Consider the following 52356-nt stretch of genomic DNA (forward strand, 5'->3'; position numbering starts at 1 on the left):
CTTTTAACATCACTGATCATTTATTTATTTATAACTTCATTGAATATTGTTAAAACATTCATTATATAACAGTTAATTTTCAAACTCCAGAGCAGCACAAGCTAGCTTTATATACAGTACGTTTTTTTCAACGTGCACAATTCATTTACAGGCTGTTTTCCAGGAATACAAGCCTGTCGTCCTGCTCTGGATACAAGGTGTTGCAGATTTTTTTTTTTTTTTTTGCACATTGAATAGACAGAGGGGTGTACTTACAAATAATTTTCAAAACTGATTCACTGGTAGGATGGGACCAGCAAATCCGATGCTAGTTAACACGAGCAGGAAAACAAGTCTTTGTCTGGTAGAAATACTGTATATAGCAAGGTTGGGCGTTCGGCGCAGTTTCGCTGATAAACTTAAACAAATGTATTAACTATGCGCGTTACAAAAATGTAATTATTGAATCGATACTCCAGTATTTATATCCATGTACATAATGTGGAATGGAATCGATCAAAAAATGGATTTTTCATTTAATCACAGCTGCCCTAGTACACACCAATGACTTTACCCTTATTTGGAGGGAAAAGCATCCGTCCTGCTTCCAGCCACGTTTATTGAGTTAGTGACTATAGTTTTCTACGATTATTGAATAATTAAAAAATGTTAACGATACGATTAGCACGAATATTCGTAATCACGATATATAGTACTATCGAAAAATCGTTTACACTACCACTTTCTTCACTTAAGTAACGTATTACAACTGGGTACAACGGAGTCTCAATGTCACTACTGCCGTCGGTAGCAATGGCAAAACCAGCACTACGATCACATGATTGAGTGCAAGGTTCCCTGGGAATAGAAGTCCTGCAACTGTAGGCATCATACACTAATACTATCCCCCCCCCCCCCCCCCCCCCCCCCCCAAAAAAAAAAAAAAAAAAATCAATATAAATCATACTGTAGCAATTTATTATATTTATATAACAGTTTAATAATAAACATGTTAACATTATAGATTATGAATAACTTTACAGTGAATACATCAAGAGATTTATGTTGTTTTTTTGTTTTAATAGCAGGACTTACTTAATGTTTCTGTTTACATGAGTTACTTCGCTTAAATTTCATTCATTGCTCAGAAACTGAAATTAAGTGATTTTTTGGTTTGTTTGTTTGTTTGTTTGTTTGTTTGTTTTCTCACCCAGAATGAAAGTACATTTCTAGTATTTCACATTAGGATTTCATGCTTTTTGCAGGTTAAAATCCATAGATTCATGTGGACAAGGGTTATTGCAGTAGTACAATGCTGGAAATGACTTTTCTGTTGCAGTATTTGAGTCAACTTGTTGAAAGGCACTTTATTTTGTGAATGAAAAGAGGGCCAAGAGTCAAATTCAACCATTCTGAAATAACACATCAGTTTGCAGGTTATATGAAAACAAAATCAATGCTCTAACACAGGGCTTCTCAAACTCAGTCCTGGGGACCCCCTGTGGCTGCTGGTTTTCATTCTAACTGAGCTCTCAATTACTTAACTAGACCCTTAATAGAACTGATAATTTTCTTAATTCGACCTTTTTACTTTTTTCAGCTCTTGAACAGTTGCAAATTTCAAGTTAGCTATAACAGTTGATAAGTAACTTGACCTGCAACTGTTTAAGAGCTGAAAACATGTAAAAATGTCTAATTAAGCAAATTATTAGTTCAATTAAGGGTATAGTTAAGTAATAAAGCTCGGCTGGAATGAAAACTAGTAGACTCAAGGGGTCCCCAGGACCGAGTTTGAGAATCCCTGCTCTAACACATAGTGAGGTCTTGGTTAAAAGTCAAGAAAACAGAAGAGCTAGAATCTATTCATTATGTTTAATGTCAAACTTGTATAGACAGGACAGATTTAAAATGCAATCCAAACTTAAAATGGAAAAAGGTTTCAATACTTGCATCTGAACACTGTTCCACAACCTTATTTCATTTTTTGGTTTACTGGAGCTGTTTCATCTATTGCTTAACCTGGCATTACAAATTATCTAGCACAGTGGTTCTCAACCCTGTTCCTTGGGGAACCAAGCACTCAATTAAATAACTGAACCCTTAATTGAACTAATAATTTGCCTAATCTGATCTTTTTAATTATTTTAAAAGATGGAGATTTCACTTTAGGTATAAAATTGTATAATGAAATTATACAATATATACAATAGCATAAATTCTTAAATTTTGATACTCTATTTAAAAAGCTCAGATTATGCAAATTATTAGTTCAATTAAGGGTTCAGTTATTTAATTGAGTGCTTGGTTGGAACAAAAACCAGCAGGGCAGTGTTCCCCCAGGACCAGGGTTGAGAACCACTGGTCTAGCATATATATAAACAAAAGTGAACTGGGTGTTTGTACCTGTAAGAACTATACATACATTGCATAATATTTACTTTCTTGTGCTAAAGTATCAATTAATTACCAGCTGATTCCTATTTTGGAACAGATCTAGAAGGCTGATAATTCAAAATTGAAAAAAAGAATGAAACACACCAATGGCTGCTGCATAAAGAATGCTGCAGCATTATTTAGTCACACGGTTTAATTAAATATAAACTATTTTTATAGTGTTCTTTAAACTGGCAAATGACCTTTATGATTTTTTGTAATCTATATTCCCAATTCCAACTCCTCCAGCTCCTGTATTAATAATGATTCCTTCTGTAACTTCTCAAGCTGAAAAATAAATGTATTACAATTAAAATAGTTAGATAAAGCACACTGGTGATATCAAATCACTACCTGCCCCGAAACAGTGCAAGCCACGTATTAACCCCTGTACCGCTGTTGTAAAATAAATGCATATACAGTACTTAAGGTTGATTTGATCTTCCAATACCTTGCAGGTATTTTTTTTAGCACTGGTGAAATCACCCTGGAGTGCAGCAAACACCTATCCATAAGTGGCTGTTGCAGTCCAGATGGATTCCCTGTTGATGCAAGATCAAGCTGTAACTCATCCCGGTGGGGGACTGGTTGATCAAATGAATCTCTTCAGATTTATTTTTAATAAAGCATTCTAATTATGTAAAAACTAAAATAATAATAATAAAAAAAAAAAAAAACCTAAAACCAAACAACCAAGTTACTTTTAATTTCTCTCAAGATGTTTTGAAAATATGGCCCTCAGTGTATTCTGTCATATTCCAACTTTACCTGGTTTTTCTCAAGTGATTTGCCAGCGGCTTGGTGATTCTTCAGCTGTTCAATGGCCTTTATTTTCTACAATCACAGAAGCAAGCAAGAAAGAGTTGTTTGTTTTACTTTAAAAAAGTAAAAAACTGGGATAAACTGCTATGAAAGCAAAGCAATTATAATTCTTAGGAACAGGACAGAAAAGTAGTTCTATAAAATACAGGGAGTTACTTTTTTTGTTTTGTTTTGAATACATTTGGAGTGTAATTATTTCATCCCAGTTTTTCTCCCCAATTCCGAATGTTCCCCTACCACAGCTGATAAGGAGAACTGAAGATCAGTGGGTGTTACTTCAATTCATTTTCAATTTCGTCTTTATGCCCAGAAGCTCGAAAGATGATTTTGGAGAGCTACTGGTCCATGGATGATAAAGGTCTGCCCTGCTGCTGAAACAGTCCCTGACAATTCTGCCTGCCCAGACTGCTGGAGCGGCTGGCCAATGCACTGTTCTTAAAGATATCCCTCATTTAAAATCGATGACTTTGCACAGCCAGGACACTTCACTCCTCTAACTGCATGCCACCCTGTGCACCATGTGGTCATGTCTTACCAGAGTAGCCTCTCAGGGATCCCAAGCCTTACATAATTAATACAAAGATATGAAAAAAAAAAAAAAAAAAAAAAAAAAAAAAATCGGTAGGTAGGTGGAGTAAATCTATTTAAATCCCAACAGGATAAATAAATGCTGAACAGAACGATCTACCTTAGATGATCTACCTTTTTAAGATTCTTGATCTTTTTATCAAGGTCCGGATCACCGGAGGTGGCTGCAGCAGGGGCAGCAGGAGACACAGGCTTCGGTTGAGACTCCAGTACTTTTTCCTGTATGTCATCTGGCTTTGTCTCCTTAAAAACAAAATAATGAAAAAAAATAGAATAATCTGTACTCGCATCGTGTGACAGTGAAACACACTGCCTCTTTTATAGAAATTAATTGATTACACACCAGTTAGGAAAATGTCAAAGCAAGTTTTTTTTGTAACGAAAAAATGGGGGGTGGGGGGGGGGATAGCTTATTGATCATTAACTTAAAAAAAAAAAAAACATTTACAACTTTTAGAATACAAGCAGGCTAAAACAGAAATCTAATTATTTGGGATATTCACTTTTTTTTTTCTTTTTTAGATAATTATCTTGAACATACCTGCTTTGCAGCTTTCTTAGCCTCTCGTTTCTTCTGATTTTTAAGTGCTGTTTTTGATAGTGGTTTGTCTCCACCTTGCTGCGACTTCATATTCTGTGGAGGCTCCTCTTCATGCTAAGAGGAAAATACATTGTAAAACTGAACACTTTACAATTAATGTTCTTCTACTTTTCATTTAGCATAAAGTACTTCAGCATAAGGCGCTGTTAAAAAAAACATGTACTGAATATGTAGTAGTAAATAATTGTATGGTGAGAATAGCCTTTTACCCTTAGGTATCAACTAACTGCACTACTGAATAGCATGTTTCATGCTGTTTTGTTTTGTATATGGTCAAAGTTATATATAGCAAAGAGTCATGATACATTAAAACCAAGCTAGAAGTCAGCACCAATGTCCTCTTAAGAAACTGGACACCCCATAAAAAGATTCTCATTTTTAAAGCTAACATGCACAGTTTATTTAAAAAATTAAAATAATTTTAAAAAGCAGTTTGGTAAGATTAGTAGTGAATGGCTTGTGGGAAAGTTTCTTTCTGAATAGCTCTATTGTGCTTACCAGTTTGGAACTTGTGATTGGTTTGTTCCGCAGTGCTGGGGGCCTGTACACCTGGGCAGGCTTGGGCTCTGTGCTGCCTAGTTCGCTTGGCACAGCCTGGTACTTAATCGTTTTTTCTGGAAACACTCCATCTGAAAAAGACTGCCATAAAACCTCCCACAGTTCACCATCCGAGGGTGCATCATATTTATGGAGCACAGGCCCAGTGTAATGCCAGATCTTGTAGCCATTTCCTACTCTCAGTCTTGGAGCACACGTTGCTGTTACTACATGCTCCCCGTCGGGACACCATGAGAAGAAAGTGGAGTCCGGAGCCTGCGGTTTAGAAACCAGCTTGTATTTTTTAACATCCCAAACTTCCATCTGTCCCCTGAGGTTCCCAAAACCAGCTAAGACAAGGAGGTGTCCTTGAGGGCTGTAATAGGCTGCATTCCTCGGCCCGGTTCCAAAATCAAACACTGGGTCGCACTTTAAATTGAACACTGTCACTTTGGCAGGCATGAAGCCATAAACAACACAAAACTCGGTTGAGTTTGGACTCCAGACGACGTCGTAAATTGGGCCGTTTTTCGCTGTTGAAGATAAGTCATGCATGTTATGTTACAGTATTATATGGCTATCCTTCATGCATGTTATGTTACAGTATGCTATCTATAATATAGCAATATGCTATCCTAACAGCAAAATTTCCCTTGAAATGACATTCATTTTTAACAGCTTTCAAGGTACCAAATGGTCACTTACTGTAAGAAGCGATGGTATTTCATACCTATGCTGATAGCAAGGTGCTCATTAAGTAGATATAAATAGTCACTTACGTAACTGTACAACTGCACCTTCACCATTAGTTGCAATGTAGTGGAGAGTCTGTTCTCCGTAATAGGATGCACCTGTTTTGTCAACTTCTGTACTGGCAGTCACTAATACTGCTGTGGCTGTAAAAATAATGACAAGGTGTAATATTAGGATTTACAGCAATATAAATAATGACATTTTTGGTATACAGATTTGTACTTTTATTTCATTTATCTAACTCAAGCAATACAATCAATCCTGGTTGGTCTGCTGAACTGTACAAATAAAATAGAACATATCTGAAGATATGAACTAGTAGCATGATACTCTAGCTACGAAATCATGTCAGCATACTGATTACATTGATTCATATGTTATGCATATATCTTCAGTGGTTTCATATATTTCTTAAAACTAACGTATCTCAAATAGTTGTCCGTTTTCGTTAACCGAACAATTTACCTTTCTTGTTCCACAGCATCGTCACCCGGTCAGCTTTAAAGAAGCTTTTGTTGGCCAAGGCAGAAGTTGGGCCAGCAAAATTTGGGTACTGATACAAACGTACAAATGATGGTCCACCCTTGATTCCTGGTACATAGACAGCAACCTTTACTCATAACAAAATTACATGTGTTAGTAATTTTACAAAGTGGGAAGCTATGGTAAAAAAATGTCAATGTATACAAATATACCTTGCAAGGTTGAGATCCTGGAGAAAGAACAAAGTCAGTTACTTTCTGCAGATGAAGCTTGCTTGCAATAGTATCTGTAAAACAGGATAAAATACCAACAATGTGCATTATCCAAAAAGTACTTCTCAAAGAAACGTCTTTGGTGACACCAGTGAACTGGAAAATCCTAAGTGAAGAAATGCTAACTAATTATAGACCAGGTACAAGAACACAGTATATCTCTATTAGTGGAAGTAGACTAGCCCACGCTTGTTAATAACCAGGTGGTAAGCCTGAGACTTGTACAATAAAAGATAATACTGTAAGCAGTAGATGTACAGTATTATGGCATGACACGTATTTATTTTCCATAAGAGCTTCATAAAAATGGATATGCGCTTACCAAAGCTGTTATTCTCAAAGAAGTGCAGTTCATTGTTTACACTTCTAACAGAGACACTTTCATCATCTGACCAACTGGGACACCTACAGGAGAGGAAAAGCATGTTTTTCATACCAAGATATAGGGTAAAGAACAGTATGGAGAGCAAGAGCAGTAAATAGTCCAATTAATGTTATGTATTAATGTATAAAGCTTTGTTAACAACACACGCAAACAAAGCCCTGTGCATATTTACCAGCTTTGCATCTTCTTCTGATAGAAGGATTTAAGACACTCTCCTGTTTTTACATCCCATAGATGAAGGTTTGGTTCTCCTTGAGCAGTTTCTTCAGTTTCTAGGATGGAAACCACATTTTTAAAAAATGTACATACATACATCAGATGATCATCTTTAGGAATTGAGCATTTTGATTGGCCATGAGGGTCTTGGTGATTTAAAAAGGCAACGTTCCTGTTACTCGCAAATCAACAGAACGACCTTCTCAGGAGGATGCAGGTTTCATTACTGGTTACATAAGGGGTATGGGAAATTGCTAAGATACTAGATCTCAAGGCAGGATTAGCAGGGATTATCAATCTATTGTAAATACTCACTAGAATAAGGTTGCCAGGTCACTAGGACAGAGTTCTGGGGAGATATTCCAAGGCAAGCTGTCTTAGGCAGATCAAATGACTGCACATGCTTGCCATCAGCTACATTCACCATATTCACCCTGGTTAAATTAAAAAAAAAAAAAAACAATACACACACACACACACACACACACACACACACACACACACACACACACACACATACATATTAGCAGTACATCATGTAGATATAGTTTAACCAAGTAGCATTCACCTTATTTTCAATTATCATCATACGATATTACAATTGCATATATTAATGTTAAAATAAACAATTTGGGAATACAACAAAAAAGCTTTTTTCACTCCATTTATGTTACTTACGTTTCGCCATTACACCAAGCAAACAAGGAACCATCCTTGCTAAAAACAAAGAATTTGCTTCTCCGATTATCACTGAAAAACAGAAAAAATGGAATTCAAGAAACAAGGCTTTTCTCTTTACATACTGTATGCATGTTCTTTTTAGTTTCATAAAAGCACTATCATATCCGTATGATCTTAAATAAGAACAAAAGAAATACAGCAGTGTGCAAATGTATTGGAACATCCCATTGCTACATCTTGAGGTGTTCTAACAAATGAGCACACTCCTGTGCATGCATTAATTCACAAAATAATAGTTGCATTTGAGGGTAGTCCTTTAAAATATACCTTGTGAAAGCAGCGTTTTCTGTACAAAGTGGAGGGCCAAATAACATAGATGTGCCAACCGATCCACGGACTGAGCAAAACAAATGATTAAATATTAATATTATTCTGGAGCTTCACTTAAAATATGCATCACTCAACAAACAAACAAAAACAGGATTTCAACCCAAATTTGGGATGTTATATACAGTATTAGATGTTTTATTTAAAGTACATGGTAGTTCACTAAACAGCCATGTGATAAACTGTTAGTATTTTCATAGATTCTAGGTCTATTTAAATTTGATTTAACTTGAAATACATTTTAACAACTGACTTCCGGTACAGTGCACTTTCTGTTTGTAAACCCTTCACAAATCAGATGGTTGGTTGATTTATTTTTTTAATGTTAAAATTGCAATCTCTAATCTCAAAACTAGGATTTTGTTAATTGCAAAGGTTCTTGCTCTCAGCCAGCGCAATTCTATTCAGTATGTGGTTCAACAAAAACACCATTTTGGGAAAAAAGGTGATGGCGAATAGATTGTTTTTTCTTCTTGCGCAATTAGTTTGATTACCATTGTGTAATGAATAATTTCCTACTGGCAGAATAATAGCATAACTTTTTTTTTACTCACAGAGTAATGATGGGACAAATTGGATTCAAACTGGGCAAAGCTCTTCTCTCCAGTTAAAACAAGCAACAGTATAAACAAACTGGACTGAAAACAAACTTTGTTTTCTGATAAAGTAGTATAAACAGGAGGCTACAGTGAACTATGGTAGAATGTATATAAAGATACACCAATGAATTGTATTTAACCTTACTGGAGGACACTAAAGCTTAAGGCTGATGCATATCATAGGACTGAGACACAAAGTAATTGCCCTCGTTTGTCATACACAACACTAGTACACCAACCATAGTTTTTCACTTTCTTGACGATTACAAGTCAACAATCACAATACAGTACACAAGACTGTACTGATGACACGGGTATTCAGATAACTTCCAGTACTTAGTGATATAGTGTGATAAACGCCAGTACCAAACGTGTAATCCAAGTTTACACGTAAATCAACTAAATAGCCTCAAACTTAACACACTCCGGGTACCAAAGTACCACAGTTACACTATCTACAAACAAACAGGCGAGGAGATTTAAATAGTTGTGACAGTTTATTATATTATGACCACCAATAGAGCAGTGGTAATATGCAGGAATTCCTGCTTGTTAATTACATATATTATTCCAAGAACCGATTAACACGGTCAAACTAGATTATTTTGAACCTATTTAATAGATGTATATTCAGGTTATGCTGAGTTTCTCGTGTTTTTAAAACATTACTAGGATATCAATACGAGAACAATATTCCGCGCACAACAATCTAATGACTATTTTGTCATCGCTCAAAAGTCTGGTCTTATATCAAATACAGAAACCCCTTGTGTGTCACTTCTTACTTATGTGTTTTTTACTGCATACTTCCAATAAATTCAAAATTAATTTCCAGGCAACCCACCTGCTAGAAGTGGTGTGGACGGGGCCATCTTTCAGCGGAAGAGGAGTGCGGCTGGCACCACGTGACAGACACAGGGAAGCACACGTATGCAAAGCTGTGACGCCAGCGGCCACATCACCCCCCCAAACACGAGTAATATCAATGCACCGCTGAGGGCGGGGATTCAGGGAGGTTTTGCTGTGGTTACGTAACCTGATGACGTGTTGTTCAGAACGGTTCCGCCCACTTTTTGACAAACTGTTGTGATATAGCACTGCCTCATTTAGCTAATTTGCATAGCAGATAATATTAACAAAATATACAAGTGGGCCATATTTTGAAGCAAGTGCATAGGGAAAAGTTTTTTTTTTTTTTTTTTTTTCAGAGAAGTCTTATGCCATTTTCCGATTGGTAGTAACGCTGCAGTGATCACTGGTCCTTCATATGTTGTATGCCGTGCTACATTGTACTTGCTTTATTAGCTTATTTTTACAAATTACACATTTTTACTTTGAAGCATGGGCCCTTGCAAAAGTCACTATATCAGTTAATTGATCCGTGTGGTGTGCTGATGTGCGACTGTGTGTTTCGTGACCGGTTTGGGTTCTTTCTTTGAAAGGATGAAATGTGCGCAGGAATGCGGACTACATGCCTGCGCCGGCGGAAGGATTCGCAGTGTCAGGACAAGCGGCCGTGCGCTTCCGGTGTGGAGGTGTTGAGTTCGTGTCTACGCAGGCAGTCGGCTCTGTTTGTTCTTTTTTTTTTTTTTTTTTTTTTTTTGAGAAAGATACGTTGCGAATTGCAACCTGGCAGTATTCTCATAACAGTAACTACAGCTATACAGGTTTTACCGGGGCAAAATGGTGGCAAAACAGAGAATTCGTATGGCCAACGAAAAACACAGCAAAAACATCACGCAGAGGGGAAATGTGGCAAAGACAACGGTGAGTTCCAAATACTGAATCGGGAAAGTGCTTGAACACCGAGAGACAGTTACTCGTTCAGGTTGATTGATGGTTTTTATTTATTTTTATTTATTAACGTCACAAGGATAGAAATGCTGAATTGGTATTAAATATAGTGCTAGGATGATCACTTATTTATGTGTATTTTTGTTTGGGTTTTTATGGTTATATCTATGTTGATCCTGAAAATATCCAAGAATATGTTTTACTAAAAGGAATATTCAATATTTTGTTACCAATAAAATAAAAATTATTTTTAATAAAGCACTCGAATTTAGTGAGATTTTAGATATCCACCCGTACTATGCAAGACGTGAACAACAATCTTCTGCCACAATGCATGGGGCACTGTAGTCTAATCTAGCCGTAGTTTTATTAGTGGGAGTGTAACCTTTTATTTATTTTAGGTTTATGTACTGGCTTTATTATCCAAATTCAGAGAATGTCAAGCGGGTTGTTTCTGACTCATTTTAATGCATCTCTTCTGTTTCCAGAGGAACCCTCAGGATGACAAAGTGTCTGTTGGTCCCTGGTTATTGGCACTGTTCATTTTTGTTGTCTGTGGTTCAGGTACGTGTGTGACTTTATTTAAAATAAGTACATCTCCAGTTGTGTAAATATGGAATAAATTATTCGGGACAAAGTTCACATTTATTTTCTTTGCTACTGCTATGCTACGTGAGCTTTGTACCTGTACATATATTGTTTTTAACAAGTATGTTTTTCGTTTACCATAAGTTTTTATACACTACAAGACATATGAAACGAGTTTACCAGTACCAGCCTGCTGTAATTCCCCTTTAGATCAAAACTGAAGTGAAATTACTCTGAACAGAGCCGTGATGAATTGCGTATGCTGGAAAAGTACAATTAATGTTTTCTAAATGTGATATGATTGTGTGTGTGTGTAAACTTTGTGCACCACACGTTTATAAGAGTGCACGACAGTATACTTTGTTTTTCGGCATAATTAACAAAGTTGTCCAGATAACTTTTAAACTACATATTAGAATTATGAACACGCTTTAAAGTTCAAGAAGACCACGATACAGAGGTGTTTAAGGCCAGTTTCGTACTATGTGATCCTTCCAGCCTAAGCATGTGATTTTATTCAGGTTTTTTTTTTAATCGAAACGACCTTGCACGTTTGACTTTAAGATAAAAATGGAGATTTAGCTTCAATAGCTGTCTTTTGTTTATTTCAATGATTTTTGTGTTGTGTCTTAATAATTTGATCACAATACATTTAATCGCCCATAAGATAGCCTACACCTTAATGTCGTGTGCCTCTTATCTGCGGGGATGACTAGTTATTGATTATGTTCCTGTCTTTGTTATCGCTGTGCCACGTAGGTACTAAAGCTGGTTACCACGTTCATGTGCTTGCTAATGCAAACAAAAACCGCGTAATAGTTGCTTGGTGGGAATGGACTCGGAAATGAATTGCTTTAGACAGCGCATTGTTGCGCCTGTGTTTAAAAATAAATAAATAATAATATCCAGTATATGGTATAAATGTACTGTATTCAGTCTGCCCATGCGATTACCGTACTTTTAGAAATATAACACTATATATAGCGCACCTGTTACTGTTTCATGCATAGCTTACTGCCCCACAGAAGTTATACACATTCATAGCCTTCCTATCAACTTTTTTTTAACAACTGTACAGTATGGATATGTTAATTTAGCAGTTTAGTTATAGCTTTAACAGGGTCTAATTGCAACTAAAACAATGAAGTGATTAGTCGCTAAACGGCAGCAGTGTTCCTCTCAATTCAAGCAAAGAACCAAAAGGTCTTCAACAGAAGTAAACGGGAACCAGTGATAATATTGAGTGCTAATAAGAAAATCAACTTTTAAAACCTTGTTTAGCACTTATGTAAGGATCAAAGTTACAGCTGGATTAACCGCCAAAATGACCAATTCCCGTTTATTGTACTGTTGAGACAGTAGGTCATTTTTGTTCTCTTCCCTTTTTAAAGCCATCTTCCAGATCATCCAGAGCATCAGACTGGGCATGTAAAATGGACAGAGCAACCTTATTTCCATACTGTCCTGTGAATTCCAGCCTCCACTCTACCGATCCAACAGTTATACCGCACCAGGCTTGGGAATCTCCAGTAATGAAGAGTTGAAAGAATATCATTTCATCTGTATCGCCACAGCCATCATTCCTACCAGTGCCTTAAAATACACAATCGCCATGCCATTGTAAATGTAACATTCCAATCTGGGACCTTGATTAAAAAAACTTGTAAATGTGTTTATTTCTATCTGTTTTATAAAGTGTATGTGCCATGATTAATTTGTTTGGTGTACCTTGTATGTGTTTTTTCTTTTTTTTTGTCGTCTGATTCAATTATAATTTCCTCCTTATTTTAAAAGGATGATGTGTTTAGGGAATATGGTGTTTTTTACTGGCTGCTGCAAGACAACATACATAACCATGATACCTAGAGCTAATAACTACATTACTATCTTATACTTAAACTGTATTGGCTAAGACTGTGTTTGCAGGGGTGGGGGGGGAAGAACCTGCAAATACGGCATAGCCAGGCACCAGAAAACAGCACGCAAGTGTGTGTGTGTGTGTGTATCTCTCTCTCTAATAAATAAATATATATATATATATATATATATATATATATATATATATATATATATATATATATAGTTCAACCTGATTGTAAGCTATTTGTATCTTGCCATTCGTTTTAATTCTGTGAAGTTTGCATGTGTATTATCTCTATTCCCTTGGTCAAAAGTATTAAAATGGTGAGGTGAGTGACTGCCATTTAAACCCTGTGAAACAAATAAAAATGAGAAATTGTAACTGCCAGACTGTAACTGGTGTCATTGTTTTATACAAGTTACAGGTAAATTGAGATAAAATAGAGCCTCCAGTGTTTGAATATCTCCTTTGGGACATTTGTAAAACTCTGTCTCCTTGATTTTAAAACAGGAGATGTAACGAATTTGTTCTCTTCTAAACCTATATTTAATAACTTAGTATTTAAACCTATAGCAGTTCTTTCCTTGCATCATTCTTAGGAATGGTAGCAGTGGGTTCTAAATAGTCATTACATTCTAGAGGTTTTAGGTACTTTATGCACTCTGTTAAAAATCCACTTCCATAAGTGACAGAATTTATAAAGGGAATGCAACCACTGCACATTTCATTCTCTGTTAACATTTTGAATATTATTTTTAAAAAGTATCAATGGTTATCAAAAGTGAAGTTATACACTAAGGTAAACATGTGTTGTTACTCCTAAACTTACACTATGTGGTAGATTCTACAGTTTATTTGTCCAATTCTAAAGAATTACTATTTTGACTGTTGATGTATTCAGAGTTTGATGTCTTTTGCTGTTTCTGGTTTCTAGAAGCGGTATATTTAAACCAACCAAACTTCAGAAAACCCTTTTCAGCATTTTTACTTTTGTGGAGGAAATGGAACGCTCATCCTCAGCAGGATTTCTGCTTTTTATTTTCCAAAAATAGTAAATGTTTTAAAAGACTGAGTAGGGCCTCCACTATACTTGTCAAAGATTACAAGGGTAATATTTATGTATATAATGTGAAATGATGCATGCCACTATATATCTGCTGTATATTTTGCCTATGCTCATGTTAGGTTATGAAATGTATGACAGGTTTGTATGTTTCGTACTGTTGCCTCAATGCAGAACTTATTTTATATGAGAATTCAGTTTTGCAATAGCTTTATCTTCATTAGTTTAAAAAAAAACAAGCAAACATGAAGCCTTGTCAGAATATCATTATCTAAGCAAAGGCTGGAGGAACTGGGACTTACTAATTAAAACTTAAAAACTTACCTTGTATGGAAATAGATTACAGTTCATGATAGGTACAGTTTGTGTCATTTACTTCATTTCTGAACACATTTACTAGTTGCTTTGAAAGCAAAGCACCTTAATCATCCATGCTGATCAATGATAGATGAGACAATCATTACAATTCCCACCCAAACCACTTGTAGCAAGCTTTTAAATTCACCTTCAGTCTACATGATAGTGCTAGACCTTTTTTTTTTTTTTTAAATGAGGTATGGATAATTACAAAATCGTATATGTATTTTTTGAGGTTCTAATATATTGAGCCAATGTAACATTTCTACACAATGTTTTAACATGCTACCTTATTATTATTACAAAAATTAATTAAGCCTGCTAACCTCTGTCAATTTTTTAACCATAAGATAGATATTTAAGTTGGGCATTCCTTACCTGTTGTACCAGATTTTCTGAAGGGGTGTAGTTCTGAAAAGACAGTGGGTGCCACCCAATACGAGACACAAAAAAAAAAGGCTTGTTCCTTTTACTAAAGTACTAAATCACACTAGGTTTTCAAATTGGTCCACAGTAGCTCTCACGTTACCTAGGGTTATTATTACGTCCTGTACACCTCTAAATTAGATGCTTCCATTGATTGGACTAGGAATGGCTGCGTTGTATTAGGTCTGTTCTGGTAATCTACACGGGTAACATCCAAATTAGAACTGTAAATACAAATGTCAATCTCAGGCAAGGTTTTTCCTTCATGTCAAGCACAAAAACATACACGTAAATAAAGTAGATTTGTTAAACGCCCATGCACTTGCAGATCAAGTTCAGTGGCACAGAAATGTCAACACTAAATTAGAACAGGTGAATACCTGCAGATCAAGTGACTTACAGCATCATAACTGGTAATTCATTTAGTTTACTTTTCATTCATACAAGCGCACCCTGCTCCATTCATCTTATTACTCACATCCGGTGTAACAGCTTTCCCATGGCTTACAGTTTCACCAAGTCACTTGCTTTACGTCACCTCTATTATAGGGGAGGTATTTTCTTCACCACTCCTGCGAACTCATTAAATAAACTACTTAATCATATGAGTATTTCTTTAGTTTGACAAATTCTTTTTTTTTAGTGTAATGCATTACCAAATGAACAACTTTAAAATTATTAGAGTATACACTACAGCACAGATTATTAAACTGGGCTCACTCAGAACTATATTATTACACCCGTGTAACAAATGTTAATCAAATTGTGCAAGCAGTTCCCAAGATGAAGCCTTTAATTCAAGCAAAAACATGTCACATGACAGATTTAAAACCCTCTATTGTTCTTAGTTATACACAAATGACAATACCAGAACACATCTTTTGTGAAAAGGAATGCCCATGCCAAGTTCACAACTGGGTATGTGGTTCTCATGATATAACTAAATAATTTATGTCTGGGTATCTACGAATGTCAGGCTCCACAAGTCCACTAGGTCCAAAGTGTACAATTGTGTGCATTAAACCTAAAAAAAATAAAAATAAATTTGGAATGAAACAGTAAACAAAACCATGGTCTTAAATGCAGGCATTTTGCACAAAATAAGTTTTTTACATTTATTTATGCATGTAGACTTTTGTATTTTGTTTTTTATGATGTGTGATGTAAAACAACTAAAATGTGCACCAAACACAAAAATGGTTATTGAATTGGTCTACATACAGTACAACACTGACTAACAAGAGAACCCATATCACAATATGCAATGATACACAGAACAACCTATATGCTAGGCGAGCTTTTCATCAGCTTTTGTAATACATTCCATAGAACTGCAGACCTATATTTTGTTGGTTCATATAAGGCACCTACGACTGAGTAAGACAAATGATTCACATGTGATTGAACACCAAAAACAACTTTTAAAAATCCAAAGGGCGGTGTGTGCATATTTAAATGCACACACGGAAAAATGACATTTACTACATTAAACTTTTTTTTCAAATTGTATTTAGGAAATGTACAATTGTAATTTAAATACTCAGTGTACACTACTACACTTGGGATCTGAATGTTGCATTTATTAAATACATTAAATTCTGCAATGTAACAAAACTTTTTCTGCATATGAAATTCATAACACCATTAAAATGAACAAAAGATGGCTCACTTCATTTTTCTAACTAGTGTGCACAACACTAGATTTTCTCCATCAACGCCAGCTCTTCGTTCTGTTTTTTTTTTCCATTGACATTGTTCACAGACTAATTTATGTTACAATAAGAGTGCTCAATAAAAACATGAGGTAAGAAAGTGGTTTGAAGATTACAGATCATGCAGGACATGCTAAACAGCAACAAAAGATTTCTTGTGAAGGAGAAAGTTAACTAAAAACTAAAAATACATAGAGTGCGTGCATTACAAAATAAAACTGAAGTACACAGCTTTGCATCTTTGGTTACAAAGTAGGCTGAAAAATTTCACAGCTCCCCCCTCCCCCACACACAGAACAATGCACAAAAAGAAATCTTTTCTAAAAAAAAAATAATAATAATAATAATAATAATAAAAAAAGAAGGAATTATGGCAATTATTTTTTCTTTCTTACATAAAGAAACTAGCAACAGAAATGAGCAAAGTTTTCTTCATCAAAATAGCCCACCGAAAATTCTTTAAAGGTTTTATAATCGCAGGAACTGGTGTCTACCTGTACAACTTGCTACGTTCTTTATACTTTACACTCTGTACAAAATTTACATTCAAACTGGGTCTTAACTAAATAAACAATCCTAAAGTAAAATTGCCATTAGTGTTAGCACTATGCCAGGATTTCCTTTATTATTGCCAATATATTTAACTATTTTCTGTAATTCCACCCATTAGTTGTATTACCAATTATTTTACATTTCAAAAACACTCAAATAAACTGATTCTGGTGACACTGTTCATTTACATTACGAAAATAGCAGCCCTGTAATAAATAAATGCAAACAGTTAAACTGAACTCATGTATGTTTTTTACTCATGTTGAAGTATGGTGGCTCTTAAAACAGACTCGCACTTCTTACAACATGAAACAGCAAGGCTAAAATCGACCCCCTTGGTTTTCAAGAAAATCACACGGTAAGCCTCAAATATTTGAAGTACCCCACCTACAACACTGTATATACAGTAGTTGCCTCAATCTGACTTGAACCCTCCTAGCAACTGCCTTGTGCATTGCTGAGACAACCTGGACTCCACTTGCTTTGCATGAGATGTCAAGTTAAAGAAAGCTCTTGCAGGATGATTGTCTAATACTGGGAAGGCCAAACAGCACACACACTGAAGCACGCCTCTTCATTTGTAGACTGGCAAGAACACCGTGGCAAACACGATAAAGACCACTTTCTTCTTTTTTTTTCTGTGAAGCTTCTAATCTTCATGCAGAGGAGATATTAGGCTGCTGTTGAAGTTGCGTTGGCTGGGAGCCGCCCTCTGTAGGTGCTGCTGCTAGCTGTTGCTGAAGGGGAGAAGTGTTGCTGGGACTGGTCAGTTGAACAGGAAGCTGGGATAACTGGTCATTATTAGCAAGGGACTTTAAAAGTGCATTCTCTCGTTCCAGTACAGAGTTTCTCTCATACAACTCCTTAATCTGCTCCTTCAGCACTTCGACTTCCTCTCTGACTGCATACATTAAATGGCTTTTAACCAAATCCTATATTTAAAAAAAAAATGTAAAATTCAGTCAGTAAACAAGAAACATTATCATCACAATTTAACAGACAATGAACCTAGTATAAATCTTTAGCAAACCAAGTACATTAACCATACTATTCTACTATAACAACCCAATACCATCAGTACAATCATATTAAGTTGTTTAAATTATGCAGCACTCAATAGTAGTCCATACATCAGAAAATACCTTTTCATTGTATACTGTAGTATTCCTTTTTTTAACTAGTGTATCAACTAGTGGAACTAAAACACAGAAGCATTTAAAACTATTGCTTGTGGATGGACTACAGTAGGAAACCACTGCTCTTCCAAACAGATTAAAGAGTATACAGTATTGTGTACATTGTTTTTACCTACCATTGCTTGCTCTATTTTGTTATCGATGGCTACAACACTTGCTCCAGACGTACTGTAAAACAAAAACAAATATGAGCCTCAGATTAATAAATGGCAAATATTAAATGTACCATATTCTTTTTTGTGCTTATGGAGGACTAAGCAAATATACATATTCTTTTTTGTGCTAATGGAGGATTCGTCATATATATAATATATATATATATATATATATATATATATATATATATATACACACACACATATATATATATATATACATATATATATATATATATATATATATATATATATATATATATATATATATATATATATATAATAACACACACAGTGCCTATAGAAAGTTTACACCCCCTTTCAAAATGTTCACCTTTTGTTGCCTTATAGCCTGGAATTAAAATTCATTAAAAAAGTAGTTTTTTTTTTTTTTTTTTTTTTTTTTTTTTTCCCATTTATATACACATCCTACCCCACAACTTCTAAATGATAAAAATATTCTAGAAATTTGTAGAAAATGAATTAAAAATAAAATCTGAAATAGCTTGGTTGGATAAGTGTCCACCCCCCTTGTAATTGCAATCCTACGTTAGCTCAGGTGTAACCAGTCACCTTCAAAAATCACACACCAAGTGGCCTCCATCTGTGTTAAATTATAGTGCTTCACATGATTTCAGAATAATTTCAGCAGTTCCTGTAAGTTCCCTCTGCTGGGTAGTGCATTTCAAAGCAAAGACTCAACCATGAGCACCAAAGCGCTTTCAAAAGAACTTGGGGACAACGCTGTTGAAAGGCAGAATATCCATTGGAGCATGGTCAAGATGATTACTAAGAAGTGGAAAGTGTATGGCACCACCAAGAGCCTGCCTAGATCAGGTCGTCCCTACATACTGGATGACCGAGCAAGAAGGAGACTGATCAGAGAGGCTACCAACTTATCCAATTATGATCTTTGCTTTGTATTTTTAATATATAATTTTTTTCTGAATAAAAAGTTTTTTCCCCTTAACAGTGTGGAATATGGTGTATAGATAAGTGGGAAAAAAATCCTCATTTAAATACATGAAACTCTGAAGCACTGATACAACAAAATGTGGAAAAAGTTCAAGGGGGTGTAGACTTTCTATAGGCACTATATATATATATATATATATATATATATATATATATATATATATATATATACACACACATATATATATATATATATATATATACACACACATATATATATATATATATATATATATATATATATATATATATATATATATATATATATATATATATATATATATATATATATATATATATATATATATATATATATATATATATATATATACATATATATACACACATACACAGAGCATATGCACACACCAACTTAACCTCCTTTCAAAAAACACAAAAGTGTCATGTGTAATGGCATGCCCCCTATTAGGCATAGCCAGTCCTTACACATGCAACAGAATTACAGTTCTGTGAAAGAAAGGGAATTTCACGAGATGCACTTCTCAGCATTTTGTTTGAGCCAGGATATAAATCTTTCTACATGCCCATACAAGAAAACTTCCTGACAAACTATGGGATCAGCTTCCTTTCAGGTTCCAGCATCAGCCCTCTCCCAAAAGCCCTGATATGCAAAATTATAATTGTTCACGACCCGCTTCCTATGAACTTACTACAAAGTGATGCCACTTACTAGTTCCATATCTATTAGTTAACCTTTTCAATTTGTGTTTATGCAAAAACACTTGAGGAAACACATAACAACATAAATGTAATGTCATCGATCCATGGTTTGCACCAGGCCAGAGAATGGCAACAAAAATTTAAATACAGTGTTAGTCTGAAATATGCTGGAATGCCATTGGGGATTTGTAACAAATCAGTGTGAGAGACAAGTTTTCTTACATGTACCTTTCCAGCCACTCACTAAGCTTTGCATAAATAAGGATCTGTTGATACAAGTCAACCCAAATTTTGATCACCATCTTCTGCATTAACTTGTGTTGCATCATACTATTTTTATTTATATACATATTGGTATTCACGTATGGTAACATTAACAAACGTACAGGAATGTATTATTCAATAATACATATTGTCACTAATACCATGAGGTCACGTTTCACTGCCGATTGTAATTGTATGCAAATACAATAATATATAACGATTTTATTAATAAAGCAATACAAAAAAACAACAACAACGGGGTCCCAGGACTTAAGCAAATACAAATTCCACATTGATTTTTTTTTTTTGCATTCTGATCTACTGGTCAAAAAAAAATCCCACCGATTTCGTTTTTGCAGGTGTCCAGGTATTTTGGTATTTGGATTTTATTCGGCGTCTCAACGGCCACTATTTTTTCTCTCTACCACACCACCATCAGCCAGCAAGCACAGCAACAATAAGCTCAGGCAAGGCAAGCCCCATTCGGGAGCTACGCGGAAAACGTAATGGAGCCCGTTAACACGCAGTCCTTGAAGGACCAGATTTAATTTAAAAAACAAAAAAAAAGCATTGCAAATTACTTTGATCTATTAGTGTTTTTATTTACTGACTACTTCCAATCAAAAGTGCCATGCATTGCACAGCATGGTCACTGGTATTAAATGTGCGCAACACAGTTGTCAGCGCTCTGGATGTCTGTATGTAATGCTTTCCACTGTCTGAAATGCTTGACCATGCTAAGGTTGTATTTAGTATAATCTTACGTCTGATTACGTCCAGCTACAGTAACTGTTACAGCCGATTCCCTGTAGTATGCGGAATCCCTTTACTGTTGCAAAGGGATCTCACTAATGCAATCCGATGATTGTAGTTTGTGGTATATATTGTTTTCATGCAATCAAATAAGGAGCAAAGCCCGGTCAGCTTTTAAAAAAAATGAAACGCCCCATTTGTTTATTTATTTTGTAAATCAGGAAACAAAATAAAAATCCACTATTTCATCATGTTTCCTGCTACCAGATTCAAATATAAAGCCATAAATACGTGAAGTTACCCCTAGGCGAGCCAGACATTTCAGATGAAAGTGGTTAGACTTCCTTCGGAGACATAACACTCGAGCAGGGCAAGACGATCACATGTACACCATCAATTTACTTGACTCGGGTGGTAGCAAAAATACAATTACTTATGTGAAGAGAAAAAACAATTAAGTGTTATCGTTATGTTAATTCTTTGCCAGCACACTTTGCAAAACTGTACACGCCTGCAAACAATGCGAAAAGTTAAGTTTTTAAAGTAAATGTTACAATTACCTGCAGCGTCCACGGTAACGTGTTAATCCCTGCGAATAATGAGACGACCCAGGCGAATTGAGCATTCTATGGGTTTCAAATGAGCTACGCATGGCAAAGAACTCCGGACCAAAGTCTGCAAAGTACCCGATTGAATTAGTTTCTTCCACAGAAGCACAAGCGATTCTTCAGCACATACAACGCCTGGTTTGTAGAATATGCAATGTTCTTGTAACCTGAGAGCCAAATCATATCGTCACACATAAACACTCTACAAATATGGGGATGGGTTAGGCACGCTGTGTATTTGCATGTTTAGAAGATACCAAGATGAGAGCTGGATTAAGACCAGAAAGACAGACAGGATTGCTGATCAATCTGATCTAAAAAGACACGGAAAATGATAATGGTACAACAAAGCAATTGAAACGAACTACGACTTTATTTAAATTGAGCCTCTCAAACGTTTAAGGGTGCTTTTACAATAATAATCCAATCAATCAAAATGCAACATCATCACACTGTTGCTAGACGTAGTAGCCTATGTGACTCAAGTGCAACCCTGGCATGGAATATAGGTTATTAGGATTTTAAACAATCGCAAAATGTTACCATTCACTACGTGAACTTTAACAAGTTTGGTTAAACAGATCCGCATAAGAGCTAAAGGAAGGCACTACTATTCTTGCCCTCAGTAGCACATACGCCACCTACCTTTAACGATCTGTGGTTCCAATTTCCACGGTTTTACTGATAACGTGCTGACCAGTCCTGGCCAGAAGAGACAAAGGGATTTACAGGTGCTGTTAATTTGTGCAAAATTAATCTAACCTTTTGTGGCGGTGAAGATCTTCACACGGTGAGAAGAAAAAATGGTCCTTGATTAAATGTCCCGAGTACTAAAATGTGTGTTTTAAATACTTAAATTGATTCCGTTGTGGTTAATTATGCAATGTTATTTACACTTACCCATTTCCTACACACTTACAAGCTGCTGAATTGTTCAAATGTATTCATTTCAATAAGTCTCTGGGGCGATGCCTAATTTTTCACCATCGATATATCGTTTTCCAAAAAAGCTGATGCATCGACATTATGAAAGAGTAAAAAAAAAATACAGCAGTAATGTATGTGGAGCTGTGGATTCATGTACAACATTTATAGTAAAGGTTTACAAACTATATACCGATTAAATTACATCAGTTTCTGCATATAGTAACAAAATCAAGATTTAATCATTTTCTTATCTTATCTGTCCTGACTTGTGCCAGTTGAGGGTTGAAAACTATAAGTTTTAACACTACGATAGTCAAGCCTGTGCGTTTTTTCTGTGTAAAAGTTAAGCAAGAATTTAATTTTTTAATTTTTAATTTTTCTGGTGGTGGCGGAGTTGATCGGCATTATGTATTGGATTTTAGTGCAGTTTCCCACTGTCGCAGGTCTGACTCGCTGAATCTGCGTGCGATTGAGCAAACTAACCACCTACTTACTTCCATACAACTTTACAGTATGATTTTGTTTCCTTTTCAAAATCTTCCAACTGACCAGATAATGACTACATGGGACGGTCTATTTTTCTTTTCCAGATGCCACTATTGTTCAGGAAACACGGATCCATTAGCAGCGGGACACATAGCTTATACTGTTATACTTTACTAGAAACAGTTTAAAGATGGACTCTACTGGATTTTAAACACAATCACTGTTAGCTAATGCAGAAGTCTTGATAAACCTACAATCTAAACAGAGGAGGCATTTTACACCTATAAAATTAGGAGTATCTTTCACAGTAGATATTATAATAGTACCCCCCCCCCACCACCCCACCACCCACCACCACCAAACAACTCCATCTGATTATCTCCAGTGAGCTGGAAAACAACATCAGAAAGGCTTGCAGAAGCATTAAGTTCTGTCTGGTACAAAACAAGGCACATTTACAATATGGGTCTCCTCCAGCTAGATTCATTCTAACATCATACTAAAAAGATTACATGACACAATGGTATTCATGATACATAAACATTATGCCCTCAACTGTACAACATGCTAAAGGTGTAACTAATTAAAAGGTGATTCAATACATACACCCCTAAAATTGATTAGTTACACTATGGTATAACCCTAATGTACCATGTTTTTTTTGTTTTTTTCCTAAAGCATAACTGCACTGGAATGAATAATACTTAAGAAAACACCACATTAACATTTTTACATTAACACTAGCTATTACCCTATATACTTTGTACAAAAATTCTCATTTATAATAAAACCAAAAAAAAAAGTTGCAAAATACAAATAGGACAAGAACTAACTGTTTTTTTTTAGTTTTTTGGCTCATAAAAAGGCATGAGCGCCGGACTTTCTCTCTAGTCATTCACTGAGTGCTGGTAAAACAAGAATTTCATAATGCGTTGAATTTCTCTGAAATGCAGAGATGGTAGGCCACACCTGACACAAAAAAAGAAAGTGCTTTGATTAATGAATTGTTTCAGTCTCTTGCCTCAGGTGATGACAGTCAGAATAAGGTGTGTTTTAGATATACTTGATGAATTGCCATTCTTTACCAAGTTAATTAAGTTACTGCTTCAATGCAATTAAATATATTGATTTTTTTTCCCCCAGAGTTAAGATCTTTGAGTTAAACTTTTTAATTTGTTGGGATAAATGCATGTTCGGTGAAAGGGTGTAGGCATTTTTTTTTCAGTCTATTTCACAATCTTCCCATTGTGGCAACAGCTGGGGAGTGTTCATTTGTTTAGATCTTTTGTTGTAATGCAATGACAAAGTCAATGACTTAACCTCTCTCTTTGCTGGTGCACATCCATTTTTCTACATTATTGGCAAGGAAAATGACAAGCCTTTAGGCTTGCCTTAGGAAGCAGGTTAATACAACACACAGTGTGTCAGGAACAGCAAAAGTTGGCAACACAAAAGGTGCCTAAACAGATGCCTCTCATGAGGTTTGGCAAGACTCAAAACTATAAAAGCAATATCTGAAAAACTAAATATTAGCTTGGATTTTTTATTTTTTTAAATTTTTTTTTGGTATTTTAAATTCCACTCTTTTTAAATATAACTTCACTACCATTCACAGATCATGTACATTAACACGCACAACTCATAAGCAATTATTAGCAATTAACATGCTGATTAATTACATAGAAAGTGCTAAAGGCACAATCCCCCTAAAACCACCTGCATGTTAAATAAATGTAAACATTTTTACACTTTAAAACAAAAAGATGGCAACTTCAGTCACCATGAAAATATAAAAAGCACAAGATGTGCAATATCGTGCATACCTTTCCCTGGTTTAACATTACTGTACTTTTTAAACAAATTTCCATGATTTTCGTGGTTTACCAATAAATGGAAAGAGCTATGCAGTGTATGGAGAAGAATCTGATGCCACTGTAAAAAAAAAAAAAAGATTTAAAAAATAGAATAAAACATTTTATTCATGCCATCCAAATACTGGTTTGATAAGCGTCAAGTAGTATTAGGTAAGCATTAGCGACAAGTTTGAAAAATCACAACACCATTTCACTCTCATATATTCCGCCATTATGGCGGAACTAATTATGATTAGTATTTCCAAAAATGAAATTACATTTACTTAGTGTTTCAAGAATCACCCACAGTACTGCTCAACCAAATGTCATTGTGACTTGATGTTGATTCGGTAGTAAATTATTTAGAGAGACTTGTCCAAAAAGCCACATATAAAAGGCACTTGCAGTTTCTTGGTGTTAACCCAGACCTCTATTAGCAAGTGTGGTTACAATGACTGGGGGAACAGTAAAGATTGAGGTCACGTTGAAGTATATCTTTTTATAGCTCTTGGTCGTCATGTGCGCCTATATCTAGATGTGGTACGGTACTAGTTTGACTTTTCATTCTAACCTGCAAACAAACAATTTTCAGATACTGTATTGTAGTACTTTTGAACCGTGACGTTTATGTTCCCATTCCAGTAGTTAACGACAAACATCCTGCCTCGTTGAGAGATGGACTACAGATGTTGTACATAGTTAAACAAGCAGCCCCTGAAACACAGATCTTATAACAATAAATCGTCTCCCAAAAACAAAAAATCAATGATTCAAAAGGACAAAATGGTGTGTGATAGCAAAGTAAACTTATTTCTAAACATCCTTTATGTGTTCATTGAGAACGTTAAGACAGAAATGGTCAACTTCAACTTCCTGTATGCAATTTATTATTATTTAGCAGTAATCTTTCATAGATCTTAATCGCCTACATTTTTTTTTTTTAAACACTTGTCTAATAAACTACACAACAAAAATAATTTACGCCTGAAACTGGATTGATTGTTTTACTTTTAAGAACACCATCTTCTGTAAAAGAATATATCGAACTACGATTCCTTTGTGTGGTGCTCTTGAACGCTTCAAACCTCAAACATTCATTCATTTTCTCTCCCTGGAGGTTTTCAAGGCAGCCGCAGTGACTTAATATCTACATGCAGTACAGGCTGATCTGTACTGAGTTTTGATAAAAGAACGATCACTAGATACCAATAGATTTTAAAGGGGTTTAAAGGACTGCTTGTGCTTTATTCAAAAGACACAGCCCAGAATCCTGGATCACTACATTTATTTATATTTAACATATAGACATTGTACACCACGTCTTAACCTGGAGTTAAACTATCTCGTCAAAACAAGAAAACATGCAAAATCATGTACAGATCCATGCTATTAATTCCAATCAAATTCATTGTAAAAAGCACACACTGGATCAATGAACATTTTATGTCAGCAGGTCATCACACATGGTTTTATTAAACAAGGTAATTTCCTCAGTGTTTTAACCATTTTCTACAAAGGCCCTGGAAAGTCACTAAGCTACACACTCCCTTAAGCAGCCCTCAGTCCAATTATATCTGACTGGCTAAGACAATCTATTAGTATTAAGAAATAAAACAACATCTAGGTCCAGTAAAAAGTACATGACAAACTCATTGAGAAGTTATTTCACAAGATGTTCACCAACTACAATTTATTTAACCAAGTTACCACGCAGACTAACGAGTCATTGTCAGCAGTTTTTTTTTTTAGTAAATTTATTATTGATGTGTACAATTAGCTGCATTAGTGCATTCAAGATGATTCAACACAGATGTTTACCTGTTGCTGATTCAGTATTAATAAAAAGGTCAGTAAAAAAAAAAAAAAAAGTGTTGAAACAGCAAGGAGAGATACTGTAAATGCCACGCTTTCTATGCACACTCAGACTCACAAGTCCTCTTTTACACACACTACAGTACACACTTATACCTATTACAGGACTTCTTATGTAATTTGTTACAAGGAAATGCTTCGTAGAAAGCATTTAATGGATTCCTGCATAGTCAAGAACCAAACAGAAAGAATCACATGCAAAAAAAAGTTAGGTTTACCCAGTAAAGTTAGAACTGGTTTATCAATGTTCAAATTTCTTAACTAAAAGCAGATTTTGAGACTCAACCATTCTTGTTGCTGTCACTGCAGACCATTACCTCACAGCCCAAAACTGTACTGTGCTTTTTCTATAGTACTATATTTTCAGAACCACTTTAAAAAAAAAAAAATAATGTTAAAAAAAAACACATATTACATATTTAACTGGTTTGGGGTTGTGTTTAAATTAGTGCAGGGACAAATATCCAAACAAATATTTTTTGACATGTATTCGGATACAAAAATAGATGTTTGCACTTATTTTCTGTCTCACTAGAATTTGCATGACAGTTAAAAAAAAAAAAAGAGAGCTTTGTGAGAAATGAGAGTGTTGTGTGTGTGTGTATATATATATATATATATATATATATATATATATATATATATATATATATATATATATATATATATATATATATATATATATATATCAGGACAGTCGTCTCGTCGAGAACTCGGAGCAAAATTTTGAAAATCAGATGTCGCGCAAAAAGTAAACAAACCAGATTATGCGCATGCACACATAGTGATCACTATGGAAAGCCATCTGGGACAAAAATGCATTGTACTGCTTTAGAGCGAACCAGAATCTCATGGGACAGAATAAAAAGGCAAGCACGTCATTCTGAATTGTCTCGCTTAAACAGTACCTAACTTCCAAAAAATGTTGTGCAGTGATTTTTATATAGATTGTATATATTTTCTGTTATGTGGAATGTAATAAATGAGTACCAAAAAATGATTTTTTTCCCCCCTTCACTTTATAACGCCATTTCTACATTTGTTTTAAGTGTTTAAAGTAAAATTTCAGTTTTCGTTTGCTTGTTCAGCTACAAAAAGACACAAGCAAACAAGTAAAATGTTATTACTTTATGAAAATGTGTCGATGTCCACGGTTTACTGCGAAGAAACGGCAATGGCAAGGAATGAAAAAAAAAATAAATGCGATGCCAACTTTATTTCAGGAATAAACAAAACGTTTAACTTGAACTGCTATTTGGCATCCTTTGTTTTGTAGTTAATTCTTGGGGGGTAATGTAAGTCCTACACAACTTATTCATGTGATATTTTTCTATTTTAATGTGTTTGTAACAGGGAGAGATCTGTGCTGACTCTGCTGGCGCAGTCTACCCTTTTAAACGCGCAGAGTGCGCGGAAACGCTGGTCCACGACCGAACGGAACGGAGGTTCAGAGCGAGACAGTGAGGTAGGGGAACCCTTGGGCAGATCCCTGAATAAGTATAGCTGAGCAGGCTAGGTAGCCGGCAGCGTAGGACGGTGATCCGGGTCGCACGGGCAGCAGCGACCGGGAAATTGCTGCAAAGTGCAGCACCTTTTCTTTGTAGTTTTGTTACTGTTTTATTTTCCCTGTTTCTTTGTGCCTTCGATTTTTGCAGTATTGTTTTGAAGCACCTGCGAGTGCGCCTGGACTGTTTACCATTGCTTAGTATTCCCGTGGTTCTGTTTACCATAGTTGGTAAGCAGACCACGGACCAACAGCGCCCTCTGCGGGCTAAAGAAACCCAACGCGCCCCTGAAATAAAACTGGGCACCTGTGTGGTGTTTTCAATTACACCTATCTGTCTCCTGGTCAGTGAATTACCCACACCCCTTCCACAGTGTTACACACATATTGTAAGATCTTGCTGTAAAATAAAGGCACACACATAGGGGCCATGGCCACGCCCCCTGCTGCTATGCGGTCTCTTCCTGCGTTCAGAGCAATATATTGGCTTCTTTTTAGAAAAACTAATGACTACCCGAACAAATATTTAAATTATAAGCAAATATCCAAACATGAAAACCCTGTGTTTGTCCCAGCACTAGTTTAAATTATTCATCACTTGCAAAAGCTAAAATTAAAAATCAGGAGCCATTAGGAACATGAAAAAGGAGATAACCATGATTTTAATCCATGGTATGCAACAAGCAAAACTGATAATGACTGATGCCTTCAGACACCCCAAAACAATGTCAATAGTTTCAACAATTTTTCAACAATTCATAATTGAATAAGTGCTACTCTACATACATGTAAAAACTTAGTGTGACACTCCATCAACAACTGATCCACTTAACCTTCTTTAGTGTGTAAAGACAGCCGGGTGGACAGAGAGACAGCCTGTGTATACTTTGAGATCATCCAGGTATATGCAACCCCTGTGAGTGTATAATGGGGCATTGTTTTTGTTTTTTTTTGCTATGAACCCATGGTGCAGCCATTAAATTGTCATACTGCTCAATTCAAAGCAGCTACAGTACACCCCACTTCTGTATCTCTCCCTTAGTGTTTAAAGAATGTTATGAATATGCAATGCCCCACCACCCCCTACAAATGCAAGGCCAAGTGTTACTCTTCCTACAAGAGGAAGTGTTAAAATGACAAATATCGTGAATCAGACCGAAATCTTTTAACAAAAGACACACACTAGATTGCCAGGTTAAAAAAACCTGTTGCTTTTATGCAACAGCATTCAAGATGTGGACAGGATGAGGAAGTGTTATACTAGGTTTGTAGACAGGAAATAGTTCTGCTTTGACATATAATACATCCGTAAGCCTGCAAATGTTATCAGATTTAAAAAAAAAAAAAAAAAAAAAAATCAACACTGACTTCATGAACTACTTTACCACAGTACTGTAGGACTGAAAAATTCAAACTACTACTTTGTCACAGTTAGAAAGAACTTTACCATTTCATACCTGACTGTCAGTTACAACAGTAACAAAACTGCTTGTACTGAAATTGTTTGGAAAAAGTTTGGAACTTTACCCAGCGTCATTTATTGGTTTATTTCAAACAATAAAACTGCTTGCCATGTCACTTTGAAATTCCAGCTCTCTTTGTCAGCTCACTGGCGATGTTCCAGTTAGTCATTCATGAATACTGTTCCAAGGTATTTGGCATAACATGCCAGCATAGCTCTGAATGCATCAAACTGCATTCATTCCTACAAATTAAGTTTTAGTCCTTACGAATAATTTATTTACAAGCGAAACCAAGATATTCATTTGCTCGCAGACATACTTCTATTGATAGAGATCTATATCTATATAAAGAAATCAGTTCATATAATGAATCACTTGAAATGGTAAACAAAGCTATATTCTTAATGATAATTAGTTGGGGAGGAAGTGTCAGTGGAAACCAATTACTAATACTATATGTGCTTGCCTTAGTCATTTTCCTCTAACTCAAACAACCATCTCATTTCTCATTTCTGCTGGGTGAGGAGCAAAACAGGACATATGACATACACAACAGCTTACATTATATAAAACGGTTAACTTATATACAGGATCGTGGTGGAATTTGACAGACAACCCAGTGAGTCAATTTGATATATTTGGCGAATAAGATAATCTTCTACTTAAAGTATCTTAATTAACCTTCTCTTTCACAGCTGATGTTTGCTAGAGGCTAACTCTGGCTGTGGCCGGATTTGCATATCAAACATATCAAAGGATGTGCATGATGTCCAGTAACTTAGCTGTGTCCAATAGCAGGGAGGGGATACTGGCTGAAAATTATGAAAATATTTTTGTAAAATATTGTTTTTTGTCAATAAAATATTTTGCTTTCTCACTTATCGTTTTTTTTTTTTTTTTTTTGTTTTTTTTTTTTTTAATATACTTACTGAATACAACACTACAGATAAGTTAATTCATTGGTCTACCATCAATATGACCATTTAAATTTTTTATTTTGTTTTTTTATTTGAAGTGCCGTGGATCTCAAATCCTTAGTTATCACTCCTTTATGGAGACCACACATTACCAACATGAATGTATATGGTTGGGATGATTTCATGCTTTAGTTAAAATTTTCAGCACACATATTCCACTTCTTGTTTACATAGAAACAGTAGCACTTTTTAATACATTTGCTGATTACATGTGACCTATACAGTAGTTTAAAACAAAACACATAAATAATCAAAAATCCAGTGGAGGCACTCCTATTTTTCAAGCTCGTCTGCCCTGCAGAATGATGTCAGTTAATCCTTGCAATTGATCACATGAATCTTGACCCCTTTTCATACTTAATGCCTGCTGCATTTGAAGAAACAAGCAAACGACTACTGCACACGAAAGGGGATTTAAACAGCTTCAGTTCAAAGGGGAGGGGAAAAAAGTTTTAAAATTTTTTTAATATATATATATATATATTATATATATATATATATATATATATATATATATATATATATATATATATAAATAAAGCAGCACCCCAAGTTCATCGATACAGTATGTCAAATAAACCACAGTCCTTATACTGTAGCTCAGTGCCTGGAGTAAGCATTAAATTTAGGCATATAATTAATGCAGCCATTTTGTATTTATGTACTTTTATTTGACTATGCAGCATATTTCTGGAAGGAAGTCACACTGAATAGTGAATGGACAGTCTATGTAAGAAAAGTCATTTTACAGCATTGCGTTTTCAAGTGAACATGCCTGTTCTAATTCTACATTATAGTGGCAATGACTCAACCATATACAAGTAGTTCTGTGTACAAACCTAAGAGCACAAAACCCTTTTAAATGAAAACCACCATTTTAAATCTGATTTCGTTGATCTGGACTGCCACATGTCTTTTTTCTTTCTAAATATTTTACAACAGTCTTATTAAATGTTTGTATTTACTTTTGTAATGTCTGCTTTCCTTGTTTAAAGGAAATCATTAAGTAAAAGCCAGTGCAGCCATTTGGCCGTCCAGGTTAAGGTGCAGAAGCAAGGAGGTCAGACACCTTGCGTCAACCAACAGACTTGCCCTCCTCCAGGATATACCAAGACACACTTCACCTCAAATATGGCATGACACATACTTCAGGTTTTTAAACCTCCCACAGCCAAACTGCCATTTACATAAATATATTAATCTAGATACTTACTTAAACTAAAAATGTTATTATTGCTCTCTATACATTATTTGAAGTGAGCTAATTAATTCTTGGGACAAGTGGTAGAAGTGATCGGATTATAGTTATTTGTTCAACAAAGGAAAACTAGAATCTAGTATTTCTGTATCCGCAGCCATTACCTTACATAGACAATATAGCATTTGCACTTCCAGAATTATACTAAGTCTACTTGTATTGAAAGAACTTGAAAAACTGAACTGGCCAAGTATTCGATGACTTTTACCTGGATATCACTGGTTTCCCACAATTCTTCTATCACTTACTTTAACTGTGCGACAATGCTGCAGATCAATAAAAATCTGGAGTACATAGTCACATTATCTCTCACTGTACCACTATTTGTTTTTTTAATCACTTTAAAAATTTATAAAAAAAATAAACTAAAACATGTTACTTAGAACACAGGCAAGTCAACAATACATATGTAGGGCCCTGTGAAATCTATTTTATTATTTTGAATTTTCAGATTAATTTTTTCCTGATTTTGGATTTTTCAGTTTTAAAAATCTGTAGTTTGTTAGTTTTTTTATTTTTTTTTTTATAATCACAAGTGTTTGATACATTGACAGTAATGATGAAACTAGAAATGCATGAAAGACAAAAAACTGTTTTAATTAAAGTGCTTTCAGAAAAAAATGGTACAAATTAACATACCAACGTAAAAAAAATCAAAATGTAGGCCTTTTTTTTTTTTTTTTTTTTTTTTTTTTTTTAAAAGTAGTTTTTGTTTTCAAAACGAGCTGAACTATAACATTTCAAAATAGATTTCACGTTTTCATTAATAATTAATGGCAAACCATGTAAACAAATGCCTAAATATTTTGATTTATTCTAATTTAAAAAAAAGGCACTGATTAATACCTCCCTGAGAACTTTGGAGAAAAAATGCAACTACTAGACCCTACATTCTGCAGTAGACATTACAGTATTATCTGCTCAGAGTAACTTATAGGTAGTCGTTCCCCCCCAAGCCCAGCTATAACAATAGCTAGCAAGTGAAGTGGCACGAGGGCAGTGTTTTTTTACAGTTAAAATCACGGTCGTGTATGGTGGCTGAGAGGTGCAAAAATATTTTTTAATATATGATTTTTTAATAAATATGGTATATTTTTTAATATGAGGTAATGTCCTCAAGTGCCTAATTCTGTCTTTTTCTCTGAATTTCCATGACTCCGTCCACGTTCTCCGCAATGCAGATTTCATAGGGCCCTACATATTGACATCATTGAAAGCAAAACCTGGTGCAGTAAATGCAGAGGTTACCATGTCCAGAATGATGAGATTAATCTTATTGTACAACTTGGGTTTTGTGTCATACAATACTGAACCTATATACACTATGTATGCGTATTTATAATTGATTTCCTTTTTGCTGTCACTTACAGTAGTGACAAATGATACAAGAAAGGTTGTATTTCCTCTTTTAGTACAGGCAGTTTGTAGCTGCAAAAAAACTTAAAAAGGAACAAACCTTACAGTAGGAAATTTGTTCTTTATAATCATCAAATTTCCAAATGACTTAACCCACTTTTATCAGACTTAGGAGGAACAGCGTAGTTCTACTAATGACCATCCACAGCAAAAAGTTTAAGTGCAAAATTATTTAAACATTATTAGCACAACAAAATTAAGTATCAACTAAATACTATAATTCAACTTTTTTTATTTAAAAATCGAACAATTATATAAAAACAAATCATAATATAATGTAATTTTAGGAAAGCCAATACTTATGTATATAAACTAACATTAAAAAAGGTACAGGATACAGTACTTTTCAGCAATAAATTGCAATAATAATATCTATTTTTAATAGAGCGCCATTCACAATAAAAATTGTCGCAAAGCACTTCATATGAATAAAATCACTGACAAATACGAATGAGAATGCGTATGAATGAAAAGAAATAACTTTTTTTTTTATTTAGTAAAAAAAAAAAAAAAAAAAAAAAAAAAAAAAAAAAGAGCCAAGCTATATTAATGAACAGCCATAATTAACACCGTCATCTCTTAACAGCTCACTATCAGAACAGTGAAAGACAGCCAGGGCAGAGCCCCCACAACCAAGCGTTGACAATGAGTCGCTGCTGTGATGGACACTTCACAATCACAGCCATTCATAGTGTTTCTGGAATGCAGCTTGTGTGGTTCATGCAGGTCAGCTATCTCTGGAAAAATTAGCTGTATTCTCGTCTCCATTCCAACATGTTCGGCAAGGCTCCACCAATATAGGGGCTGCTAGCTAACAGGACATTTAAACAAACTAGGTACACCAATACCTACGAAAACACTAAAACCAAAGCAAATGCTTCAACTCCAGATAAACAGGCTTTTTTCCCTTCTCAATTTATTTCTTAACCTGTTTTAATACTGTATCCACTCAAGACTAAAGTGGCTTTTTTAAATAACATTTACAATTTAAGCCGTATTCACCAACAACTATTTAGAAACAAAATAATAATTCTAATTCTTGGGTATTAAAATACTAGGAAGAGGACTATTCATTTACTGGAACAATATCAGTCAACAACCAGTTTTCCTAATCTGTCTCCATCAAGCCATACTACTGACACTGCTCATTAACTGATAACAGACTGTTGTTAAAGAGTTCCATTTTTGCCTGTCAGGCTGCAGTTAAATAATAGTTGTGGGTTATTGCGACATTTTTATTCCTATCCATTATGCTTTAGGGGTATGGTTCACAGAACTGCAAATCCTGTTTGTTCTTTGGGTTAGCAGTGAGACTTGAGCTTAGAAGCAACTGTCAGATTAACATTAGGTTTTTTCCCCTCTTACAAGACCGACTACTCACCCAATGAGTAACTTCTTTCTCAGAAACCAAGATTTGAGAACTGATCATATCTCAGGTTTACCTCGGGGGCTTTACTTGCTGGTTTCTGTCAAATCCCCGGTGTTATAAACAGACACCAATTGTTAAACCTAAAACAGTATACCAAAACCACTGTGCATTAACATTTGAAGATTTAAAAAAAACAGGGTAACACTATCTTAGCCTTCTCAGTTCTCAAGCAGCTTGACCATTTGCTTCTTACTTGTACTGTGCATGGTATAAAAGCACAAGTCCCCCCCCCCCTTTTTTTATTAAAAAAAATATATTTTGTGAAAACAAAATGTGGCTTACATTTTAACAAATGTGCAGATACAGCTTTTTAAAATTAAAATAAATACTTAACATTTTCAGAACCATGTCCTTGTGCCAGGTTTGACATTGGGTACTTTGAGTATATCTGAACGAAGACTTCCTTGCATTGGATCACATTAACGCTTTCTTCTGTAATCAACATGCTAGCCTACCAGTGCTTCATTAAGTGGTGGTGCAGGTTTGCATTCAATAGGCTTACTGTATATTTAGGATACAGCATTGATGAAGGGAGCTGTAACATTGTAATCATAAAGAAGGGGTTTAAAACTGGAAAACAGCAAAATTTCAACCCCAAATGCAATACACCACCATGTTTCAAATCATGTCCTGCTGTGTTGTCCAATAGGAGTATTTTCAGCAGAGTGCGTCTTACTCAGAATTAAGACTGCCTACAGGGGTATTAACAGTCAACCGTTCTTACTCTATTAATTATACTGTTTTGAAACTCCCATGCATGACATACAAAAGAATGTATATTAAAAGTCAATGTAGATGTTAATCTGCGCCTCCCAATAATTAGCTTAGGGCAGTGATCTGTAGGTCCTTGGTGATGATCACTCAGCACTCAAGAAACTAATGTTTCGCAAGCAAGCACTGTAGGCCTCAAAAGTTCACAAAGTCTTAGATCCTGGGAGTATTTCAAAAAAACCTGAAAGCAAGTTCTGCTAAGTGAATGTAACCCTTCACACCTCTTAACTAGTCAAAATGGTTCTTTCAAGCACACTTGCTATTCTGTTCAGCCCTCATTGATAAATGTAGCCCAAAAATCAATACTTCTGGTTTCCAGAAATGTCAGAGTTGCCCGAATAAAGGAACAGAACTATGGTTAAAACAGAGGGGGGGTTTTTTGTTTTGTTTTTTTTCGTTTTTAATAAATAGTATTTTAAAATGACTCAGCTGGGCAGCAAAACTATTCTTTTCAGCAGTAAAATTTTTAAGAGCCATTTGCAAAAGTTTTTGCTGATGTGAACAGTAAAGAGTGAAGGGGAGTAATTTTATGAAGCAGGTTTTGATCCAGCATTTTGTAGAACTAATGAAAAACACTCAATATATTTTCATAATGTGTGCCAAGAGTGAATGGCTGCATTGCTACTCAAATTGGTATTCAGCAATAACCAGTATCAATGTATCAGTATGTGTGTGATTATATATATTACACACATATATATATATTTATTTATTTACACACACACACATAATATATATATATATATATATATATATATATATATATATATATATATATATATATATATACACACACACACACACACACACACACACACTATATATATATATATATATATATATATATATATATATATATATATATATATATATATATATATATATATATATATATATATATATATATAATACACACACACACACACACATATATATATATATATATTATATATATATATGTATATATATATATATATATATATATATATATATATATATATACATATATACACATACACACACACACTATAAAGCTAAAATGCAGTTCTTAAATCCCTGGTCTTCCTCCCCTCAAGCTTAAAGAACTTTAACTTATATTGTGTGTTCCTAGGAATTATAATCAGTAACAGCAGTATTGGTAACCTTCCCTATTATAGTTTATGCTCAAGTTGTTGATTTAAGTTTCCATTAATTACACAGTAACTTTATTAAATTGATGGGCGTCAAAGCAAAGGAAGCAGTGCTGGACTGAAATCTGACACACCCCCTTTTGAGAACTGGGAATTAACTGTGTGTTTGGTCAACTTTTTAATTCACTGCAAAGCAACTTCATAAAGCTTGTTTCCAGAACATAAATAACAGATGGACAGTTGCTATGTGTCTCTACATTTAAAAGGTTATCTTATTTTTCAGCTAGAACACTGGTATTTAAGAAACTATTGTGCATTGCCACATGTCTGAATGTCAAATGTTCAGACCATATCAGTTAACTCTTTTCCTGGTGTCCCCAAAGATTCACTTTTCTATTCTTTGTGTTTTATTATTTTAAACTACTATTTTATGAGGGCTTTTCGGTAGACAAAAATAATCAATTGCAGAATTAAAAGTACAGATACACATTAACTTTGAACACCTTTGCAGTGATCAGCTTATTGCTTTGAACAGTGACATGTCTACTGGCTTCATGAAATCTAAAATAAAAAGCACACATACCTGTCTTCATCCCCATCAATGGTAATGGGTATGCCAAATACTGTAGTTGTTATGCTGTTCATGGGGGTGGCTGCTGATAGATGCAGGGGCTCAGGAATGAAAGGCTTAATAAGATCTTTTCCAGAAATTACAGGAGGCTGAGGTAGGACATCGGAGTTCCTTCGGTTCTCATCCACCTGGCTGATGACAGATTGGGATTGGGCATGGAATTGGACGAATTTGGACTGGGGCAGGTTTGAGGCTACACTGGCCAGCCCTTGGACACCAGACCCTCCAGCCTGGGCTACATTTGCAACCCTGGAGGCCTGCGATTGGCTCATCATATTGGACTGTCCTATAGTTGGGGGAACATGTGGCATAGTAATAGGAGTGCTGGACACACCGGGCACCGCGGTAGGCACACTTGTTGACCCACTCAAAATACCAGTACTGGGCACAACGCCAGGCACATTTTGGACACCAAGGACCCCTGAGTGGAGGCCACTCGGTCCTCCCGAGAGTTGATTGCTTCCACCCACCCCGGGAGCCTGCTGCTGACTCATAACCTGCTGCTGCAGTTGCACAACGCCAGGCACCGTTCCTACACCTTGCTGCACCACACCTCCTTGCTGCTGCAGGACTCCCTGAGTAGGAGCAGACTGACTGCCTTGCATCACTCCAGTGCCTTGCCCAGCTGATTCACCAGTCTGAGCTGGCAGTCCCAACACTTGGGCCCCGCTGGCAGCAGGTGTCACGACTGGTGAGGGGCCCTGGATGACTGGCTGGCCCACCGGAAGACTGGAAACCAGCAGGGTCTGTGCTGTTGATTCTGGGGCGCTTTGCAGGTGCAGGTGCTGTCGGTAATCCGGCTGACTGCTAGGTAGGGCAGAGGGCTGGCTTGGCAACAGGTGGGCAGCCTGTTGCATTGTTACACTTTGATGCTGCATGCTCATTCCATTGTGTCCAAGGGGGATTTGTGCAATAGCAGCTGGCACATTGACCTGTGCCTTCTGCGGAGGAACAACATTTTGCTGGATGCCCGGAACAGCATGAGTGGAATAGGCAGGGGGCTGAAATGCACCTTGTGCCATAGTTCCACTGCCAGTCCGAAGCCCCATGCTGTAACCCTGCTGCTGAGAAGTCTGGCTGCTCTGGTCAGCCTGTTGCAAGTGGGGAAAAACAGCAAATGAACTGTCAGCTGTCGAATCAGGTCCCTGCGTTGAGTGCATGACAGGGCCCACAACAGAACCACCAGTGGCACCAAGACCACTATCCCTATCTGTGCTGTGTTCCAAATTAGTAACATGCCTCATGCTATCCACAGTCCTGGTAATTATAGAGCCTTCGGAATCTCTTTCATAGAATTCCATGCAAGTCCATCTGCCCCTCCTGAAAGGTTCTCCTGTACCATGATCAAGTTTTATGACCCTGAAACGTGAACTACAAGTTGTTGTAGTAGAAGCGGCGGCGGCGGCAGTGGGGGGTGGAGGAGACTGGGACGCGACTGTTGACACATTAGCAGACCCTCCAGTGCTAGCTGCTGATGTAGATTGTTGCAGACCCCCAACCGAAGCGGCAGGGGGCTGGGCTGACGTTCCTCCTTGTCCCAAAACTTGTGGATTGACATTGGGAACGCCGTAATGAGCTGTCAAGACTGTGCTTCGTAATGCTGTACTTCCACTTGGAGGACCTGATCCAGTCACTGGCTGCCCCTCTTGAGGTATATTCGGTGTAATCGCACCGGAGGTTTCGGTTTCCCCAACGTTATTTAAGGTTTCTTCAGATGAACTTCTCTCGCAAACTTCCTCTGGCTCCAAATCTGTAGCCCTGGAGACATCAAAGATTTCCGATGAGACGTCCTCAGTCCTCGATTCGTCCGGGTCATCTAAACTCTCAGTATCGTCCGTGATGCTGCTAGCAGCCACCTGAGCCTGAGTGACACTTGTGATCTGAAAACAACTCTTCTTTTTAGCCGGCATCTTAGACATTTTGAGAACCACAAAAGAAATGACTACACACTCCCCGATTATGATGAAGTATATGCAGTCTACGAAAACAAAAACAAAATAGATAACGACTTCACAGTGTATAACTGTTAGCAACACGGTTATACAGCATCTTCCTTCCTCTTTCCTCCTGTTGCTCTTACGACTTCAAAAAAACATATATGATCCAACCTTCTAAACTCCGGTCGTGTAGTTCCGCCGCTACGTCTCCTCTTTCCGATCGTAGCTTCCTTTTCTTCTCAAAAGCCGGCCTGCTCTGTCAGCTGATCACCCGGCTCCTGAGTTGTCAGCAGGCCCCTGTCGCAGATATAGATCCCCCAGCTGCAGCAGCTACTCTAGTCTGAGGCGGGCCCGCTCTACTCAACTCTTCTTTTTAAAACACTTTTCTACCTGGGAATTACCATGTAAGACATTCTGTAAACAGAGTATAACTTCAGCGTCCTGCTCAGTGGAAGACGGATGTCTCAGCTGTTAGGAGAGATAGTAAAGGCAGTTATACAGCTTTCCCGGACTCTTCTCTCTTCTCGTTTCCACTCAAGGGAACTGAATTTCACAAACTGCTTCCCTTCCTCGTCTCACTCGACACAAGATGGCTATGTAAAAAACGCACTGCACTGTGGGACTGCAGCGCCGCTGTTTACGTGGTTAATAGTGGATAGAGAACTTGCGCTAATCTCTGCCTCCTTCGAATCCGCCACCGTTCACAACCAACGTACGTAATTTTGAAATAACGTTATCATGACGTCACCGCATATTCCAGCCCCCAGTAGGTACAGAATCAATGGTGGCATGGAATTGGAAAGTAGCTTACGTAAAAACACACACTATATATATATATATATATATATATATATATATATATATATATATATATATATATATATATATATATATTCTATAATAATTAAATTATATAATAAGTGTGTGTTTATTTTAATTTCATCCAAATACAGTAGAAGCAAAATCAGTTGGAGATGTTTCTTGAATACTTACATTTTCATATACTCGCTGAATGAAATGAACTCTTTCCTCAACAGTCTGTTAGTTGCACGACCAATGGTGCTTCTCTTAGTGTTGCACGTCATTTGCTGCAAGTCCCTACCACGTTTTAATTTTCCACACCGGTAAGACCTAGTCACGTAACCAGTGAGAATCTTATCAAGTAAATGTAACCGAGAGGAAGGGATGGGCAGTATTGAAAATGCATGCAATTTTAATACGTATTTTGATTACATTTACAGTTTTGTAATGCAAATGCTCATGTACTATAAGTATTTTGTATTGGAAATACAGTTGCCTGAGTATTTTTTTGTAATTTCAAAACATGAGAATTTCAAAAATTTTCAAAACATTTTTTGCTGTGAGAACGCAACATCAGAGTTTTCTAAACAATATTTTGTATACAAAAATATGTATTTTTTTCTGTTCCCGTATGGTTTGTATACGAAAATAGTAGTTGATGGAAAAACTCAAATTTCGTAGCTTTAAGGATGTAGTGTTAAGAGTGTTTCATACTTGAGACTGACATAATTTCTGGTCAGAGTGAGGGTCTCTGTGCGATAGATTGGAATTACGTCATTCACACTCGCGACATGCGTCTAATTTGGAAAGTCGTACAGCCTTTTCTCATGCGTCTGCGACCTGAAATTGCATAGGGTCGGATAATGTTGAAAATGGTCGGAGTGAAGCTGCACAGCTTTTCGCTGTCTGAGCGTGGCGTATCGCATTCGTCTGAAACAGAAGTATGGGACTTCCTTAATGAGTAGCTACTCACTGCCGAGTCTGAGGCCCTTGGCCACTGCAACAGATCACCTTCAAGGTTAAAAAAAAAAAAAAACTGTTACTATGGTGATCTCGTCCCCACAGGTTTTGCTGTGGTGTCAAAATTATTGCAGGCCACGAACCTAGCTACTGCTCCAATCTACAGCAGGCCATTATAACTGGATTACAGAAGTTTAAACCAAAGACTGAGGTTAATGAATCAATTTTGGCCACTATCACCTATCCATTTTTTAAAGATGCGCTGGCTGCCACGTAGTTTTGCTTAGCTTATGCTACTGAAGAGACGGGTCTTGTATCTGAATCTGCTAGTGGGAGAGTCAATGAAGAGGAAGAGGACGGCTTCTTTGTTGTCGAGGATCGCAAAGATGCTTCCCCGATAATGACTCCCTCAACAACATGCAACAACAGAGCTGAGTTAGAGATCCTTCGTTTTTTTTAAGACACTCAGAAGGATGTGGCAGTTTTAGAGCAATACCCTTTCATAAAGAAACTCTTTGTATGCTGTAATACCATTCTTCCTTCATCTGCTGCTGCTGAGCTTCTGTTCTGTTTTGCTGGGATGATTTTCAGCCCCTAAGCTGACTGTCGGATGACCTCTTCCAGTTAAAGGAGAACAGATGGAGACGCGGTGCTCTCCTTTATTTATTTATTTATTTATTTTTATTTAATGTGCTCAATCATTTTGTTCTGTTCACCTCCCGATTTTAGTGGTGCCTAATTATATATACATCAGTCTCAGTCGAGCTTATCGCTGTCAGCATGAGGATCTCTGGACCCTCCATGCCAAGTGATCTTAGATGCTGTTTTTCCACCGGAAGACTCCGGACAGTGGTTCGTGGACAATAATGTTGAAAATTTGCAGTGGCTGGCGCAGAGTGACAGAGTAAACTCCATAATTAAAGCAGGAGCTGAAGGAGTTTTTTGTTCTTGCATTTTTCAATGAAGGCAGCGGAATTACAATGATACAGATTGCATTTACTAACGTTTAGAATTTTGCAATGCTCTACATACATATTTAGTGTACCGTATCATTATGCAATTATTTTATTTAATGTAACCATGTTAAACCTTAGGGACTTTTGTTTAATGTGTGCTGGTCGTAATGCATAATACTGTGGCTAATTGCTGAAGTTCAGTATGAATGTCAACCTGTCTCTCAGCTACTCTCTGTCGGAGATCATTCACCCCTCCTGCTGTCGTGCTGACTTTCACTGCTTCCTCTGTCCTTTTCCATTATGATTGTTTATGTCATGGCTATTCCCTTTCCCTCTCATTACAGCCCAGTGGAAGAATGCTGGAATACAAGACCTCTAACTCACACTGAGATGCAGGCCAGAAGAGTGCATTTGTTTGTGATCCTTTTTGAAGTGGAGGGTGGGGGGGTGCACTTTTGTAGTATAAAGATTCCTAATAAAGTGTCCACGTACATATACTGTTATGGTTGATACAGTTCGTCACCATCTGCATTTTGTGTTTGTTTGGTTATTTTCATGCATATTGAGGCCTTTCGGATATCACAATCCTCTTGATCCGTTGTCTTCCCATATACTTCTTCTGCCTCGTGGGATGATGTTACTTGTGTTATACAATGGCTCGTTAGTTCCAGTCTAAGATACAGATGTTCTTGACGTTGTTCATTAATTCTTTTTTTTTAAATCAATTTAATTTACCAGTGCAACCAACTGATCGCTCCAGAGTTCCTAGGAAGTCTGCTAGAAATGTTTGCCATCTGACCAGTAGGTGTCGCTGAAGTGCAATGAGGTAAACTATCCCCAGCCAATTTTCCAATGCAATGCATTGTGGGTACCCAGCCAAGCACATCTCAGTCCTGAGCTGAACACCCCCTGTCATGGACCTGTCGCTTTGAACTGTGGTGTGGGAAAGCCTGAATTAGACCATCAAACTATTTTTATTTATGAACTGAGCCATATTCCAAACCTGTGCTCTGCTGTTTTAGTCACTTCGCACTTTCCCTCTACAGACGAGCTCATTGTATGATAGTTGACAGAAAATTGACAGAAAAAACAGAAATGGAAAATGCTAAACAGAACTTCAGCTAAAAAAAAGCTCAGAAATTAAAGTTAATTAAATAATAATAATAATAATAATAATAATAATAATAATAATAATAATAATAATCCAGGAAAACACTGTATGCAACCTGCAGCACCAACCATTTAAATCCCTTAATTACCTTATTAGTTGAGTATCATTTTAGAAGAAATGTTTAAAAAATGAACTTTCAATACTACCTTAAATTGTCTGCCTGTCAGCGTGTACCACTGTGTTGTGTGAATGCAGCTGATGTTTGCTTTTTTTGTTCCCAGGCTTTTTAAGAACCACCAACGCTCTTGCAGGAGTGTGATTGATCACTTATGTACTCTACTGTTAATGTGGAAGCTATGTGGGAATTGGAAGGGAATTGGAATTACCTCTGGCCCCAAACTTCTCTGAGCTAAAACAGCTAATCAGATTGCTTGATTTGTGGGTAGAATGACATATCCCACATTTTTGCTCAACTCCACAGAAAAGAATGAACGTTTCAATGGTGCCATATGGGATAATTTGATTTAAATGTTGATTTAACTTTACAAGGCTTTAAGCCTTTAATTGCTCCCCTACAACATTTCTGTTTTAAAAGCATGTACTTTCAAGTCAATGTGCCCTTTTGCTACTAGGCCTCCAGGCTCTGGAATTACCTTGCAAAATCCTCCAGAAGCTCTGGGTGTATAATGAGAGAAAATATTTAAGCCAATTATACTGTCTTAAAATTTACAAGACACACTTCACAACAATAGTATCAAATGTTTCTTGCTCGTTTCAAATGTACGTTTTTCTTTTCAGACAAAATGGGTGCAAACATTCCTCTCGCTTCCAAACCTGGCCATCTGGGTTCTGTTGCTAGAACTGACGTTTTTCTTTATTTAGACCTTTGTGTAAATGTAGGATAATAGGCACTAAGGGTGGAAACGCTCTCCAAACTGGTGTACTAGTGTTTAAATCCTTTTGACCACCCATGTGGAATCAAAGCAAGCAGCACCAGGCGGCCTTCACTGCCGTAGTCCATAGAGTACATTAAGAGACATGTTTAATTCCTCTGGCCAGGACTGAGAAAGGCATGTGACTGAATTTAAAAAAGAAGAAAGAAGAAGTGTATTCAATATCTCATATTGAAGAAGTGATAACTACATCTGCATACAATTAAATGAAGTACAACAAACAGACAAACAAACTAAATCTTTAGCAGAAGAAATGGGTGTTAAGAGTTATGTTGCTAATACTAGTAAGCGGCAAGAAAATGTCTTTAAAGCTTCGGGTTGCACTCCTTTTCCTGTTGATGACAGCTATTAGCTTTTTCTCTGAGTCACATTCAATGCTTTGATTGTTGTATTGTGTACAGAGGAGGCCTTTACTAACGTACAGAACCCAGAACCTACATTTCTCTTCTTGCAGACCTGTTCAGTCATTATTTTTCAACTAGGTGTTACAAATGGATAGGGTATTAGGAAGTGGACTAGAAGGAATTGCTTTCACCAGTCCCAGAAGGTGAAAGGTTAATCTGTCTCTCACCCAATGCACCCTTTGTATACACAATGCTTTATTCTATAGTGTTCTCAAAGGAAATACATTGAATGAAGACATTCTCAGAACTGTGGGTTAGCCCATTCACAATCAGGACCATATGGAGAGGTGCTTTTTAAAATGAAGTTTATTCATGTTATCCTTCTACAGATATATCAAAAAATCATTTTTCTGTTCCTCACAAAGATGTGCAAATTATCCTGTCAATGCTCTTCAGTTTTCAGCTATTCAGTTGTACTTCTATTGAACATTTTACTCAAAATAAACAACAGCTGAAAAAACACTGCCTGGTGTAATGCACATTCTGCACCTAGCACTCTTCCCTTTTATGCTCGAGTTATTTTGGAATGTTATATTAGATACCTGTACTTTTCCTTATAAAATATCAAACCTAGGCAATCTTTGCCTTGCTTCTTTTGGCAATGGTTTTCAAAACTTCTAACTCCTCATTTTTGGGAACTAAAAGTTGAAAAACTTTTTCTGGGGAAAAAAAAAAAAAAAAAAACTCACCTTGATGTCTGTGGTTCAGATCACAGACAGAGTTCTTAAAGGAGCTCTTTTATATTCGCTGCCTGTTACATACACACTTGGATTGGAGACTTCCTTCTATGGGCATAGACACATCGGACAAAGGATATTAAAAACCTTGTAAAACACACAGGTTTGCAAATGGCTTTTACAAGGCTATGAAGTATACTTGAAGCAATCAAGAATGCACTTAGTAAAGTGCCGTGTGTGCACACGAGGAACAGATTGAGCTTTTCCTATTACCTGGGAGTTGAATGGAACAGTAACATTCAAGTAAGACTGATAAGTAGGCCACACAAAGCCAGACTTACAACAAAGTAATCTGGAATTGCTATAGTAATACACTTCAATGCCTCAGACTGGAGATATGTATGGAATACTATGCCACAGAATGACTCATATTAAAACCTTGTAAGAACCAATACTGGTAATCCATTACGGTACCATGGTAACTTATCCGAGCAGATGCAAGGTGTTTGTTCCAAATCCATTGTGTAGGTAATGCTGTGGTCTACAAATGATTCTCCTGTGGTTTAGTCTTTGTAATCAACTGGTTTTAGTATTTCAATGTCATAGTATACATATTTACATGTAAGGTTTAAAAACTTTGGGTTGTTAGATTAACTGGATCAAGGTAAAGAAAAATGTCCAATACTTTATATGCATAGGATACAAATAGAGGAACAGAGGAAGAACCAGCCATCTTTACAGCTTTACTTTACTTCTTTACTGCTCAGCTCTCAGGAGGAAGCCCCCAGTGGTGAATTATCAAATTGCAACTAAAATTCAATGCTCTGTATTTGACAAAAGTTTATTTAAAAGATTTATACTAAATCAGATGTTGTTTGTTTGTTTGTTTATGTATCACATGTATGCCAAAAAGGTGACACTGATATATTTTTTATAATTTTGTATTTTCAACACTTCTCACTGGCACAGTATAAAAGCGTTGCATTAGAAAACCATGCCGATATTTACAAAGAAAGTGTGTATAGAGCTTACGCAAACAAGCATATCGAGGGCTCAGACGCAGGGAGGCATAAGTGACATTTTTGTCAAAATGGCATGTTATATATCAAATTAAAGCTTTTGATGAGATCTATTTAATACCAAAATGACCTAACTGAAATCACAAACTGCACTGAATAAAGTGCAAAAGTAGTAAAGACAAAACTGCACAATTGAGGTAAACTTAGTGCACTCCTGGCACCAAGTGTTGCATTGTGGGATGGCTGAGTGGCAGCAGATGAGTCAATATGGCTGAAAAAAAGCTGTAAAATAAAGCTTTGTGTAAAACAATATCTAACTTTTGTAGCTATTTTACTCAGTTAAATTGAGGATTCAAGAAATGAATTCACTACAGAATAAGAACCAGATCATGTCAATTGTATAAAATTTTTTAATGATATTTTACAGTAGTATTTTTAGTATAATTTATGAAATATGTGAACATTTATATTTTAAAGATACATATTGATTTACAAATTGTTATTAAATTGATGAAAAACAAGTCTGGGATAGAAATAGTGAAGAAAACCACACTTTAATCTGCAATGGGTATTCATTTCAATGTGTTATTATGGAAAATTTAACTTTTAAGCAAAATTTCTGGTGCTTATTCTTACTTTTTGAAGTTTCAAATTCAATTTTCTTCAAAATTGTATTGATACTGTGCATGTACTGATAAATTGAACACAAACAATCCAAATATTATTTTTGCTCTCTTGTAAAATTATGAAAATGTCACTTACGTCCCTCTGGTTCTAAGCCCTCGATAAGGGTCTGAGATAGCAAACCTGATGTGAAAAGGGTTAATTATATAGCAATTTGTGTAAATACCTGCATTTTCAGTCTCTCATCCAGCTGCCTCCATCTCAATCCACATTAACTGTGAGTAGTGCACTTCTCAAGTGATGTAGACACTGACACTGTAGCTCGGTTGTGTTGTGGTGTGCTGCAGTAAATGCAGCATACCCCCATTACAAACTAGAAGATAATTCACAAAGGCCTGTGTTTCCCTATCTGCACAATGCTGTGATTAGAATCCTTGGGTAACTCATACAAGGTTCTACTTGAGGGTTCTTAATGTATATTAACAGCTGAACACTTAACAGATTAGGATTTCTTCTCTATACTAAAATATATCTCTAAGCACTATAGCAGTACAGGAAAATGCAAACCACCCATGTTACTCTGTACATTTACAGAACAAAAAATATTGTTAACTGGTAAATTTACAGAAGCTCTGTTACAGTTAGACTGCTGCAGTACAGAGATATTTATAGTGAATTACATTTAAAAAAAATCAGAAACTCATCAAACTCTAATTAGTCACTTAAGCAGTTCATGCTGTGGAATTGCATTTGGAGAGTAATGGTCATTCTATCCTAAGTGTCCTAAGTACTGGCAGTGAACAACCTTCCTTGTTTCATTCAAATGTGGCAATGTGACTAACAGAGCTGTGACATGACTTTAGCGAAATGAGGAATGCTGATAGTCCCAGACCTCAGCGTTCTCCAGACAAGCTCAAAGTAATCTCCAAGCCAAGTAAAGGCAGATTTAGAGAAAATGAGAACTCTGTATGGGAATAACAAAACCCGGAATCCCTCGCAGTGACTGCAAATAGCATTCAACAGGAAGAGACCTGAAAGAAAGATATAAAGGACACACAGCTTTAGCCAAACGTTTGGCATCACCTACAATTTTAGGGTTGAGACATGATATCACAAAAGTATACCGGAAGCCATAATAGTAGTACAGTATCTCATGTTAGATTTCAAAATGTCACATTTTTTAAATTTGTGTCTTTTTTTTTTTTTGTTAAGGACTATGGAGAACTACAAAGCAGTGTATAATTCAATATGTTAACATAAAATTAGTTAGATTTAATTCTACTTTATGAATCAAAATTAGTTAATTATATAGGGTGAAGCCAAACTTTTGGCCATATCTGTACTCTTTAAATAGAGATGTGCCATTTTATAGCCTCGAGTTATAATGGGCCAGTGCCAGCCATTGAATTAAAGAGCTCACAGAAAAAGCATGATGTTTACAATCAGTGTTTATTTTAAATTGGAGTTTATCAGATGATAGCTGCACTCCTTCATTCCTCAACTCCAAGTCACAAGATATCAGAGCTACAGAACTGTGTGAGTCACTGCTACTGAATACTTAGGCCTACCACCAGATTCCTCCCCAGCAGTTTTTACATAGCTGTGGCATTGCATCATACAAATGACATCATCAATATCATAAGATCACAGCACCTGGCAAGCATTGTTAAAAAAAGAAGTGCTGCATGAAAGAATAAAAACTGACTGATCCGTATAATTTTCAAAAAACAAAAAAGCTTTAAAATGTAAAGTTTAAGACCTATACCTTTCAGTAAAGAGGATATCATAAATATAATATACTCGATCTTGTTCAAAGCTAGAATATAATAGCTGAGGCATGTGTCATTTAGGGAAGTACTGTATTGAATAAGCAACCCTGTTGCACTCCAACAGAGACTAGGGTGTGTGAACAATACAGCAGCTGCTAAGTCACTTACCCAAAAGACAGAGCACAAGGAGTTTAAATGACTTGCTCAGGGTCACACAGTGAGTGAGCCAGGATTTGAACCAGAGACCTCCTGGTTACAAGCTCCTTTCTTTAACCACTGGACCACACAGCCTCCAAACATGTACTCTTCCCACATCACGAGTTTCCCAGGAATTTAGATGGCAGTCTACCAGTTCTGAGACTGAGCCCAATGCTCAGTCAGTCAGGTTCCATTCAATCACAGAACTCTGAGCCCATCTACACTATAGATTTAATGGGCCTGCCTAATCAGAGGCAGTGTCCAACTTTAATTACAAGTGGATTGACGCTACATAGATAAAATGTAGGTGTGGTGTTTTTAGACACAGATAAAATAAAAAAGAAGATGCAACTGGAGAAAACATTTTGTAAATAAGACCCCTGTGACTGCAACTTTCACGATTTAGTGCTGCCTTGAACTTTTACACCTTAGAAAATAAATTGGATATTTTGTCAAAAAAATTGCTTCCCCTTTAAGGTGTTTTTCTTTTTTCTTTTTTCTTTTTTTTTACCTTAAATTTGATTTTTACTTGCCACGTAGTGCCTCAGTTACTAAGCTGTGGTAATTTGGCCAGAATTATGGGAGGAAAATTGAAATGACAGTGCATGGTATTTCCCAAAGTGTCTGAAGTTGTGCACAGTATTCTATTGACAACTGGTGAAGGAGCTTACTTACTGGTGAAGGAGCTTACTTACTGGTGAAGGAGCTTACTTACTGGTGTACAGAAAAATGTACTTTGTAACTATGTTTAATTACAACTGTGATGAATCTTGTAACATTGTGTCAAACAGTTGAAATTAGCTTCTAAGACCGTTTGATCAATAAAGGTATTTAAAGGTTGGTTGGGTAGGTTTTTTCAGTAATACACACATAGTTTTAGGTGTATCATTTTCATGAGAAACGGAACTTCGGAACCGAGTGTTCCGGGAAGTTTTATGAATAAAGGTAGGTATTTCTTGTAATCTATAAACTTGTTTTCCACACGTAGCCCACAACTACCTCAGCTTCAGCCTGCTTTACTGTTGGATTGGTTGACATGCAATATCAGAGGTTGCTATGTGTAAGCTATTAGGAGAACACAGCGCAGGCTTGTTTCTATGCACTGAATAACTTGTACTTGAGCTGCAATGTGTGGCATTTCCTTTAGTGGGGTGAGCAAAAGCCTCTGGACGTACGTTTCCAAACACCGGGCTCTGCCGGGCAGATTGCAGTGCCCCAGTGTTGTGTTAGCCAATCCTCTTCTGCTTTAGCAATTACTCTGGGATTGGAGGTCTGCTTGGTTAACGTGAAAGAAGAGGTTAAAAGTACCGGGAATCTGTTGTTTTAGATCTGAACGCTTCATAATGGTTAACAGAGTACCGGAAAAATACCTTCAAGCTTTTAAACGACTATATTTCAGGATACAAAGGAAAAATTGTTTCATTTTAATGCTTCTGTTTTTTTTCTGAATAGTAGTATTATAATGTTATCTCAATGGGTTTGATTAGGGCTGCTGTAAACCAACATGTTCAATTCTTTTTGTGTTCCTGGTTTTTTGTTTTTTTTTTCATCACGAGAAAGTCGTTAAAATAAAGATGCTGTTTGTTATTGCTTTGGTAGATTTGCATTTAGTATTCCTTTATTCATGCAGATACAAAGACTAGGAATCAGATTATACTTTCTGAAAGAAATGTCCTGTGACGATTGTTCTTTGATCTTATTCAGACAACCAGGTTTACATTTGAAGTATTTTGTGACAAGTATAAAAATATAAAATCCTACAACAAATGTTAGACTGGAAGTATTTCTGGTTATTGCACACATTAGACATTGACTTGTATAGGTTGTAATAGGCCAGTTCTGGCTGGATGTACTGTACTTCAGGCTGGCTTGTGGGGTGACATCAGGAAGAAGCACACAAACAAAAAGGTATTGCGGGGTGAAACTGCTCTTGTATTTATTCAGCAAAAAAAATAAATAAATAATAAATACACTTTTCAAATACACACAAAAAAAGTTTCCTCAAAATCCCTGCCTGCCTGCCTGCCTGCCTGCCTGCCTGCCTGCCTGCCCTGCCTGCCTGCCTGCCTGCCTGCCTGCCTGCCTGCCTGCCTGCCTGCCTGCCTGCCTGCCTGCCTGCCTGCCTGCCTGCCTGCCTGCCTGCCTGCCTGCCTGCCTGCCTGCCTGCCTGCCTGCCTGCCCGCCCGCCATACTTCACCCAGACAAACGATCCCTCCCGGTTTTTATAGTATGTGGCTGGAGCCCAATTAATCAATAATTAACAATTACCCAATTAAGGCTCCAGCCACATTTCTGGCAGAGAAGAATTTAACCCCCGTCCTGCTGATCCAAAACAAATAATATAAAAATAGTATATATATATATATATATAACAGAAATACATCATAACAATAAAACTAAATAATATATAGATTAAAGGGGTGAGCACCCCACCACAATTAAGCAGGCAAGGGAGGGAGAATGTATGACTTAGTAATGTAAAAAAGTGATGTGAATATGTCAACATGTGAATGAGTGAAATAAAGCAAAAGGCAGATATATATATATATATATAAAAAAATAAAGGTAAAATAAAAATATAAGGTAAAATAAAGCTGGAAGGTAACAAAGAGATAAAGGTAAGGTAAAGAAGGGGTGTGTACTTGTGGTTATTTTATGACTAAGAGATTTGTGGTGTGGATCTAAAGCCACAGATAGGGCTGAATGGGACGTTGCGGCAGTGCTGTACACGTATAGATAAACCTTGTGTAGTATTGCATATGCATACAGATCAGAGGTTGAAAATGAATACATTTCTATAAAATCAGCAGTGTAATCTATTAGGGGTTTCAGCACAGTAGAACAAAGCAAAAAAAAAAAATAATAATAAAACTTCAAACGTTTCTAATTTCAGCAGCTGTGCATACATATGCCTGGAGCCAGTATAGCAAGCATGGGAAGCATGGAGAATGTAGTTTATATTGTAATCAGATACTGCACAGCTATAGGTCACTCTTGTTTAACTCTTTCATCATTGTGGGTCTCTAATACATCTACTAAACACAGCAGACCAGTGCATAAAGGCTTGGGGCTCTGGAACCCAATTGAATTTAGGGGTGGCAGCCCCAGAGAAATTCAGGGCAACGTTCATGTATTGTCATTTTATGGTACTGCATGATTGTAGATAGAAAACATAAAAAGATCTGTTTTGGTCAGGGTGACTGTATAAAATGGCTTTTAATCACCTTATACTGTAGCAGAAGTTCAATAGTTTCCTAAGTTGTATTTCAGTTGAATTTTCATATTAATCAGAAACAGTCTGTGTCATAATCTCTCATGTGTCCTCCCGTATTCATCTGGCTTTGATTGTTCATGCCTGTCATCTGATCTGAAGAATGGTTTTGTTGTCAGCAAAACATCTTACAGCATGCATTGCATAACCATCCTCCAGCATGAACATATTGAGTAAAGTGAGACCAAATCAATAAAAGCAGCAGGAGCTGCATTTGTAATGTTAAGTTATCAATATG

At 36.3% G+C, this 52356-nt stretch overlaps 3 protein-coding genes across 5 annotated transcripts; 1 reads left to right on the forward strand and 2 right to left on the reverse strand.

Annotated features, from left to right (window-relative positions):
* Nucleotides 1–2289: 2289 nt before the first annotated feature.
* Nucleotides 2290–9678, reverse strand: LOC121322808 (eukaryotic translation initiation factor 2A-like). The gene is made up of 14 exons (XM_041263116.1): nucleotides 9581–9678; nucleotides 8078–8147; nucleotides 7748–7819; nucleotides 7385–7503; nucleotides 7026–7125; nucleotides 6791–6873; nucleotides 6409–6482; nucleotides 6179–6323; nucleotides 5740–5856; nucleotides 4922–5493; nucleotides 4364–4477; nucleotides 3937–4065; nucleotides 3181–3246; nucleotides 2290–2700 (listed from the first exon to the last, which is right to left on the reverse strand). The coding sequence occupies exons 1-14, from the start codon at nucleotides 9606–9608 to the stop codon at nucleotides 2635–2637; spliced, it is 1755 nt and encodes a 584-aa protein (XP_041119050.1). The 5' UTR covers nucleotides 9609–9678; the 3' UTR covers nucleotides 2290–2634.
* A 567-nt stretch (nucleotides 9679–10245) lies between these two features.
* LOC121322809 (stress-associated endoplasmic reticulum protein 1) lies at nucleotides 10246–13360 on the forward strand. Its single transcript, XM_041263117.1, has 3 exons — nucleotides 10246–10503; nucleotides 11019–11094; nucleotides 12510–13360. The coding sequence occupies exons 1-3, from the start codon at nucleotides 10420–10422 to the stop codon at nucleotides 12548–12550; spliced, it is 201 nt and encodes a 66-aa protein (XP_041119051.1). The 5' UTR covers nucleotides 10246–10419; the 3' UTR covers nucleotides 12551–13360.
* Nucleotides 13019–39981, reverse strand: LOC121322807 (TSC22 domain family protein 2-like). 3 transcript variants are annotated; one of them, XM_041263112.1, is made up of 3 exons: nucleotides 37391–39977; nucleotides 18402–18453; nucleotides 13019–18021 (listed from the first exon to the last, which is right to left on the reverse strand). In XM_041263112.1, exons 1-3 carry the CDS (start codon nucleotides 39355–39357, stop codon nucleotides 17746–17748), a joined length of 2295 nt encoding a protein of 764 aa, XP_041119046.1. In that variant the 5' UTR covers nucleotides 39358–39977; the 3' UTR covers nucleotides 13019–17745. The 3 variants fall into 3 exon arrangements, with proteins under 3 accessions (XP_041119046.1, XP_041119047.1, XP_041119048.1); XM_041263113.1 differs by lacking the exons at nucleotides 13019–18021; nucleotides 18402–18453 and adding an exon at nucleotides 24975–25066 and having other exon boundaries at nucleotides 37391–39981; XM_041263114.1 differs by lacking the exons at nucleotides 13019–18021; nucleotides 18402–18453 and adding an exon at nucleotides 33990–34986 and having other exon boundaries at nucleotides 37391–39981.
* Between the last annotated feature and the right edge of the window lie 12375 nt (nucleotides 39982–52356).

This window comes from Polyodon spathula, chromosome 11 (assembly GCF_017654505.1).
Source record: "Polyodon spathula isolate WHYD16114869_AA chromosome 11, ASM1765450v1, whole genome shotgun sequence".
Classification (NCBI taxonomy): Eukaryota; Metazoa; Chordata; class Actinopteri; order Acipenseriformes; family Polyodontidae; genus Polyodon; species Polyodon spathula.

What these genes read in the sequence shown, in the direction of transcription:
- LOC121322808 (XM_041263116.1), bottom strand. Translation starts at nt 9,608, where the DNA reads ATGGCCCCGTCCACACCACTTCTAGCAG. An exon ending in GCTTGGTGTAATGGCGAAAC is followed by an intron (nt 7,504 to 7,747) that starts GTAAGTAACATA and finishes TAATTTAACCAG; the next exon opens with GGTGAATATGGTGAATGTAG. An exon ending in CAATCACAAGTTCCAAACTG is followed by an intron (nt 4,478 to 4,921) that starts GTAAGCACAATA and finishes TTTTCCTCTTAG; the next exon opens with CATGAAGAGGAGCCTCCACA.
- LOC121322809 (XM_041263117.1), top strand. Translation starts at nt 10,420, where the DNA reads ATGGTGGCAAAACAGAGAATTCGTATGGCCAACGAAAAACACAGCAAA. An exon ending in GAAATGTGGCAAAGACAACG is followed by an intron (nt 10,504 to 11,018) that starts GTGAGTTCCAAA and finishes TTCTGTTTCCAG; the next exon opens with AGGAACCCTCAGGATGACAA. An exon ending in TTTTGTTGTCTGTGGTTCAG is followed by an intron (nt 11,095 to 12,509) that starts GTACGTGTGTGA and finishes CCCTTTTTAAAG; the next exon opens with CCATCTTCCAGATCATCCAG.
- LOC121322807 (XM_041263112.1), bottom strand. Translation starts at nt 39,357, where the DNA reads ATGTCTAAGATGCCGGCTAAAAAGAAGAGTTGTTTTCAGATCACAAGT. An exon ending in ATTGATGGGGATGAAGACAG is followed by an intron (nt 18,454 to 37,390) that starts GTATGTGTGCTT and finishes TTTGTTTTACAG; the next exon opens with TACGTCTGGAGCAAGTGTTG. An exon ending in ACAAAATAGAGCAAGCAATG is followed by an intron (nt 18,022 to 18,401) that starts GTAGGTAAAAAC and finishes TTTTAAATATAG; the next exon opens with GATTTGGTTAAAAGCCATTT.